The 67,923-nt window shown below is 34.5% G+C and overlaps 13 protein-coding genes and 1 long non-coding RNA gene across 17 annotated transcripts; 3 read left to right on the top strand and 11 right to left on the bottom strand.

Annotated features, from left to right (window-relative positions):
* Window positions 1-3,632: 3,632 nt before the first annotated feature.
* Window positions 3,633-7,338, bottom strand: LOC108842322 (ferric reduction oxidase 2). The gene is given in 11 exon segments (XM_056989579.1): window positions 3,633-4,034; window positions 4,125-4,834; window positions 4,978-5,221; window positions 5,325-5,652; window positions 5,913-6,147; window positions 6,443-6,637; window positions 6,734-6,836; window positions 6,996-7,196; window positions 7,199-7,258; window positions 7,261-7,311; window positions 7,314-7,338. Coding segments are annotated over 11 exon segments (2,292 nt in total). The 3' UTR covers window positions 3,633-3,894.
* Window positions 7,339-8,231: 893 nt separating this feature from the next.
* Window positions 8,232-10,819, bottom strand: LOC108856584 (uncharacterized). The gene is made up of 3 exons (XM_018630426.2): window positions 9,824-10,819; window positions 8,521-9,072; window positions 8,232-8,438 (listed from the first exon to the last, which is right to left on the bottom strand). The coding sequence occupies exons 1-3, from the start codon at window positions 10,712-10,714 to the stop codon at window positions 8,328-8,330; spliced, it is 1,554 nt and encodes a 517-aa protein (XP_018485928.1). The 5' UTR covers window positions 10,715-10,819; the 3' UTR covers window positions 8,232-8,327.
* Window positions 10,820-16,033: 5,214 nt separating this feature from the next.
* LOC108811043 (protein BPS1, chloroplastic) lies at window positions 16,034-18,141 on the bottom strand. 4 transcript variants are annotated; one of them, XM_018583127.2, is made up of 4 exons: window positions 17,960-18,141; window positions 17,763-17,814; window positions 17,606-17,645; window positions 16,034-17,277 (listed from the first exon to the last, which is right to left on the bottom strand). In XM_018583127.2, exon 4 carries the CDS (start codon window positions 17,260-17,262, stop codon window positions 16,210-16,212), a length of 1,053 nt encoding a protein of 350 aa, XP_018438629.1. In that variant the 5' UTR covers window positions 17,263-17,277; window positions 17,606-17,645; window positions 17,763-17,814; window positions 17,960-18,141; the 3' UTR covers window positions 16,034-16,209. The 4 variants fall into 4 exon arrangements, with proteins under 4 accessions (XP_018438629.1, XP_018438624.1, XP_018438618.1 ...); XM_018583122.2 differs by having other exon boundaries at window positions 17,768-17,814; XM_018583116.2 differs by lacking the exon at window positions 17,606-17,645.
* A 1,710-nt stretch (window positions 18,142-19,851) lies between these two features.
* LOC108812627 (probable serine/threonine-protein kinase At1g01540) lies at window positions 19,852-22,791 on the bottom strand. The gene is made up of 7 exons (XM_018584944.2): window positions 21,693-22,791; window positions 21,290-21,394; window positions 21,043-21,165; window positions 20,781-20,951; window positions 20,581-20,710; window positions 20,276-20,485; window positions 19,852-20,195 (listed from the first exon to the last, which is right to left on the bottom strand). The coding sequence occupies exons 1-7, from the start codon at window positions 22,232-22,234 to the stop codon at window positions 20,091-20,093; spliced, it is 1,386 nt and encodes a 461-aa protein (XP_018440446.1). The 5' UTR covers window positions 22,235-22,791; the 3' UTR covers window positions 19,852-20,090.
* A 1,029-nt stretch (window positions 22,792-23,820) lies between these two features.
* On the bottom strand, window positions 23,821-25,979 carry LOC108841885 (protein REVEILLE 3). The gene is made up of 8 exons (XM_018614669.2): window positions 25,493-25,979; window positions 25,332-25,389; window positions 25,029-25,152; window positions 24,791-24,925; window positions 24,591-24,692; window positions 24,397-24,509; window positions 24,255-24,314; window positions 23,821-24,171 (listed from the first exon to the last, which is right to left on the bottom strand). Exons 1-8 carry the CDS (start codon window positions 25,699-25,701, stop codon window positions 24,139-24,141), a joined length of 834 nt encoding a protein of 277 aa, XP_018470171.1. The 5' UTR covers window positions 25,702-25,979; the 3' UTR covers window positions 23,821-24,138.
* A 228-nt stretch (window positions 25,980-26,207) lies between these two features.
* On the bottom strand, window positions 26,208-29,148 carry LOC108808501 (C-terminal binding protein AN). The gene is made up of 7 exons (XM_018580636.2): window positions 28,500-29,148; window positions 28,219-28,384; window positions 27,999-28,129; window positions 27,137-27,910; window positions 26,864-26,911; window positions 26,677-26,790; window positions 26,208-26,579 (listed from the first exon to the last, which is right to left on the bottom strand). The coding sequence occupies exons 1-7, from the start codon at window positions 29,085-29,087 to the stop codon at window positions 26,508-26,510; spliced, it is 1,893 nt and encodes a 630-aa protein (XP_018436138.1). The 5' UTR covers window positions 29,088-29,148; the 3' UTR covers window positions 26,208-26,507.
* A 318-nt stretch (window positions 29,149-29,466) lies between these two features.
* On the bottom strand, window positions 29,467-30,864 carry LOC108808509 (uncharacterized protein At1g01500). The gene is made up of 2 exons (XM_018580642.2): window positions 30,060-30,864; window positions 29,467-29,950 (listed from the first exon to the last, which is right to left on the bottom strand). Exons 1-2 carry the CDS (start codon window positions 30,756-30,758, stop codon window positions 29,714-29,716), a joined length of 936 nt encoding a protein of 311 aa, XP_018436144.1. The 5' UTR covers window positions 30,759-30,864; the 3' UTR covers window positions 29,467-29,713.
* Window positions 30,865-32,973: 2,109 nt separating this feature from the next.
* On the bottom strand, window positions 32,974-34,769 carry LOC130507950 (uncharacterized). The gene is made up of 2 exons (XR_008942595.1): window positions 33,653-34,769; window positions 32,974-33,506 (listed from the first exon to the last, which is right to left on the bottom strand). It is a non-coding gene; the product is annotated as an uncharacterized LOC130507950 (long non-coding RNA).
* Window positions 34,770-35,554: 785 nt separating this feature from the next.
* Window positions 35,555-37,673, top strand: LOC108847621 (heavy metal-associated isoprenylated plant protein 39). The gene is made up of 3 exons (XM_018620948.2): window positions 35,555-35,825; window positions 36,231-36,306; window positions 37,098-37,673. The coding sequence occupies exons 1-3, from the start codon at window positions 35,820-35,822 to the stop codon at window positions 37,547-37,549; spliced, it is 534 nt and encodes a 177-aa protein (XP_018476450.1). The 5' UTR covers window positions 35,555-35,819; the 3' UTR covers window positions 37,550-37,673.
* A 2,772-nt stretch (window positions 37,674-40,445) lies between these two features.
* LOC108862661 (1-aminocyclopropane-1-carboxylate synthase 2) lies at window positions 40,446-44,714 on the bottom strand. Its single transcript, XM_018636871.2, has 4 exons — window positions 44,306-44,714; window positions 44,044-44,175; window positions 42,907-43,067; window positions 40,446-41,814 (listed from the first exon to the last, which is right to left on the bottom strand). Exons 1-4 carry the CDS (start codon window positions 44,483-44,485, stop codon window positions 40,788-40,790), a joined length of 1,500 nt encoding a protein of 499 aa, XP_018492373.1. The 5' UTR covers window positions 44,486-44,714; the 3' UTR covers window positions 40,446-40,787.
* Window positions 44,715-50,845: 6,131 nt separating this feature from the next.
* Window positions 50,846-53,237, bottom strand: LOC108858057 (phosphatidylinositol 4-phosphate 5-kinase 10). The gene is made up of 9 exons (XM_018632044.2): window positions 52,714-53,237; window positions 52,472-52,634; window positions 52,250-52,360; window positions 51,958-52,145; window positions 51,784-51,875; window positions 51,635-51,682; window positions 51,458-51,550; window positions 51,230-51,371; window positions 50,846-51,157 (listed from the first exon to the last, which is right to left on the bottom strand). The coding sequence occupies exons 1-9, from the start codon at window positions 52,854-52,856 to the stop codon at window positions 50,866-50,868; spliced, it is 1,272 nt and encodes a 423-aa protein (XP_018487546.1). The 5' UTR covers window positions 52,857-53,237; the 3' UTR covers window positions 50,846-50,865.
* An 813-nt stretch (window positions 53,238-54,050) lies between these two features.
* Window positions 54,051-55,259, top strand: LOC108859680 (NDR1/HIN1-like protein 6). Its single transcript, XM_018633591.2, has 2 exons — window positions 54,051-54,898; window positions 55,010-55,259. Exons 1-2 carry the CDS (start codon window positions 54,099-54,101, stop codon window positions 55,026-55,028), a joined length of 819 nt encoding a protein of 272 aa, XP_018489093.1. The 5' UTR covers window positions 54,051-54,098; the 3' UTR covers window positions 55,029-55,259.
* Window positions 55,260-56,396: 1,137 nt separating this feature from the next.
* LOC108853529 (uncharacterized) lies at window positions 56,397-59,370 on the top strand. Its single transcript, XM_018626945.2, has 6 exons — window positions 56,397-56,533; window positions 56,646-56,759; window positions 57,025-58,422; window positions 58,509-58,569; window positions 58,662-58,885; window positions 58,995-59,370. Exons 3-6 carry the CDS (start codon window positions 57,074-57,076, stop codon window positions 59,056-59,058), a joined length of 1,698 nt encoding a protein of 565 aa, XP_018482447.1. The 5' UTR covers window positions 56,397-56,533; window positions 56,646-56,759; window positions 57,025-57,073; the 3' UTR covers window positions 59,059-59,370.
* Window positions 59,371-64,953: 5,583 nt separating this feature from the next.
* LOC108851368 (abscisic acid receptor PYL9) lies at window positions 64,954-66,087 on the bottom strand. Its single transcript, XM_018624790.2, has 3 exons — window positions 65,850-66,087; window positions 65,452-65,667; window positions 64,954-65,349 (listed from the first exon to the last, which is right to left on the bottom strand). Exons 1-3 carry the CDS (start codon window positions 65,979-65,981, stop codon window positions 65,101-65,103), a joined length of 597 nt encoding a protein of 198 aa, XP_018480292.1. The 5' UTR covers window positions 65,982-66,087; the 3' UTR covers window positions 64,954-65,100.
* Between the last annotated feature and the right edge of the window lie 1,836 nt (window positions 66,088-67,923).

The raw sequence follows: 67,923 nt of genomic DNA, 5'->3' as shown, positions 1-67,923 counted from the left end.
AAATGAATTGTAAACTGAAGAAAAGCTGATATCTATATTTTTTGATACTTCTTTAACCTAACATCCTCGTTTTGGGTTATCGGTTTCAGAATTTGGTAAGCAGCTCCAGACCTATACTAGAATTTATTTATTTTTTTTTTTTTTTTTTTTTTTTTGAAAGAATTTTAAATTTTTTCAAAAAAAAACGTTTTTACAGATATTTCACTGCTTCACTACTACAAAACTGCAAAAACAAATATTAAACTTCATTGACTTCCAAACTTGAGAACTTCATTATCTTCCAAACCATATCTCCATTGTCTTTTCATACTTCCCCCTTGCTTTCCTTCTAATCGATGTAATTCTGTTTCTCATAATCTTCTCAAGTCTAGAGACTAGACAATCAACTGGTTGAGAAGACTCACCCACCCTTCTAACGTTCCTTTCATGCCATAAAGCGTAAACCACCATCTGGAGACTATATCTGATCAAAAATGTCACTTCTCTACCTTGACAACCATTCACAGCTGCTTGGATCACTCTGTTCCATTGATGAAAGTTCCCTACACCTGCCAAACCCTTCACCGTTTTCTTCCAAACTTCTCTAGAGTATATGCAATCAAAAAATAGATGGTCTCTTGTTTCTATTTCCGAATTGCAGAGCCAACATGTGGATATAGCTTGAGCGTTCCACTTGAGGACTCTATCTCCTGTGGCTAGCCTGTTATGAGCAGCTAACCAGACTATGAAAGAGAACTTTGGAGTGCCTTCTGCAAACCAGACTCCTTTAAACCAGTGAACTTTGGGTTCTTTACTTCTTGTGAGGTTCCATGTGTGAGATGTAAGAAACTCAGGCTTGAAATCACCATTCTCCCTCTTCCAAAGACATTCATCTTCTAAATGATTAAGGCCCCGACTCTTAAGCTTTAAAATCTCCTGACCAATCATCCGAAGAGAAAATACTCTATGCCCTCTTGTTCTGTAAATCTGAACAGCATGCTCCACCGTAGCATTTTTTGGAATACCCAGATCCATGCTTCCTCTTTCACCAATGAACTGCATAAAAGGACCTAAAGCAGACCATTTTTCATACCAGAAAGATGTATCAGCCCCACTGTTAATATACTTTCTAGTCAATTGCATTGCCAAAGGTCTCAACTTCAACAGCTTTCTCCACATCCAAGAACCAAGTGTACTCTCCTCTTTTATACTCCAGTAAGACCCCTTCCTGATGAGATATTTCCAAATCCATTTAACCCACAAAGAAGACCTTGCACTAAGGATACGCCAAATCAATTTCAAACAAGAGACTCTGTTTGCTTCAGATAGATCTTTTAAACCGAAACCTCCCTCATCCTTTGGTTTACATACATCCTTCCACGCCACCTTTGCTTTAGAATTTATTTAGGAAAACAAATCTCTGAGTTTCTTCTCATTAAGCTAATCCTACTAGAAATATTTGTTGTGTCGCTATTTTGACTTTTTGGTTTCTCCTTCAATGCGATTTTTATGTTAACTGATGAAAATACTCTAATGTAAACCAAAATCTGGAAAATAAAGTGGGGCATATATGGCAGAAGAATATAATGTAAGAATAATTGATTTTTAATAGCATTTTACTTCTTCATACACTCATATATCATGTATCTGTAATATATTATTCGTTTTATCTTGTTTGACGTTTTACAGAAGGTTAAAAGGTAACAAAATATTACATATATACACGGAACATGCAAATTAGGTAATAAGCATTTCTTAACTTTTAATTACGTGTATAACTGCATATTTTATTTGTTAAATTTGATTTGATTCGTTATTCGTTTTGATTTGATTCGAAAATTCTGAATATCCGTAAAGTTTTAAAGCAAATAAAATACTAAAAATCAATATCCGTTAAAATCGAAGCACATCACAAATATTAAAATTTAGGGAAATAAATATCTGCTCCGATCCGACAATATATAAATACATGCATATCTAGAGATTATTTAAAGTTTTAAATCTATAAAATTATATAATTATTATTCTAACATATTATTTGATAAATTTTATTCATATTATTAATTATATAAAAGTATTATATAAAAAAGGAAAAAACTTACAGTTATAATTTTTTTCTTAAGTTTTGTGTTATTATAATTGTTATTTTTTTTATAAAATATGTAAATTCACTATTTCTTTTATTTTTTATTTTATTATATACATGCAAAAAAGTATGCTACAAAAAAGAAATTGTATCGAATTTATAAGATTATTTGTATTAATCAAAATATATGACATATCCCGTAAATATCTATTTATTTTCTGGATATCTATTTTCGGATATCAATTGTTTTCCAAAGCAAAACAAATCAAAAAATTAGATGTCGGTAGCCTACGAAACAAATTATAAATACCTATAAAAATCTGGATATCTGATCCGTGCCCAACCCTATGTAGTGCATAATCGAGTTCGGCTCACTGATAAATTATGGAATTGTAGAAAAATTGTAACTGTATAACTGATGACGTATGGATCATAAACTGTAGGTGTCTAGTAGCGAAGATTAGATGGCTTGCCAAACTAACAATTCTTGAAAATCATTTACCACTCATGGTTGACTGCCCTTTTTTATTAAATGGAAATTGCTAACCGAGACAGGATATCTTTGTTATTTTATGGAACGGAACTGCAACATCATTTACTAGATAACGAATATCTCTTTTCAGCGGTTGCACTGTACATACTGAACTGAAATGTATTTTAATCAGACTTCCGGAACTTACATGTCCATAAAATCCAGGTGGTCTCTCTAACTGCAAAGCTGCGGTTGAAGCTTTATCTATGCCACTTTTTGGCTACATTACTGTTCGATCACAGTTGAGTAGCTGACACTTCTTCCTCTTAAATTTGGCCTGCATGGAGTATCTTGTCTGCGTTCCTTCCAAACAGAGTAGATAGTTTATAATTTTTGGCTCATGATTGAGGAGGCAACCATTTGAGCCCCTGTCTTGTCTCATTCTCTATATATGGCCTTTGGTGCTACCACATGACCAGAAAAAAATGAAATGAAATCATGCCATTATAAATCAGTCTAACTCTAAACCCTCTATATGACATGATCGTACTAGAAGAGGGAAGATCAATATTTGTTATCAGGTGAGAGGTGATGTGCAGATCCTCAAATTGTATCTAGTACTATCTAGGCCACCTACATAATTTGCAACCCAACCAACGGTCACAGAATATTAATCTAAATAAAAGAATTCACCAGCTGGAATTGATAGATTCAAACTGAAGATTCTCGGCCGACCCAAAAGGAACAAATCTTTGCAACTTCTTGTCTTAAATTCGGCTGACCACACACAAGAACTCCCACGCTGGAACCCTTTAAGCCAACTAAAAGCTCTGCTTGCGCAGAGTGAACTGAGTAAATAAAAAGGTAAAAAAATCTTCACACTGATACGTGTATGATATAGAAATCTTAAAGTAGACTTACTGTTAAGATTGGGCCTTTCTTGAGCTTTGATCGATTGGGTAAATGTGATGTCTCGTGATGATTCCGATGATGCTAACAAAATCATGAATGAAGTATCAAATGCAGTATCCGAATAATTCGATGAATGGTTTGAACTAAGAAATAGAAATAGAAATAGAACCATATCTTATATGACTCAGAAAAAGGATTTTATTATATTACAACGTTTACAATTCACAAACATACGTAAGGATTATAGACGAATGGGTTGAGCAACTTTGGAGGTATGGCTTTTCCCACTAACATACATCAAACGTTAAAAAACAAAGACCAGAAAATGGTCAATGTAAGAAGCACACAAATATAGATCAAATCGCAGACCCAAATTATTAACTTGCGACGCAAGTAACTCACCCAGCAGGTGAAAACAATGGTAAAGATAATAACGAGTAGTCCATTACCAGCTGAAACTGATAGATTCGAAATGAAGATTTTTAGCCAAATCAGAGGAACATATTTGCGCAACCTGTTGTCTCATCTTCTTTGGACCACACACAAGAACTCCCACGCTCGAACCTTTCACGTCAAGTAGTAGTTCTGTTTATATACAAGCACCTAATTAGTATAACGATTACCCATAATATACATAGGGATATAGATGTAGAAAGTGAAATAAAGGTATATTACTCGTGAGGTTAGGTCTTTCTCCGTAGTGCAGGGTGGTGCATTGCACTAGCGATTCTTGTGGGGAACTTTCGATTTCACTCATGGAACACGAGGTTGGAGAAGACGTTGTAAATGGAATGTCGACGTTCTGGACCTGTTTATTTTCGACGTTGTTGCCGTACTTGTTCTTGTTCCAAAACACAGCTGCACTTGAAGTGGCCATGATGCTCACAGAGATGGCCAAGATGTATATAATGGATTCTGAAGTCCATGAATAGATCTTGTAGGTGTTGTGGTCGATCGGGTAAATGTAATACCTAGTGATGAGTCCGATAATTATCATAAAGATGAGGAACGAGGAAGAGAGAATTCCGCAGAGCCAGAGCCATGAATTTGGTCCTAGGATTGATGAGATGGGTTGGTCTGAAAGACTTGGTTTGAACCAGAGTGTTTTGATTTGCTCCGTTGTTGCTTCGCTTCTGGCTTCTTTCTCTCGGGTTATGAAGGCTTCGATTCTGATGTCTATGTCGGAGGATAGCTCAGTCTGGAGACCGGATAATGGCAATAAAAGATGGAGCATGGATATTTCTGAAGAGTTCTTAAATGCGCAAATCAGAGTGATTTTGGGGATTTTGCATTTTTGTTTTTGGCTTGTTGCGATCACATCGCGGATGATCGATATAAATGGAGTTATCCCGCTTCCTCCGCTCACCATAACCAGAGCTTCATGCCTATATAACCCCACCGTTTTAAAAAAATAACATATGATATCAATGTTACTTCAAACGCAAGCAACAAAGGAATTGAGTTTCTTGTGCTCAACTAATTTAAATATGAAACTATATATTGACGGGTCTTTGAGAAAGTAATTCACCTAAAGAAATCGGTGGAAGCAGGGCCGTAAGGACCCTCGACAGAAACAGCGAGGCGGTCTATCTGACCAGAAGAAGAAAGCATCTGGTAAAGTTTAGTTGACCATTTGCCTTCGCTTTTGATCACAACACTCAGCTTCTCTGCCTCAAGGTTGCTACTCGAAGTTATCGTAAATGGATGCCATTGTAGCCTCGAAATGCTCGGTATGTTCACAAACAATATGCTCGTCGGGGTATAAACCAACCCTGTTTAAACAAAAAAAAAAAAAATATATATATATATATAATAGCTTAGAACTCACTAATAAATTTTTTCTTTTAAAAGATATTTAATATTTTAAGAACTCACTAGGGTTTTTGGAGAAAGTGAGCTCGATGGTGTCGGAAGGAAGAATCCGAGCAGAGAGCAAGCGAATATTGTCACGTGACTGGAGAAACCTTAGGTAACGATCGACCATGAAAATATAGAAACCGGGAAAAGAGATGAACGAGTAAGACATGCCGACGTGGAAGACGAAGAACAGCATGAAGACAATATAGAGGTAGTGAGTATAGAAGAAGACTTCGAAGAATCTCCTCCTTACAGCTGGATATGTGGTGGCCCACATCACAAGCCCGGCCACCAGAGATATCTCTCCGGCCAAGTTCGATATATCTTCTGTATCCCACATGAGCATCTGCAGTTGATTAAATAAATATTCATATGATTATCTTGAACCTCGATACGAAATTCTTTCAGTTATAGAACCGCATGAAATTAAATTGAATTTGGAAGCTGATCCATTCAGAGATGACGTTGACGGGAATTGTTGCATTGATTTAGAGTCGTTGACTTAATTCTATCTAAGAGGTGGGACCCAACCACTGGACTATTAGGCAAAGCCAAAAAATTTAATCCATAATATTTGATAACTAATAGAACAAGTATGTTATATACCTGGGAGATTTCATTCACAGAGACCCAATAGATGATGTAACATAGACCATGAGCGGTGAAAATGGCAATGACCATATGGCCCAGCCAAATATGATATTTGATGCTTGACTCCGAAGTTAGTCCTACCGCCGGTAGCAACGACGAGCCACGTGCCACCGGTAAGAACAAAAACGCTAAACATATGTTTCCGAGCAACCCTAGCCTAAACGCTGCTGAGTCCAGCTTGGCTTGCCACCTTAAAATGTTAATCAAAACCAATGAGGCAGATACTAGAATTCTCGATATAGGTCTCTTAATCTAAGATATTGACATGTGGTAAACTGTGATATAATTAAGTATTTCAGTAATCAATCAAATACATTCATATGTTTTTGTATAGTATTTTCACTAACAAAAATAATTTGTTTTGGTGAGCATATATAATCTAGTACTAATGGACTAATTAATCTTCAAATATATATAAGTTCAGAGTTAAGTAGAAATTAATCCAGCCAAATACATGTGTGGTTGATAAGAGAAAGAATGCTTACAAATATTCGCCATCTGCAGCGGCTGATTGAGGAGTGATAGTGGCAAATTTAATGCGCAAGTAAGTGATAAAGCTCCAAAGAAGAAGAGCCACAAACATAGCCAAGAACATTATCTCAGTACGTGAGACTATCCCCAATGGTCCCTTCGCTAACATTGGCTTTCTCAGTGCACTCCACACTCCTCCCTTCGTCTCCCTTTATCATTTATCCATTATAGAGAAACTAATTGTAAGAAATGATGAAAGTCATACAACTTGTCTGTCGACATAATTCACCCGTTGAATTTTGTACCTATCAATATGGTGTAGGCTCTTTCGTTTCTTGAAGTGGAGATACACACATCCCAGACAAGCTACGAGGATCATTGGGAAAGTATACATGAAAAGTGTCGTCCCTGTCGTGCAAACAAAAAGATATTAACAAATTTTAATAAATTCTTTTAAAAGTTGTAAAATAAAAACGGAGGTTCCTACAGAAGTATGAGAGCAAATGAAAGGAAACAACTATATGATTAATGGTTGCTTTACAAAATCCATATATCGATCAAGCAAACCTGTGGAACCAAAATAAGTTGATGCTCCAAACTTTAGACGCATATAAGGCTGCCACTTGTTTTTATAAGTTAGTGTTGGCATCATGATCCAAAGCATGATAGTTCCAAGGAAAGCCACCATCATGAAGAACTTAGTCATCTCCATCCTATCTCTCTCTCTTATGATTTTAAAAGATATGAGTGCTTTAGTGAAAAGGAATAGCTAGCTTATTTTGAGGGAAGGAGTGGTAGAGAAAGAGTATATATATAGAGAAAATATTGAGTGGAACTAGATGAAGTAAGCTAGTTGCATGCTCCATGCATGTGACTCTCCCCGTGGATCTTGTTTTTTGTTTTCTTTCATTATTTTCAACCATTTGTTTTGTGTTTTTTTTTGGGCGGGGAGGGGTTCGAGATGACGTTAAAAGGTATACTATGTGTTGAACAACAGAAAATATGATTGGGGATAGTCTCAGTTACGTGAGTATCATGTTCTTGGGATCATTGGGGACATATACATGAAAAGCGTTGTCCCTGTATCGATTGGGGATAGCCAAATTTTTTTTGCTTGGACGAGTAGTTTCAGATTTGTACTGAACCAACGAAAGGTAAACCGCACAAAAATACAGTTTAATTACCTAAGTTTTTGCGTTTACAAAACATCAGGAAGATACTATCCTATTGTTTAATATTTTTCGAAATTTTATGTGGTACAAAAATCATATATGCATGATCAATGTGGATCTTTGTCAAAAGAATTTAAGAGTTTGACTTGAGGAAGAAGCCAAGGATCATGCTACTTTTTGTTGATCATGATAGAATAGCCTATCTGATAAAATTTATTAATTATCAATTAATTTTAAATTGGAAGTCCATGTATCTTATTATTTATCAAGATGTGTTGTAGATTTTGAAGTATAGCATACCAAGTGACATACTAGCTATATAAATGCAATCTGATGAGAACTTGTAACCACTGCTCACTGTTGTCAAAAAAAAAAAACACTGCTCACTGACGTCATATTAACCCAACGAACCGGAGCTATCGTCGCTTTTCACCAAACGGGCGGTGTTGTACGTTATTTTCAGGCTATACTTAATCCTTAGATGTGATATGCGAAGATAACATATTGACGATTTTAAAAATAATTAAACAAACATTTATTCTCAAAAAGAAAAAACATTTATTCTCTTCGCATATCATATCAACAGAAATAACTTGCGAACATATCAATATCATACATGCATCAGTTGGAATTTAATTCCGAAAAATGGCTCTTCTCTATAGTTTTGTGTGGAAGTTACACTAAGATAAGGTAGTGAGACCAAAACAAAAATAGAAAAAAAAATACACTATTTGACAGAGAATTCAACAATTTCATCATCTTCACAAGCTCCAACATCAATCACCATCGTCCCATTCCTTTTCGTAGGCAATATTCTACAACAATCTCTTCTCGGAGCCTAAATTGCACCAAAAACAAGAATCAATCAATAACATCATCATATACAGCATTAAGAGAAAACAGGTAATATAATTACTAACCTTATTTTTGTTCCATCTATCGGGATCGGGTTTTTTATAAACTATAACCCGTTCGATGCTAGAAGGATCCGACATATCCCAGTCACATTCAAGATCCCACATGTCATGCCACCTCACGTAGTCGCTTGCAGTTCTGTGTAAGGCCGAATCAGGAAGCGCGTTGGAGAGGAAGTACACGCGTGGACGTTGACACATGTTCTTGCTGAAAGGACGTGTGTTAAAGGCGTAGCTTTTGGCGTCTCCGTGTTTGTACCAATCTATATATGTGCGTGTCGGGATCTCCATCTCTCTAGCTGACAATACACCACGTATAATCTGAACTGTGTATCCCCATGAGACAGACACAGTCCAATGGTGTATAGTGTCATAACAAACAGATTGCTGAGTGAGGCTCGCTGAATCAAGTTTGGCTGGAACCATGAAACGTTTCATGGCGTTGACTCGGCCCATGTTTGGGAATACTGGATCCACTATGTCTAGATGGTGCATAGAGACAATTGGAGCTAATGGATGGGCTGATAGTAGGCCCAGAAGTTTCCCATATAAATCAAACTGTTGCATCATCATTAATTAACAAAAGAAAAATATCGTCAGTAAGACTATCAACAATATGCAGCAAATCGATAAATAAGGGAACAAAGATTCCGAATATCGATATATTTTGATTTGTATGATTTGATTTGATTAGCGTAAGATTTGGTTTTAAGATATCACTAGATCTATCACAAAAAAAGGTAACAAAAGCCGTATAAATAAAATTCTAAATGCACGGAGGAATGTAAGATTAACACGTAGCTAACAACTAACTATATTTTTGACTAGAAGTACAGAGGCTTTTAGAACCTAAGCAACTAAGCAATGACTATGGGAGACTAGAACCTATATCTATGCCGAAATTGTCGTGATAATAAATTCATTTAAATTTTAGGCTAATGTGAGCATTTTAAAAGAAAAAAAATATAGATCAGAATCAACATAAAAATGACTATGATCGTAACAGTTTTCACACTATCAAAATTCACTAGTATCCGCGGATATTAATGAAAATATAAACATAATATTTCGTTACAATGATTAAATGAAATTTAGGTTAGAATCTTGCGTTTAATAAACAAACAGAAATCATGGAAATTTAACCATATTATTGCTAGAAAAACTTTTAAAAAATGGTTGAGATATGGGGATTTTAAAAATAAAAGGTGCAGTAGATCTTCAAAAGGAGAAAATTATCATAGTAGTTTGAAAATAAAATATGAATTGAAAAAAAAAAGATACACATACCAAAACAAAGCAGAGGACAAACCTGATGAAAGCCAACTTCTCTAGTCAAAGGAACACCAAGCTCCGCCATACAAGCATGAATCCGATCGTCGGAGCCGTACAGTTCGGGGTATCTCTGAATACAACGATCTTGCATCTTCTCCAACGCTTTAGCCAATGGGTAGCTAATGGCGAACCCCCCTCCACCGTAAGCCATCCCGTAAGAGAATTTAATATTCTGAATGTGACTCTCCGACGAGCTTCCAATGTAATAGAACTGCTTGTGGTCGTATTTTCTCAGAACACTAACAAGATTCTCCGTGAAAAACACGGTGTCGTCGTCTCCCATCACGATCCACCTCACGTTTTTCTCGGACTCTGTTCCGTTTAAAAGCCTCACTGTCTCGGACACGATTCGCGTTAGTCTGAGAGCCGCTCGGTTGCCCTTTGGGTATTCGTATTTGAGCTTGGACGTGTCGGAAGAGATTTTGATAAGAGGGAGACCGGTGGAAACGGTGTCGTTGTCGTCGTCGTCGACGTGTTTGTCCAACCAAACGACGCCCTTCATTTCGCCGTTGGGTTTCCACCAGAGCTTCACGTAGTCTCTACGGCGTTTCCACAGCTTCGCGGACGCAGCGATCCCGAAAACGACGTGTTTTATCTGCGTTTCTTCTTCGGGTTTTGGATCACTCGTGTAAGATCCGGATCCGGATCCGACTGGGGGAACCGCGATTTTGATGAGAGAACGAGGTGGAGTGTAGGAGGTGAAATCGAAAGAGTAGAAAACGAATTGGAAGCAGAATATAACGGCGAAAGTTAAGACTAGCTTCGTGATAAGCCTAAACAAAGAAGAAGAAGAATGTGAGGAGTTACATGAAAACGTTTTAGCTTTCTCGTAACAAAATGCCTTTTGATCTCTCCTGTCGTCTCCCATGGCTGCCAATAAGGGTTTTTTACCCAACGGAGAAGGAGGAAGAATTCGTTGGTTACTGCTGCTGGTGACGTTTTTATAGAGAGCTTTTAGCTCTTCTTATAAAGGAGGAGATGGAGAAAATATAAAAACGGTTTTTTCATTTATACAATCGTTACTTTTTTTTGTCTTTATCCTATGAAAATGGATATTATGGATTCCTTTGTTCCTCTGACCCATTAATTTATTTTAATTCAAACAAATATAAGTCTTTTTATATTTGAAATTTAATTTTATATATTTATACTTGTACAAGAACAAAGGAATCCATGATATGCAAAGATGTAATTTTGTTTGGATTCCTTATTTATCCTATGTTGTAAATATGTAATCTGTAAACTTGGTAAGTTGTCATATGAGTATTTTGACTATTGTGTATCGATTACACCCCTATCAATACTTCTATATCAGGATAGTCAATGACTACTTTTCGTGATCACTTATTTCTTTTTATCATATGTTTGATCATAATAAGTTAGATTTGATCCGGATTCGGTTGGGTATATACCAATTAAAATTTTGTTTTTTGTTTATTCTCTCTCAATAGAGTTTGATTCAAGTGTTAAAAATTTAAATGAAATAAAATAAATATCTTTTATTTTTTATATATTTCATAAACTAAGTTATAGTAAACAATTAAAATATAATTTTTTTTTATTTTAAATTATCCTGAACTTTCTTCCAATCATCTTAAAATTATAATAACAAACTTACGAAATCTATTCAAATCTCAAATTTTTGGATTTGGTATTCATTTAAATTCATTTAAATCTTAATCCAGTGAGTCTCTTAAATTTATTTTAAAATATGTAAACATAATTAGAATAATAGTTTACATTATTTACTAATATATATCTTTATTGTTATTGTGGAGAAATGAATTTGAAAATAAAAACATATTTGAGAATTTATAAATATTGAGGGATATTAAATTTTATCTTACTTTCCTTTAAACATATAATCAATTGAAGTATAATATCTGATCTTTTTAAATAACATCTTTTCGAGAAAAGGGAAAATGTAAAAGAGAAAATATAATACCAAATTTGGGCACTCGCTAATGATAAAAATAATACTATAAGAAACTCATTCATTCAGAAAGAAAAATTCAAAACCAAATAAATATACTATCATCTTACAGAAACCCTCAACTATGTAATCGATCACAGTTTACTTCCTTTTGTTTCTAAAGTGTATAACCAATAAGTTAGCTAGTTAGGTATATTAAAACGGTTCACACACAACATGCCTCATTTTTAGTGATATGTTTTATTTAGGCAGTACCATACTCTTATTTACCCATACCATAAGTTTATAACTTCCCTCATATCCGTGATATATTTTTGTTTAATAGTTTTGATATGATTCCAATAATATGATTTTAACAGTTTATTATGACAAAATAAAATGAGCTAATAGAGTCATTAATAATTGCAATATAGAATTAAGAGTTAAAAATATGATTACTATTTGACCATTCTGAAATTGGATTTCGGTTTAAATGGTTTACAGGTGGAATATAACGATTGGTACACCCCTAATACTAGTATGAAAGTATTCAAACCCAGTGTAGTATGCTTTCGAATTAATCCACTTTGTAATATTCTGAAATAGCGGTTTTGTGGGGGGGGGGGGGGGGGGGAACTGTTGGATGTAAGATCTCGTTGATAATGGTATCAATCTCAACAACTTTTAGAACACTATTATATATAAAGCTTTACTAGATTCTGACCTGTCTTTTAAAATGACGGATATATTTTTTATTTCAATATTTTTAAAAATTTAATTTTTATATTTAAGATTTTTTTGTAATCATATTTGTGTTTAATATTAATTTTAATTTGATAAAATAGTTTCTTAAATAAATGAATTACATAATTGGACATAACTTTTATCAACATGTTATGTTTTGTTTTAATAGAATAGGTTTACATTATATTTGGTTATAACAAATTGGTATATTTTTAGATTTTAAGTATATCTGGCTAGGTCGTTATTGCTTGTAATTTTTATTAATTTAATGATTTATAGTAAAATTTAGTTTAGATTCTTTTTATAATAAAGTGGCATAATTTTTTAGATTGTAAGTATATTTGATGGGGTAACTATTTATTGTTATAATTTTTTAGATTTTCAGAATTTTTGATATTATCAATTATAGTTGTTTAGATTTTGGATTTGTAAGCAGTTGACTTCAGTTTCGAAACTATGATAAGATACACATATAATTCCTTTTATACAATGTTTGTATGTCATGATAAACTATTATAGTGAAACCTGTATAAATTAATAATGTTAGGATTACACCAAAATTATAAATTTTTATTAATTTATCGATATACTAATTGAGCCAAAAACTCAATTTGAGACTATAAAATTATATTATTTTATATAAATTTTTGATGTATAGTAGTTTATAGAGTATTAATTTAAAGAGATTATACCGTAGATGAAATAGAACTTGAACTAATTATTATCTTTCATTAGTTGGACTATTTGATATATGTTTTTGTTTTCAAAATGATAGATAGAGTAATTTGGCTGAAGACTGATGCAAATATCATGATGTCATCTTCATCTTTTTAAACCTTGGAGTTAATGAAGGAGCTAGTTGGATTCACACCAGAACAAAGGTATAACATTACGGTTCATTAAGGTCAGTGAACGTAAATGTAAGAGTCATAATGCTATGTGCCAAGCAAAATGGAACCCCGGAGAATGTCATCGCTCGATTTCCATGGATCGCATGGTTCATATGGAAATCTAGAAACGATAAAACTTTCAATGGCAATGACATTCTCCCACCAGATACGGTCGCACACGCTACCCGAGAGGAGGAAAATTGGAGAGTGCTACCAGGAGCGGAAGTGGCCGGAAAAACTATAGACACAATCACTGAAAATCTGACGAACGAGTCACCACTACCAAGATGCCAAGTGGATGCATCCTGGGTGACAAACTCGACAGTTTCGGGAGGTGGTTTCGTCTTCGACTTGGATAATGGAACGCACGCGTATGGGTCCATTGGCATGAACCAAGTCCTCTCTCCTTTGCGCGCGGAGTTCAACATCTTGCTTTCTGCAATGAGAAGTTCCCTGCAACTAGGATTAACATCAATGTCCTTTCAATCGGACTGTCTTCAGCTGGTCAAGCTGATTAATGATGAAGAAGATTGGCCAGCAATGGCTTCAGAATGGAATGAATTCATTCATATCCAAGCATCTTTTACTAGTTTTTCAATTTCTTTTATCGCTAGAGAGCGCAATGTAAGAGCAGACCTTCTTGCAAAGGCTGCTCGGCTACAAAATTCTATCTTTTCCCATGTTGACTCAGACATTCCAGGATGGTTAGCTCACAAAGCAAACCTCTTCCGACTGAATTAATAAAACATGGGGTTCGACGTAAAAAAAAAAAAAATAGAACAATGGATGCTAACATGAGTAACTATAGTTGAAAGAAGTTTTGCCACAAAAAGATCAATCATCATTTTGTTAAAAAAATGTGTTTCGTCATCTATTTTTCAGGTATAATTAGGGCGAGTCAATTGGATTAAAAATTTGAAACAAATTCATAGTATATATATGTATATATGTAAATCATGATATTAGTTGAAAGTGTCGTAAGTAGAGCAATGAAAATTCGATTATGGTTTAGAAATGTGTTAGTGAAAGATGAAGTTATTTGACTTGTTGAAGATATTAGTTGGATTGTTGCAAGTAGACAAATGCAAATTCGGTTACGCCATGAAATTAGGTTCTTAGAGTATATTAATATACTAGGTGTTTTGCCCGCATATGCGGGCATAAATTTCTTATAAATACTTATTAGTTTATGTCTTATTAATCTAAAACCAGCGTAATAAATTATTATTTATGTTTTAAATAGTTAAATCAAACATTAAATATTTATATATGTCAAATACTTTTTATCAAAATATATATTTATTATTGTGTTAAGTTTTTTTAAAACACTCATATCTTAGAGATAGTGATATTAAACAAATAAATATCACTATCCAAGATGTAACTAAATATTAAAAAAAACAACATGAATTATATCATTAAAATCAACATGAATTATATCTAAATATTAAATATTAGATAGTAATTGCCTAGTGTGGGTAATAAATATTATTTTGTAATCAATTATTTAATATAGCATATAACATATAAACTTTATATCATTAAAATAAATTAGTGAATAGTTAGAAACTAATAATAAATTAATAACCTATCTAAAAGTCTAAAACCTAATAAAAATATGACAAATAAGAAAAGTTAATATAACATATAAATTTAATATTAATAAAATAAAATTCGTTTTTATTTATATAAAATATTCATCAAGACTATTATTTTAAATTAATGATTTATTGACTCAGCTCAAAACAAATAATACATCAATGATAATTTAGTTTAAACTTAATAAAAATATGACAAATAAGCAAAATTAGCTAAAATCATGGAAAATATGACAAGTAAGCAAAATTACTTCATAAATAATAGTATAGATTTTTGTAAAGGATTAAAACCGGTTAGTATATATAACTATCGGATAATATGTGACTATATTTAATATTAACTAGAACTTGACCCGTCCGACCGGACGGGTATTTATTTATATTTTAGTTTTTTTGTTTATATTAAATTATATGTATTTGTATTATTTAAATATAAATTTAGATCAAAAATTAATCTTTACAGTTATAATAAAAATTAAAATTATAAGTTTAATAAAATATTATGATATAAATTTTAAACTAAAATAAAATAGGGGTGGATCATAATTTTTTCCAATCCCCAAATCTTAGTATCTCTTAAAAAAATAAAAAAAATAAAAAATATATAAAATATATAAACATTTTTGAAATATAATTTCTATTAAAATAATTTTACGATGTTGTTGTTTATTTTTATAGTTTGATCCGTGACCGTATAAATATTTTTTTTGTATAAATATTTGCTTTCACTTTAAATTTGTTCTTTAAAATGTATTACATAATTATGGAAAGAGTTAATTTATTTGTTTATAGTATTAATGCACATTAAATTTAAGATTTATTATGAATTTGTTGTGGAATTAATTTAAGAAATTATGCATTAAATTAGGAAAATACAAAATCCTTAAAATTAGGCTTATTAATTATTTCAGCGGCATTAGGTTATAAATATTTTACAAATCTTAAGGTTAATTTTAAAGTGTACCACACATGAGGCCGAGAACTTCTGTTTTAATAAGATAGATGACTGTTTCAATAGGCCCAGAACTAAAATATCACACATGAGGTCCAAATTAATAGATTAGATATATAAGTTGATAAAACCTTTTTCTTATACAAATAGTAATAGTTTCCCTGCGTCTCTTACAAACGACCACAATATGACAAGCACCTAATAATAATACATTGACGACCAAGATGGAACACTTACAATACCATCTATTCACACAATACCACTTTATCAGAATCCTCTCTGCTTTTTTCCAGCAGCCTTTTTTGGTGATGTTGCCTGCGGTACCGTTGATGCGCCCATCGACCTGAGGTTCTCCAGCAAAGTGTCTCTCCCCGACAAGAGAATCTTGAAGAAGCAATCCACCTCCTTTGAAACAAGGTCTATCCCACTCGTTAACTCCGTGACCGAGTCCTTCAATGGCTGCAGCACGATGGGATCTATTGACCCTTGTTGGATCGCAGGAGCAAGTTCCTTAACACCTGAATCAACAGCCTCGAGCTCTTTCATAACGGTTAAACCGTCAGATAAAAAGATGCTCTTGATCTCTGCGTTCATCGTGTTCTGCATTTGCATGAAGGATGGTGCCCATGGAAGGTCGTTTGAGACCGTGACGTAGAGCAGGTTCTGCGATGAACCTGAGAAGGCAGCAGCAAAGACACCAGAAATGTACAAAGTCTTGACCTTGACACCGTAAAGAGCACGCATCAGGACTTTTCCTTTGGCAGAGTTTTTCACCTTGGGGAGATTCAAGGTCTGAACAAGGCTGGTCAGGATTGAATGACAGCTTTCCAACCTCGGGTTCTTGGAAACGATGTGTCGCTTCCAGGAGTCGAGGGACGATTGAGCTTTGGAAAGATTCTGAGGAGCGTTCGTGTCCAAGTTATGCAAAGCAAACTGGAGAAAGAGATGGCCTTGGTTGAGGCGGCTAAGCTCAGAGCTAAAGGCGTTGCAGAGGTCAAGGAGCTTGACGCTGATGTCTAGGTAGACATCGACCCACTTGTCCTCCCAATCAGAGACAGGAAGCTCAAGAGCGGTTATAAGAGTCTTGATAGCATCGTGGGTCTGGCAAAGAGATACCATAGCTTGGCTCATCCATGAAAGAGTGAGGATTTGGGACTTTTCCTTGGGGACAAGCTTGGTAATGGAAGAAGCTAAGTTGGTCTCGAAAGTGTTCAAGAGGGAGAGAAGATTAGAGGATAGTACAGGGTTCTTGGAAGAGAGGTTCCTGAAGGGGTTTCCAAAAGGGAAGAAACCGCGTGGAGGGTCTTGTGGACGAGCCATCTTATAAAGTTTCAACTGCAGCAACGAAAGGAGAGCAAAGATCATACATCTTAATAAAACAAATAAAAATTGAATCTATATAAAAAAAAATACCAACACAAAGAGCAAATTGTTAATAGCAATTTCTCTGTGAAAGTTTATATCTTTTGGATTTTTCATCATAAATCAAAAAAACAAAGGTAAAAAGAAGCAACAGGTGCAAAACCAAAATCCGATGGTAGATAATTAAATCCCTCACTCACATACAGATCTGTTAAGTATCTTACAGATCAATAGATCTAAGAGTAAAGTCAACCCCTAAAAGAAAGGGAATAATAGCTCTATTTCTCTAACAGTAACATACCCGAATAAAATATTCATCATCATGTCTGTATCTTACAGATCTGAATTTCATATCCAAAAATTCACACAGAAAAATAGATCAAATCGAAAACATAATTATCATTAGAAAGCAAACGAATCATAAATCAACAACTCTGAAGAGGGAAGACTAATCGAACCTTACCTAAAGTGAAGAAGAACGAAACTGGGATTCGCCTGATACAAGTGTTTCTGTGCAATAGAGAGAAAGAGAGAGAGAGAGAGAGATAAGAAATCAGAGATGGAAACTAAAAGCAGAAATATCAGAGAGATTAAGAAAAGTAATTAAAAGCAAATGGAGGAGACAAGATAAGATCAACGGTAGGTGTGTTCTTACCGCAAAATCAAAGGACAATAAACTGGAGAGGGGCGGTCAGAGAAATTTCGAGGAAAGATAAGAAAGGCGTTGTTCTTATATGACTAGAACCACAATCAGCTTTGCCGTGTTTCTTTCAGATTATCATCAAAAGGAAAAATAAATGTTATTAGGTTTGACGTTGATTTGGTAAAAGACGATAGAGAGAGGAAATGCGATTATGTTTCAGTTACAGGTCTGTGACGTACCATTTAAATGACAAATGAAGAAGGCGTTTACGTGTTTCTTATTTTATTCTAGTAGGAAGGAACGCACATTTCTAGTTGCCTACTTGTTGCGTTACTGTATGAAATACGAAAAAGTCAATTCTGGCCAGCGGATGAATTGAATATTCTTTCCTGCTCTCATCCAACGGCTCAACATTATTTTGTGGTCTATTATTTTCTTCTACCTAAATCATTTGATTAATTTTTTAGAATTAACATTTTCCAATCATGGGGAGATAATAGTTTCTTTTTGTTTTTTGCAAAATTAACCATGGGGAGAAAATAGTTTTTGTAAATGACATTCCCAAAGGCCTGCTCCTGTATGAAATTTTGGGTTTCTGATATTTAATATTTGCATTACTATTAAGAGCCTCGGAAAAACAGAACATAAAACTTACAATATGAAAAAAATATGTTTGGTTAATGAACATTACTATTTTTATATGTTGTTTTGCCAGCAAACAAAATTCAAAAGGTGCATGTATACATACATTTTGAGTTCTGACGTTTGGGTACGCGACACATGCATTTTTTCATACTCAATACAAAAAGCTTTGTTAGGATGACATTAGTTTTCTTTAAGAAATATCCATGTATCAGAAAATGGAATGACTTATGAAAATTATACACATTCGCATTTGATATTTTCTTTTACCCTTTTATAAAAAAAATATTACTTGTATGTCGTCTACCTCTTAGTTTTAATCCTCCTACACGTGAAGACACTCTAGTCGTCGCTCGGGTGACGACTGTGCACTTATCTTGTGTTCACAAGCTAGTTAATCCAACTTCTTTATAAATTTTTAGGAGTTGACTGGTTTTCCCGCTACCACCCGCAAACGCAGCTTTTGCGGTTTATAGCGGTTATTGGCATTTCGAAACAATCGCAAAAAATGCTACAAACCGCTCCAAACCACTCCGAACCTTTTAAAATCAAAAGCTGGTTCCAGCTAGCATTTGCGGTTGCGGGCGGTTGCGGGAAGATAAATTTTTTTTCTTTAAAAACAGAATAAATAAAAATCATACTAAAAATATCCAATAAAAATTTTCAATTGAAATAATAGAAATTGTAAAATGTACTCATATTATATTTCAATTTATATTTTAAAAATTCAAAACTAAAATCTTTTCTATAAATTTTTAAAATTGAATAATATGATTTTATAAATATAAATTTTATATTTATCATATTATTATGATTTTTTATATTTTTATAATTACATAAAATGTAAATATTGTTAAATTATTATTTAACAGATGTTGCGTTTGGGAGTTTACCAGTCATAAGAGTCCCGCAAACGCAACCATTTCTAACAGCTGTACCAGTCGTACAAATCTCTAAAAAACGCTTAAAACCGTAACCACCCGCACCCGCAAACTCCCGTAACTGCACCAGTCAGGCCCTTAGTCTGTTTTAAACTCTTGCAACTCGGAAATTTTCAAGATAATAATCGCACATACATAAGTCCATAATTTAGTGGGTTCATACTGTCATACACACGACAATACTTAATTGTTAATAAACACAATCACACTATCTTAAAGCATCCTTGTGGGTCCATTTTGCCCCCATGCCGGTTCTTAAAGCGATAAGTTTTGATCCATCCACCAATCGTGTTATGCAACGGCACGAACATAGCGTCGAGGTTGGTCCAAAACAATTACATTTTTATAATTTATATATATATATGACATGTGATCGTTGGCAACAGATTACAAAAGAGAAAAAACAAAAAAAGAGAGGTTAATCAGACGTAACTCAAGAGCCAAAGAATGAAAAATATTATGTGAGTGAAAGTAACACAACAACAATAATAATAAGAATCAATTGAAATGGAATGGGTCGTGTGCGTGAGAAGCAAAGTCACTTAAAATGATCCTCTTTTTCATCTTAGCTTTTGCTGATGATGCCGTGAACCGCTCTCCCCACTTTCACTAGCCGCTGTCTCTTGCTTATCTCGGTTTCCATGGTCCCTCGTTGTTCGGCGTTCCTGGGGAAAAAATCGCCTCACCATTAGACATTATTTAGCTCGCAAAAAAAAATATATATAAAGACAAAACAGTGCTTTACATCGCGATAGAGTGAGTCTTCAGCTTCAAGCATATGAATGATATGCCCCATTTTAGGTCTCTTGTTTGCATCTGGATCCACACAACGCAAAGCAACTAGCAACACTCGTTTAAGAGCCTTTGAGGACGGTGGTTCCGCTATTTTGGGATCAACTACTTCTTCTGATCTTCTGTTTCCTACCATTGTTTTCAACCAGTCCACTAGATTCGTCTAAAACCAAACACACAAAGAAAGAATAAGAAAAAAACATGTAATAAAAATCTAAAAAGGGGAATAGAAACAAGGAGGGTCCACAAAAGACATACCTCTCCTTGAGGGCGACTATAATCAACAGGGTTTCTCCCAGTGATGATCTCCATGATTAATATTCCAAAGCTGTAGATGTCACTCTTCTCGTTCAACATTCCGGTGCATGCATATTCCGGTGCTACATAACTGAACAAGTAGCACAAGTTATTTCCCAAAGATTCAGTTTCATAAAGATTTTGTCTAGCATGATCATTACCCGAAGGTTCCCATGACACGGGTTGTCACATAACTGCTGTCGGAACCCAAGAGCTTAGCAAGTCCAAAATCCGAAACCTTAGCATTCCATTGGCGATCAAGTAATATATTTCCCGATTTTATGTCTCGGTGAACCACTTTTGGTTCAAGACCCTCGTGCAAATATGCCAATCTACACACAAGATATACCACTGCTAGAAAGATAGACGACTACAAATATATAGTGGGATTGCGAGAGACCTTAAAGAATCTAATTTACTTACCCTTTAGCCATCCCGAGTATAATGTTCATACGGATATCCCAAGTAAGAGGGCTGACATCACCAACATCACCGTGAATCCATTGCTCCAAATTGCCATTATCCACAAAGTCATACACCAGCATCCTGTAATAAGTAGAGAGAACTTAAAAGACATTAGTATCACAACATTTCTTTCTTCAATTTTAAAAAATAAAAAAATAAAAGGAACAATGAGCAGCAGCAGCAGCAGGAGCAGCATGGTTTTTACCTGTAAGCACCTTCAACGCAATAACCTAAAAGCCTAACGAGATTCTTATGTCGTACACGCCCAATCACTTCCACTTCTACTTTGAATTCCTTCTCTGCCTGTCCCCTGTAATTCTTATAATAAAGCACTTTCAAATCTTACACTTGATAGAGAGAGACCAAAAATCCAAAAGCATAGACGTACGTTACCCATCAAAACCACCCATGACATAATAATCTATATACAAACATATGAATTCAATAAGAAGAAGCACAATCCTACGCAAGAAGGCAGTTAACCCTCATCTTATTCACATAAAACCCTCCTTTAAACACCTTACTTGGATGCATCTAAAAATAGAAACGAGAGTAAAGGATCAAACTGAACCAATAGAGAAGAAAACAATTTTGTAAAAAAAACGTGCCTGTTATTAAGCAAGTTCTTGACGGCGACTTTAGTACCGTCGGTCAAAACCCCACGATACACAATCCCGTAACCACCTTCTCCTATCACGTTCTCTTCACACAGCCCATTCGTCGCCGCCTCCAGCTCCCTCAGTGTATACCACCTTCCCCATCCCAGATGCGAAACCTCCGGCCCTACGTTCCCGCTCCCCGAATACGACGCCGTCTCGCTCGCACTCGCTGTTCCTCTGCTCTCTCCACTCGACACTCGATCCGAGAACACCACTCGATGCTCCATCTTCCCTATATCCACCTGGATCTCCGCCGGAACGATCTCTTTAATCTCCTTAGAAATCGGCGGCGTAGCGACGGCGGCGGAAGCGAAATCGGCTCTCGGTTTGCGGTTTTTGCGGCGAGAGGTTAGGCAGAGGGAGAGGAGGAAGAGGGCGATGACTATAAGAGATCCGAGTAAGATTCCGATGACGACCCATAGCCGGAGACCGAAGATCGACGTCGGTTTAGAGAGCTCCGTATTGACGAAAGCAGCATCGAACAACGACATCTTCTTCTCAAAGGCGAATAAAATGTCCGAAACCTCCGGCGCCAAATATCTCTATCTATCTATGGATTTGTCACCGCATCGAGTGTTGAATCGAAATCAAGGAATCTAGGAATATTAAAGGAACAGAACACAAGATTTTATTAAATAAAAATTTTAAATAAATGAAAGAAGGGGAATTTAAAGAAGAGGAGGGCTTTCAGTGAACTGTGTGTGGAGGGAGGGATGAGCTGTCTTTTTGAGTTTCTGTCTCCATGTAATTATATCTGTCGTCTGACGGTGAGAGTGGTTTGAAACAAAATGACCGTGCTACCCTTCTCCACCTTCTTGTTGTCCTGAAGAACGCTAGAGTTTGGGTAAATGCAGAGGCCCGTTGGATGCATCAATCAATGACGACGTGACGATGCGATAGATAGCCGTTAGTGTGTGTTATGGTGAGGTACGGTTTCTGTGCAGTGTATTCATTCAATCTCTGCCCGGATTTACATCTTTTTTTTCACTCAATCTCGACCTTAACATTTTTGCTCCTCTTTTTTTCTTAACATAGTTTGTTTTTGTTTTAGATATGGATATCCTCTTGTAAGTTGTAACACATATTAAGTGAATAAATAACTTTTGTTAGAAAAAAGTACATCTAAAGTCGGTTTTTCTATTAAAAAGTTTAGCAATGAATTGAGAGAGAATAACTTTTTTGGTGTGGCCTCGAATATTTAGGTTGCCTCCTAAAATGGGGGTGGGGCTAAAAAGACAAAACCCATTATCGCTCTATCATATTCAATTATTCATTTCATACCAACTAAGTAATGTTTCAGATTACAATAAATTAATATCTCAACACGTCACATTACCTTAACTTTTTCATATAACAAAATTATCATATATATATATATATAGGGTAAAATCATGAAGTATGTTGGTAAGTAGGCAAAATCTATCATATGAGACTGACTGATAGTTATTTGATTATTTCCGAAACTAGAATTAAATGAAAGGCGTCATAAGTGATAGGAAGAAAACAATTAAGAATCAGGACATTATAAATCGAATGTACTCATATCTCCCAAACAACTGATAATCATTGTTCATTTGTTCTCATGGAAAATGGGCTATGGCCCGTATAAATTGGTTTGAATAGTTGCCTTATGTATTTCATAATTAGGATGTCATTCAATTTGAACGTTGTTTGTACTGGGCTAGACCTATAAAACGAACCACCATAGCTTGGTTTTCTCTCTCTCTCTCTCCTCTGCATTTAATATGAACCATGTTCAAGAATCAAAAGAAAGAAACAAACAAAAAATCTTTATACATGCGAAGAGTGCATGCATTTCTTTACCAGCAGAGACAGAGAATCATAACACATGGAGTATTACAATAATCACAGGCTGATCACATGCCCAAAGATCTATAACAGAACCATTAGTCTATTCGTTGTTGAATGCGCGTATGTTCCCTGAGGTCTTCCCTGTGCTTTTGGGCGTTAAACCCTTTTCTACACAGCCCATTTTAATTCAGTTATTCTTTGATATGTTTTAGTAGGTTAATCCCATTTATAACAGTAACGTGAAACATAAAGACACATGACCAAGAGTGTTCAGCCTTCAGAGCCTTGAAAAACCAGGATCGTCATAGTCCATTCCATATATATTTAAAGATAAAAAAAAAAACTTAAACGAGTAGCGACTGGATATTATAAAACACATGCTATATCTATTACATCTTTCTACACAGGCTTTATCTAACACCTAAGATCACAAAATATTCTAAACTCTTGGCTCGTATGTACAAGTACAACCGCCTCACTCATTTGGTCCAGTACCGGTCAATGAGAGCTCGACACGTGAAGAGAAAGAGAGTAGCAGTGTTCACTTCCTCTCTCGCTCCTCATTGTACCTAACCTAGTCTCTCTATTCACCTTTGTATGATGATATGAACCTCCGCTGTATAAAAAAACAGAGCAATCATACCCGTAAGCCAAAAATGAAGATATAACAAACAATCTGAAGCGAGGAGTAACACTTACTTGTTCTTCAAACTCGGGGCTTGTCAGGTTTACAGACAAGTTTCTCATCAATAAGAGGACCTAATGAACAAAGAACATTGTCAAGCGACAAAATTAAGATAATGTTCTTTGACTCTTGAGCCAGATGACGATTGCCACATACCGTTTCTAGATTAATTGGATCCATTTGCTTTAACCTCTGAACATGACCTGTTGTTTGTGGATCAAATACACTTCCTATAAAGCTGTACACTTGAGCGAAATTCGGCATCATCACTGTACACAAACACAGTAATCAGCACAACATATTGCAGACAAAAATCCGTAATATTGCAGAGAAACAGAGGATCATTGTACCCTTCTGGTCATCCGTCTGCGTAACGGTTCTCGTCCTCTGCCCATTATCTCTAATACTACTACTAGTAGTGCTGCAACAGTTCTCTGGGACACCCGATTCCTCTACAAATCACAAATTCATTACCCTGACTGAGATTAGTAACAGCTCAAACAAAGAAAAAAAGTTGGAAATTTAAGCACATAATAACATATTTATTTACCTTTGATCACTGGATTTGGCGTAATAACACCCCGACGTATCAATCCATGACTAGGAGTACAAATCACTGGTTGTGGATGAGTGGTGGTGTACAAGTACTCATGTTCAAGCAATGCGTTTGAAGTTGAAAGAGCAACTGCACCACCCCCAAAAAAAGAAAAGCAAAAGAAAATCAGATAGGAATTCAAGAACATAACAGAAGCAGCTGAGTAGGAAGATAGAGAGAAAAAAACAAGCACCACTTTTGGAAGCCTTTTGAGGATAAGGATGATTAGCTTTCCTCTTTGGTCGAGGAGGTGGAAGATGTTCGTTAGTTCCATTCTTCTGAACCTTGAGAAAGTATTTCTGCGCGTGGCTCCTTATCTACATAGAAATTCACAAAAAAAAAAAAAAAAAAAAACAGAGTTCTGAAAAATAAGCTCTGGTTTTGCAAAATTTTATATATTAAAGTTTTCAAGAAAAAAAGAAAGTAACTTCAACATGAATTCCAGAAATCTAAAACACTGATATGATAGAAGACAGATTCTATAAGAGAGAAAGACCTGAATAACTGTTTTTGATCCAACAAAGGCTTCAATTTTCTTCCAATCACGGTCAAACCTGTAATCAATCAGTAGTAGAGAGAGAGAGAGTTGCTGAGTTTACCACAAAAGAAGAAATTTGGAAGTAGCAAAGAGAGATAGAGAGAAGTCGTTGGACATACAAATGGAGAGCTTCAATGAACTTGTCGTGCTCCTGCTCCGTCCAGTTCTCTCTAGACTTGGTGATTGTGTATGGCTTTCTAATCTTCTTTGTTAGATCCTCACTGAACGACATCGTCTGGCTCCTTGCAGAAACAGGCATCGTTGTCGCAGGCGCCGTCGTTATCGTATGAGGTAGAGTAGTACCGAAACCTGATAAATTCATATTCATGGGGGTGGTGGAAACAAACGAAAATGGCTAAGGGTTTATTGAGACCATAAAACTCGGAAGTTCACTTTCAAGTCTGAAAGAGAGTCTCTTGCTTGCTAGTACTATACCATTTTAGGGAGAAGAAGAGTAAGGGGTATAGATTATAAAGGGAAATGGATTTTAGCCGAACACGTGTAAGGAGCCGGTTGCTCTGGTTCACAGCGTGGGACTATCAATTTCAAGACATGTGGACAACCGTCTGCATACACTGACGTCATTATATAAGTAAAAAGCAGAGCCTAACGTCACATATCAACGGCTCAAAAAGCGCCACGCGTCTGACGACTGCAATCAGTTAATTAGTTGCTGCCGCGATTCGGCGCGGAAACTGATTGTTGCCGTGCCTCGTAACACACAGTTTTTCATTTTGTGGCTGTAGTTCAAACTTTCAAATCAGTCATCAGGTGGTTTCTTCTTTCTGGTAACACAAACGCAGCATAAACATCTAATTCTAGATTCTAACACACTAAACAAACAACACATACACCTTTTTAGCTTCAAAAACAAACATCAATCAGAATCTTAGCTTATCGGATATTTCCACAAACCGAATAAAAAAAAAAAGAGGTTAGAAACAAATACACACACATATTACAGATGAAAAAAATATGTAATAAGGTTGGTCGATACGAATCAGACAAGACAACACCACCGATCGTAAACAACAAAAATGTAAATCCTACAAAACGTAAGTGAAAAGAAAACATAGAAGAGAAACTCACAAAAGAAGAAGAAAACTCTGGTTTCTTCTCTCTCTTTTGTTTTTCTCAATCGATCCAACGTGTGACGCCATCGTCTCCTACTATCGCCAGAATCTCCACACGCACGTCCAAACTCGCCTGCAAACATTGTTTTAACCATTTACACATACAAACAAACAAACATGGTTTTTTCCATTATGAATTGTTTGCGGGGGTGTGTGACAGAGAGACTTACAGAAGAATTCCTGCAGTTGACAAGCCTGCATTCGTCCAAAGAACCTTCTAGAGTCCAACTCTCCCACACGTCAAAACTGTGGCTCGCAAACACAAACTCCATTCTTCTATTGATCTGCATACAACCCGAGTTATACAGCTTTCCAAACTTTGACTTACCACTTGACTGAGTAATGTAAAAGAGGTACCTGCAATAACTTCCCACCCGCAGCAAATGATCTCAGACCCACAGTGTCCTGGAGAACAAACAATTTCATCCACCAGTACCAATTAGCCATTCATATATATATTATATAAATAACTTTTCTAATCAATGAGATGCCGCTCAATCCAACTACACAACTACAAGAGCCATTTTCTGTTCACCCAGCTTCTCCATTGATAGTATCCAACAACTTTCAACTTCACTCTGGCATTGCAAGCAAAGGAAAATAACAAGGGAAGAGGAAAAACAAGTTTACCTTGTTTCTGTATGCGATAATGAATTGTGCAGCCGGATCCCGTTTGGACACATTTGACAAAGTATCGAGGAACCAACCACCGTTTTTCGTTCTTTGCCTTGAAACATGCAGACCCGAGAGGTCTTTTGCATACATGGCTATTACATATCCATCTTTCAGCAGTTCACTTGCGTTTCCAATGAACTTCTTGCTTGACCTTACAAGCTGGTTTTGATGCATCACTTCAAGTGGTGTTTTCCTGCTTCTTGAATCCTCAGGGGAAACACATCTAGAACTGGAACTTAGTACTTCTTCACTGTCACTCATAGCAATATCATCTCTTCGTGAAGTACTACTTTCTTCTTCATGTAGTCCTGAGGAACCCTCCGCTCTTTGCATGTGCTTTTGCTGTGAATGCCTCTTTTTGGCTTTCTTACCGGATCTGCTGCGTCTTACTTCAGGTTTCATGGCAGTGTTTTGAACAGGGCTCAGAGATTCCTTAAACTCACTAGCCTCTATAGGAACGATGTCGGTGCTGGTGAGAGTACTTTGTCCCTGTTGCCTACTGGTGGATTCCACTAGTGCTAATTTGTCATGTCTGCTGATGGGTGATACTTGTTCATCATCTTCATCACTTGCTTCAAGTTCCTCATCAGAAACAGTGTTGGTTGGTATAACACCATCTAAGAAAAATGAATGCAAGATAGAGATGGCCTTTTCTCTAATCTCCATCCATACTTCCTCACTGTAATCTGCACTACGAGGTAGGATTAGCACATTCGGCATTTCCTTCACCTGCAAAATTCAAAACCAAGATACAATGAATGGCTGGATTTGATAAGAGCATAGGGAGCAAAAACACAAATGGAAAAGAAATCCATACCCATGCTTCCATCCATTGAGGACCTTCGGCACCATCAATGGCGCAACCAGCTATGGTACCATCAATTAGAAGTTGTTTCACAGCACAATCATCCAGTAGCTGGCAGCTTCCAGTATTCACAAGAAAAGCCCCTAACGTAATAAAAAACCAAAGTTTATATCATCTTCAATCTAAAAAAATTTCATTCGAGTGAAGAGGAGACAAGAGAGATGGATGATACCAGGTTTGATATGCTGCAAACAGTCAGCGTTGAGTATCTGAAGGGTGTTGTCAGTTAAGGCACAGTGAAGGGAAATGACATCACTAGCTGCAAGTAGATCATTCAATGTATCCATTCTTCGGGCAGCACGTGGGAACCTGGAGGGCCTGATTCGTTCTTCGTCTCCCTTGACAGATGCAAACACAACAATTTATGGAAACATCCAACTCAAATGATAAACATCTAAAAAGCATGTAGAAGAAGTTGAACCCACAGCTCAAGAGAGAGAGAGAGAGAGAGACCTGAGGGAGATCAAAGTAGAGCACAGTCATCTTGAAAGCCAAGCTCCTGCTCGCCAAATACCTAGCGGACACAGATCTGCCGATTATCCCCAAAACCATACCACGGCACCTTCTCATTCCCCTGCAAAGCGGCTGAAGCGATCCTAGCCATCCCGAAGCCGATAGCGCGTGTCTCGATAGCAAGTGCGTCCGCCGGAGGAGTCCAAGGATGAGCGCCATGACTGTGTCCGCGATTTCCTCAGCTCTGGAAGTGTCGACATGGACGAGACGGAGACCTAGGTCGGCGGCGAGAGTCGAATCGACGGCGCGATCGGCAGAGCCGAGGCACAGAATGAGCTGGTGAGGACGGAGGCGGCGCTGAGCTGCACGCGGAAGGTAAGCGAGGGAATGGAGGAGGACGGCGGTGGCGGACTCGATCTTACCGTCGGCGATGCGGCTGAGAGGGACGTATTCGACACCAGCAACGCCGGCGAGTGAGTCCTGCTCGAGCGCGCAATCCTCGACGCAGTTGAGTGTGACGACGAGGGGAGTCGCCGGTGACGGCTGTCCACGATGTGACATTGTAGCAGAAGGACGGATCTTGCTCATCTGCTTCTCTTCTTCTCGCTTACTCCTCCCGAGGAGTAAATGACATCTTCAAATTTTGGGAATTAGGGGTTCAATGTTGTAAATTCGCAACAATACAGGGGCTTAAAATTGAATTTATTAATAATTTTTAAAGGTATCATCTCATTACATATATTTCTTTTTTAAATTCACGAGGAGCATATATACTATTTGGTCCGAATCTAAATGCCGTGATACGACGCCGCTCCAAGTAAATTACACAACTACACATGTACACTTCCTCCTACGTCATACTATTATTTCTTCACGACCAGGAACAAACACACAAGCTCCAGCTTGTGGCAGCGACAACAACACGACATCTCTTTTTCTTCTACACAGAAGCAAGCAAGCAAGCATATACTTGAACAAAAACAAAAGCACTTTTGTTGACTCAAGACAAAGACGGGAACACTCACTTGTATGTTATATGAACAAAGCCGTATAAGCGATGAAAAACGAAAACAAGTCTCTCTATACAGCTCTATCTACCAAAATTCTATCTCCAGTTTTTTTTCTTCTTGCTTGCTCCCTCCACTCCACTCCACTGCGGAAATCAAATCATTCATAGTTCCCACCGTTCATTCATTCATACATGTCAAGATGGATCAGAAGAACCTCCTACGAAGGTTACTAGTAGTAGCTTGATATGAACGCATGAGCAATCCAACTCCAATGCCTACGCCGAGGCACATCCCAAGACCTATCCCAACTCCAACTCTGACACCAGCATTGAACCATGAGAGTTGACCATCCTCATCCACGTACATCCCTTGAGGGTAGTACATGTGTCCCATTTTCATTTCAGACTCATCCTCGTACTCATCAACTTCTGACTCCATGTTCTGCAGCACCAAACGAGAAACAAAGGTAAGAAGTAATCTATTCCAGTGATGTTAATCACGGAATGAATATCTGGCTGCAACAACATTCATTAATCATCAATCAATCTACCTGTGGTAGTTTGTGTTGGCTGGCGAATTGATCAGCAGTGGTAACAATGTCTTGCTCCTCCTCAGGGATAGCGTGGAGTGTGACGTGCCTGGGCACCTTCCTCCTGGGACTCGCCTGAATGGTCTTAGTCAAGATGACGGGAAGAGCACCACAGCAACCAGCAATATAAACCTCAACGGAGGGAGACGCAACGCCTAGCTTCGGCCTGAAAAAAGATCCCATAGCCATGTAACAATCCATGCCCCATCCAGTCTTACTATTCCACGCACCTTCGATCCTATCCAGATTCCCGCACAGCACCATCTCCTCCTTATCGTAAACCTCCAACTCCACGCATCCCGTCACGCGCACCGCCTCCGTGCTCACGTATGTCACCTCCGACGACTCCCTGTCCACTCTGTCGCGTCTGAGTTTGAGAGACGCCGTCTGCGAGGGGGGAACTCGAGCGCCGTTTACCTCGAGGGAAGCGCCCGTCTCGCGCCGAGGGTGACGGAGGGTGAGAAAGTCAGGCACGTTCTCCACGACGCAGGGGGCGATGCGGACGTAGAACAGACGCACCTCCAGCCACGACGACGATTGCGTCAACGGGATTGATGCCGACGACGGCGCAACCGCCGAGGTTCTCATGTCGTACGATTTGGCTGTAGCCAGAGGATCCGGATGATGATGATGATGATGATGATGATCCCTCGATATCATCGACAAGAGTCTATTCCAATTTCGCAAATTTGGCCTCCGATTACCAGAGAGAGAGAGAGAATGAATGAGAGATATTTTTTTGTCGTTTTCGTTTGAGGTTAGGTTTTTGGGGTTTGAGATATTTTTCAAGGTAAAAAAAAGGGTCAAAATTATAGTTTTTTGTTTTGTTTGAAGACGCGGTAAAAACGGAGCGATGGTCAATGGAGAAACCGACAAGATAAATTTCTCTACACACGCACGTGTGTCAGTTCTTTTTTTTTTGTTTCTTTTGAATGCTAAATTGTGTGATAACTGGGCCACAGTTTCGTTTTTCTACAAGTTTGGATTTGGGCCTCGCCAAATGCTATCAATCCCTACGATCCATGATGATCTTTTAATAATTCGTGATCTGCACGTTAAAATAATCCTAGTAAACTCAAACATTAAGCATGGAGTGTCGTACTACTGTTTTTTTGTAGTGTAATCAGTGTAGTTAGTGTTTTCGTATGTATTTAAATTCTATAACAAAGTACGTTTATCAATTTTGTTTATCTTAATGATAATCTGTATTAAAACGGTATGGCCGTATATTCATACTAGCAATCTGTTAACAAAGAGTGTATAATTCCAGTTGCTGATAGTACACTAAGTGTGTGTGTATATATATATATATATATATGCGTGGCTAGTTAGACCGATATTATACAAATTTTAGGCATTTTTCGAGCGCAAATGCATGATACAACTTTGTGAGTGATGATGTTTCCGCGTCTACTAAACATACTATATACTAATGCGTGCCTCACTGGCTTATAATGCGTTTCATTTGCCAAAAGTTAATGATATGGCTGTTTTTTTCAAGATAAGGTCACGTTTTATATCTGCAAACCTAATGTAATACTCCCTCAGTTTTCTTTTTTTATAAGTCGTTTTAGAATCTTGCACATAGATTAAGAAAAAACATAAATTTCTTATATTTTCTAAATAAAAACATCATTAATTATTTACACAGTTACAAATCAACCAATGAAAAAATAGAAAACATATTATCATTGGTCATACAACATTAACTGTTAATAAAATTTACATAGAAAACTGAAAACGTCATATAATTTGGAACAAAAAAAATCATCTAAAACGACTTATAAAAGAAAACGGAGAGAATATAATAAAGCAACCTCATAATAATAATAATAATAATAATAATAATAATAATAATAATAATAATAATAATATACTGTATAATGATTCACAAAAAAAAGCAATCTCATTCTACTCATTTGGGTCATTGACCGTACCTCAAATCCTTTTTTAATCACAGCAATTATATTCTTCTTTTTTAGAAAATGCTTAGCAATTATATTCTGCCCTAGACGTACTTTCCTATAATTTTAGAACGAAAAATTATGAGTCGTTGAAGCTTATAGCATTAGGAGATTACACACCGTTCAATCTCAGATCTTGTCGGATAAATCTGACCAGCTTTGGATATATATTTATAGGCCGGTTGTAAATGTTTTCTTCTTTCTCCTCTTTTGCTAACACGGAAAGGACTGGAGCTTGTCACTTCACCATCAGGTTTAGTAGGCAAACTTAGTGACAAAGTTCAAATTAAATGAGATTCACAAGGCATCAATATTAATTACGTTTTACATTATTAGAGATTTGCAGTTCATGTGTATGTCCGTAACTTAAGATCCGTGTCGGAGGTATACGTAGTTGGTTTTACTTGACTTGTTTTGTATTATGCGCCTATGCGGTGTGATGTTGACCGTATTTTAGATTCGCATTTGTTAGTTTCGGTTGAACTAAACTAATCTATTTCGTAACTTTTAATCAACATTTAATTCGTGATCAGGATTCGCGCTGACGCTGGATTATAGTAAGAAACCTTATAGTAATGCTTTTAAATTTAACTAACTGACGACATATTTTGTTTTGCCTTAATGTATAGTCTTCAGTTATGTACTGCATTAATATCGTTGTTATATTACATAAACAGTTAAGGAAACTATACTCTCCGTTTTTATCTAATGTCCTTCTATGTATTTCCATATATATTTAAAAAGTCTTAGAGCATCTTTATCCCTAGAGTCCATTAATGTCTCTTAATCACTTGTTTAATAATAAATTTGTGTTAAGAATTTTAGCTAAGAGACACCTAAATTTGTATCCTCCATTGCAAGTTTCTTAAGTAAAGGTTTTTAAAAAAAATGAAAGAACTTGAGAAGAAACATTTGATCTTGTGAATACATTTTCATTATCCATATCATTTATACAAGTTTCTGGTAATACAACATTTTATAATGGACGTTGATGCTGCACTAGGTTAGAACTTGACGATTGACATTTCAACACAAGTTTCTAATCTTTCCATATAACAAAGAACAAGAGAACAAGGAAATGAAAATTTTTTGGAAGCATAGAACCTAAAAACAAAGAAATGAAAACTTGTGGAAGCAGAGAACCTAAAAATTGATGGTTTCTCTTGCTCTCAGACTATGATCAATACTCAAACCCTGCTACAAAGGCTGATGTCTCTAACTCAACGTACAAAGGCTATACATATCACCTAACTTAAAAGTTCTGCGATTCACCAAAGAAATTTCTTCATCCCAAGGCCATTGCAAGTAAAAGTTTTGAGATTGAGATTGAGATTGATTACATCTATTTTCCCAATATGAGTCTTGTTTTGCAGGTAGATCGGGGCATTGAAATTCCCAATCTGAGTCTTGTTTTGCAGGTGAATCTACCAAAAGGGCTAAGAGACTGATTCTTCAAAACAAGAAACTCTAATAAGCAGGAAACAGTTCATTCACATCCAAAGCTGAGAACTTTGTTTAATAAAGTTTTGAGCTTTGATAACATGAGCAGAGCAACAACAAGAATCAACTAAGAGAGAAAAGAAAACGAACCAATGATTTCGCTTGGAGGTACTTCGTCACAATATCCACCCACCTACTCCGCGTCCGTCACCACCAAGCTGCAACCCCACGAAATTCTCAAAGTCCTTGTCTTTCTTCTGGTCTCGATACTCATTAGCTTCAGATTCATCAAAGCCACGATCTTTATTCTTTAGTTTGTTGTAAGAAACAACGCCGGAGCATATGATCTGAGGAAGGAGAGGTCCGTTATAGGCTATAGGGAGAGAGATGGCGAGGAAGATATACAGACGAAGAGAGGAAAGACTTCTGTTTTTTCTTTCATAGCGACACCTGTCCTCTAAGACACAGCTCTTCCAACTCTTAAGTAAGAGGCACCTCTTGTGGTAATTCCATTTTTTCTTTTTCTTTAAATCACAATTACACTAAGAGTTCTTCTAAGATACAGCGTTAATGCTGCTCTTATCGGATCACTAAGTAGCACGACGTCATTTCTGAGATTAGTAAAGGGGGTAAACTAAAATGTAACGAGCTAGACTTTTTAACGTCGTATACACGTATAATGTCTAAAACTAGCAAAACCATTACTAGCGGCTGTAAGTACAGCTATTTAAAAGATCCACAGAAGATTTAAATTTGGTCAAACCATAAAGCAAAGTGCATTTGTCTGTAGAATTATCTTTTCGTCGAAAGTTTGCTATAACTGAATATACTAATATACGTCAAAATGTGTTTACTCTTGGTTAATTGTTATGCAAAAGTCCTCCTAGGACCAGCAATCGACGGTCTAAATCAAAAGCTGAAGATGGAAGCATCCCATAGATGCTAAGATTTAAGTCCTTTAATTCATTAGAAGCCGCCTTTTTAAATAATCCATATCCCACTCTAATCACGTCTCGTTTCCTAAAGCCGCAGTTACTGCGTGTGCCAACGCGTGACCAAGACAGTCCAATACTACTATTTTTGTTAGAATTGTCGAAAAATATAAAACCTATATCTGTATATTTCGTGGACGTAAAATATTCGGAAGAGAAATTAAATCATTTTACGTGGGCAAACACGTGGAATTGTAGCTGTTTCCCACTACGCATATAGTCTCTGTATTATTTTATTATATTCTCTTCAGCTGTGGCAATACTATTTGTCTTTGTTTGGGGAATCGAATTCGTGTAGAACTGGTAAACTGGTGGTGGGATAGTGAGGACTCAATTATTAGATATTTTTTTTGAAATATATACGCTATATTTAATATAAAAAATCAATCATAGAATCGTAGATTTAGACATGAATTCAAAGAGGGGTATTGACAAGTTTAGTGATAAAATACATAACAAAAGTTTTTTGTTTCCTCCTTTACATATTTACCATGCAAAAAACCGAAAAGAACAACCATTGAGTTGTAGATTTAGACATAGATCCAAAGAGGGCTATTGTGATAAAATACATTATCAAAAAGAAGTTCTTTTTTGTTTCATCGATTACATAAGTATTTACCAAGGAAAAAAAACTGAAAAAACAACCAACAACCTTATTGGATATTGCAACATGTCTCTCGGCACCATTTCATAGAAAGGACAAACAGTATAAATTTATTCTCGTCCAAAAAGAAAAATACATAAATTAAAATATGCTCCTACTATATTAACAAAAAAAGGCAAATGAATTAAAATAAAATATACTAATATTAACAAAAGGAGTATATTATAAAATTTCTGGTTAGGAATTGGTTTATAATATAAAAAGGAAAATGACGTGGATAAGATCAGAAATAAATTTCAATTCCTTTCAAAGGGTCAGAAAATGGAAACAACAAAAACCAAAGGACGGAAAGTAAATGACGTTGAGCAGCACTCGAAGACGTAATCTTGACACGCGCCTTATCTCACGCGCATGAGATGGCCCGAAAAGAAGATCTCTTCGTCCCTCTCGTACCATTCATTCAATTCATTATTATTGAGACACTCTTTCTCTCTGCATGCATCTCTCTCTCTCTCTTAATCTCCCGTGGTTGTCAGGATTTGGGATTCTTTTTTCGTAATAAAAAAGATCAGTGTCCAATCTCTCTTATCATCTTCAAAAGTTTCCTATTATTTCATTCCTCTTCTCATCCTCAGTTTTCTCTAACTCAGAGACAATCTTCTTTCGCATTTCTCTCTCTCCAAACAAAAGTACAATCCGAGAAAAAAAAGAAAACAGAGCAATGAAGGTTCATCTCGTATTCTCTCTCTCTCTCTTTCTGTACACGTATGCAAGATTTGATTCCTAGTACTTGAATTTCTATAAGAAAATGGGTTGTAGATCCTTGTTCATTTTTACTATGTTCACACACACATACGCATGCATGTCACTGTGCGTATGTGTATACCACACATCAGTAGTGTTTTAAGTATTTTCTTTTAAACCTTCAAATCTGTGTGTTTTGTTCCTTTTTGATTCTCTGAGTTATTCTTGCCGATTCAATGTCTTTTAGTTATTTGCATGATCTGTAAGCTTCCTGAGAGAATACCTAAAGACAGAAGATTAGTTAGCTCATATCTGTGCTCACGTCACTTTAGCTATATATTTCACTGAATCTCATAGAATCTGTCGGTCTTTTGTAATACTTGTGCAGAAAATCGTGTTAAAGCTGGATCTGCATGATGATAAGGCCAAACAAAAGGCCCTTAAAACAGTTTCTACTCTCCCAGGTAATCATCCTCATCAAATTTTCTTTTTTTTTGTTCTCGGCATCTTCCTAGAAAACAAATTGTTAGGGTACACATTACAGATCTCTTTATGTATAGTTATCACTTTTTAGAAAAATAGTTCACTTATGATTCTAAGCAAACTATTAAACCACTGGTTTCCGGTCAATTTGGTCCGGTTCAGTTTCTTATTTGTTTGGTGGGGTACACGTATAAACAAGAAAATTGTTTCTATATATAAATTTTCTTTCAACAATCACGAGCTGTTCTGACAGAGGTGTCTCCTTTTTTTCAACAGTGACGGCACGGTAAAAAGTTGCGCCATATTTCAATAATTGTATTTGTGAAACCCATTGCTTTAAGATTTGGAACAAAGTCACATCTAGGGCCACTATAGCTTTCATTGAATGTGCCCATCAATTATAATAAAATGTCAAGTATTTCTTGTTTGTTTAATCCACAGTATTTTCTCCATGAGATTATTTGCTAGTGGCTCCTTTGATGAACTTGGACACTTTATCAAACTTGCAAAGTTTGTGTCTCTATCTTTATTTTGCTTTGTTCTTGCTTTTTCGAAAAGGATCGCACATTGTTTGCTAGATGTTGCTTTGTCCATGTAACCGTATCAGTTTATTAATGAAGAATGTTTTACAAAAAAAAAAAAAAAAAAAAACCACAGTATTTTACTTTACTTATCGGTATTGTCTCTAAAATGCGGTGACTTATATGAATAGGGAAAAGAATTTAAATAGCTTTAAGAAAAATGATGGTAACTTTCATCTTATTTTTAATAGGTATCGATTCGATTGCAATGGACATGAAGGAGAAGAAGTTAACGGTGATTGGAACTGTTGATCCGGTGAATGTAGTCAGTAAGCTAAGGAAGTACTGGCCGACGACTGATATCATATTGGTGGGACCTGCAAAGGAGCCGGAAAAAGAGAAGAAGGAGGAGCCAAAAAAGGAAGGTGGAGGCGAGCAGCCGAAGAAAGAAGGAGAAGCTCCAAAGGAAGAAGGTAAAAAGGGCGGAGAGGCTCCGAAGAAGGAAGAAGAGAAGAAGGAAGGTGGCGACAAGAAGGAAGGAGAGAAGAAAGATCAACCACAACCGCAGCCACAGCCTCAACTACCACCACCAGATCATGTGTTGGAGCTTGTAAAGGCGTATAAAGCATATAATCCTCATCTAACAACGTATTACTACGCCCAAAGCATTGAAGAAAACCCTAACGCTTGCGTTATATGTTGAAAAACATGTATAATATAATACAATTTGGGTGAAAAAAATGTGAAAAGATGGACCGATCTATACTGAGGAAGAAGAATAAGAAATAGAGGATATATCTTAGACTAAGATATGCCGATTAGGATTAGATCGGATATGTTAGGTTCATGTTTCCGAAAAAAGTTTTTATTTCGATGATTTGGTTTGTGTATATATCGTTGGAGATTACTATAATTTCTATTGTTTATTTGTTTGTTTGGACTTTGAAGGGAACTTTTGTATACATATATACAGTAGGATGGTGTTAACGCATTTTAGTTGTGAAATACTAATTACAAGAGTGCTTCTATGTGTATATATAATTTATTAATATCTCATGGAATGACGAAATTTCGAATATATGTTTTATCCGTTACATAACTACGCAAAATCACTAACGGTCATGGCAACAAACTTATTGGGTACTTTTCTTCTAAGCTATTAGCTTTTTCCATGTTGGCTCATCTGATCCCTTTCTTTTCCACGATATAGTTAGACTGTAAATAGCGAATCAAAAAAGGAATAAATGGAATAGAGAGGAATGAAATAGATTCATTCCATTTATTTTTTGACAAAATTATTATGGAATGGTTTTCTTTGTATTTTTTTTTTAATAATTGATGGAATGAGCATTTCATTCCATTCACTATTAACTGATAATTTTTTATGGAATTAGTGGAATTTATCATTCCAAAGCATCCAATTCCAAAAATATGTGCAATTCAGTTGCAGCCTTAATATTGCACTTCTGTTAAAATCCAATCTTCCTTTAAAATTAAAAAAGCTTACAACCCCAAAAATCAAACTAGAAATATGAATGAATATTGGATTTTTTTTTTTGGAAGAATATTGCTGAGTGAATAGATTTAACATTCTTCAAAAAAAAAATCAAATATTCGTTTGTGTTTCTAGTTTGATTCTTTGCGAACCTTTTCAATTCTGGTAATTCACAAATCTCTTAACAATTATTTTTTAATAACTATTAGATATGCAAAACATAAAATATGTATTGGAGCCATTATATTATGGGTGTAAGTTTAGGTGCATATATAGATGTTGTTGGGCGGTTTAGAGCATCTGTAACATCAATCTCTAAGGGAGAATTAAAAAAAAAACAATTAATTAGTGGATTTCACCAAAAGTTAAGGATGCAATTTTAAAAATTCCTAAATAATGATTCTTTTTAATGAATCTTTTCACTGTCCCCATAACATGTGGTGGTTCACGATAGGTCGATACTTCTTTTCTCTTAATTTGAAAAAGAAAAAAAATAATTTAAAAATTAAAAAAAAACATTTTTTTAAGGATTTCAATGGTGCTCTTATGACATTTACGGTAAATATGATGTAATCATTCTGTTAATTTATTACTTCTGTTTTGCACGAAGCCAAAGGCAGCCTTCATGACCATCTGATGAGTCACTTTTAGAAATGTAAAAAAAAGATACGATTTTAGATTATTTTGTCTTAAAATTTACTTTTATTTCAATCAAATTTAAAGATTTGACTCTTTATTTCTAACAACACCTAAAATTTGACGACATTTTCAATAGATTGAATAACATGTCTTCACATAGCCAAAAATATTATAAATGTCATAGATCAAGTTGACCCAGCTTGAAACCAAATGCAAATGTGAAAGCTTTTGGGTTGGTAGCCACCTAAAATGTGCATGTGAAAATCAAATAAAAACTTCCGCTGTTTTATTATTATTGTTCCTGTATATTATTACGGGTTAAAGCAGAATACATGACAAAGTAACTCTCGTGAATCCAAAAAGAATTATTCATTACAAAAGAAAAAGAAATTAGAAATGTATGCCCGTGTCAGTATTTCTACGAAACAAATAAACATATTACGTTGTTATCTCCCGTAAAATAATATTGATGATTATAATTTGTAAATGGACAGACATATACCTACACTTATATAGATACATATAATTCTATACGAAAAGGATTGAATTCATTTACCAAAAATGTCGAATTTGATTTTTGTCATATATAAAACTTAAGAAAATTATGCACTATAGCGAGAACTTGGGTGATGACACAACAGCGACACCAATGAGCATATGGTAGATCAAGTCTTGGTTTGTCTTATAATTTTATTTTGATTATTACTCGAAAAAAACTTTGTGTGATCAATAATAAAGTAATTTATTACACTTTTCCTACTATGTAGTTGATGAAGTTGGTGTATCAGACCTCCGCCCGGGTTGTCATTTTGAAATTTCATTCGTTCGATTGAGACGTGTATCACGGTATCAAATCAACCAAGAGCGGTCCAACGCACGTCCTATCTTCACCGGTTACCTACCAAGTGTTAAGAGCCTATAAATAAAGACAACACACATATTTGTGATATAAATATGGTTTCGTCAGCTTAATAGCTTTCTTAATCTGAGATTAATGAAATCGAAACTAATAGATAACAGTTTTATCAAAAAAGACTGAATCATATTTTTTGTTTCACTCAAGCTGACGATTCATCAATAGCAAAAAAAAAAAAAAAAAAAAAAAGAGAGCTGACGATTCATAACACTAGAGATGTCATCATGTTTGATAGCTGAACGTTCTTAGCAAATTTGTCACTTTGTAACGATTTAATAATTTGGGTTCTATCATGTATGGTGCAGCTAAATTACTGATGATGATGAAACTTTCAGCACCCACCATATTATTGGCCAAGGCACAATTACATAGTAATTTGTTCAACATTAAGTACATTTAATAATTATTTTTAATAGAAATAGGCATGGTGGCATGCATGTGTGATGTATTGGGCGAACAACTAAACATGGTCCTAGAAAAATCGAATAATTAACAAATTCTCCATTACGTACATTTCAACTTCCCCAACTAATAAACTGTAGTTTCCAATTATAGATTATGAAAGTATAATATTTCATTTATTACACACAACAATTAAAGAAAACCTTCCAAAAGGACAACTACTACACACCAGCACCACCAGGATAATCCATGGATCAAATCCTGAGTGAGAAAAAAAGACAGAAAGAAACTAACCACACAAATCTTAAAAGTTACCATTTGACCCCAGAAAAAAAGCTTGTAGTCAAAATCAACCCTAGTGTTGAAGTTGAATGATTCAAATTTTTACAATAAGAAAAAAACATAAGCTTAACGACTTACTAATTAAAGATCAATTAACACTTGAGGTGACTAGTTCATCCAATTGCTCAAGCGTCCAACCTTATTGTTTCATGTTCGGAGAAGAGGTGAATGTGGTGACATTATACCGGGCGAGGAGAGTCCATCCTCGTAAAGTCGTCGGAAACTTAGGCGGAGATTGCTCTGCTTCCATTTCTGCTTTTTAGCATTGTTGTTCTGAATGATCTGATCATTATTCGATGCTTTCTCAGCGACCTTGTTGCTATTCTTAGACATGAAATCTTGGATCCGTCGAAGCGCCACATGAAGAGTATCATCGTCCATGTTGGCAAAACAAACCCTAAACCACCCAGGTTCCGTGCATTGGAAGGAAGAGCCTGGTGAAACATTGAGCTTCACTTTGTTGATGATTATATGCCAAAGCTCGATCTCAGATTTAAACGAGTTACGGTTTCTTAGTAGATGTCTCAGATCCATCCACACAAATAAGCCTGCAGTGCTTATCAAACAAGTAATACCTGCTTTCTTGAGCCCTAAGGTTAAAGCATCATGCCTTATCCCTAGCCTTCTCGAACTTTCCATAAGGAAATTATCCACGAACTGATCATCTGACAACATCGAAGCAAGCATGAGCTGTGTCTGAGACGAAACCAGTCCGAAACTCGACATCTTTCTTGCGCATGACACGACCAAGTCGTTGTAAGAATACACTATACCAACTCTAAAACCGGGAAGTCCCATGTCTTTGGAGAGACTATAAACAATGTGAATCAAGTCAGCGTTGACTTCAGAGTCACCTAAATCTTTGACCACCTCAGCGACGCTCACAAAATTTTCTCCAGCGAAGACGGTGGCAGCGTAGATTTCGTCAACGACTAGGTGAATGTTCTTTCTTGTGACAAATCGGACTATGTTCATAAGTGTGTCCTTGTCTAAGATTGTACCGAGTGGATTTGATGGGTTGGTGAAGAGTAGGCCTTTGACATTTTTGTTGGACTCCAGAGCTTTTTTGTAAGCCCATTCCACGGCCTCGACGTTTAATTTGAAGTTGTTGGAGCTGGAACAGTGAACCGGGACTATCTCGACACCTGTACGCCACCTCAAGTCTCTATCAAATCTGTAAAAGAAAAAGATTTTAATGATTGTCTGTGAGCTTACTCGTTGTATCAAGACCATGACCCTGTTCTAAACTGCGCTAGGCGCTAGTCGGGCGGCGAGTCCGGGCCTAGCGAGTTACCGAAAAATCGGGGAGTACTCGGAGATTACGCGGGGCCTAGTTTTAAATACAATTTAATATATTTATAATATGTTTAGTTAATTTTAAATATGATGACACAAATTCTTATACATAATTATAACTTTTTTAGATAATTTTTTGAAACGATCTCCTTTCAATTTATCGAACATTTAGATTTGGGCGTGTTTGATACGAGAAAATCCCTAATGTAGTATATATGTGTTTGTTTTGGGTTAGATAACTAATTGTAACTATTTAGTAATCAATAATTATACAAATCTGTTAATAATGAATAAAAATAATCAATCGTATTTCAGCTTAAAAAAAAAAAAAAAAAAAAAAAAAAACTTAGGCGGTCAACGCGGGATTAGGCGGGAATTAGGCGGTCAACGCGGGAATTAGGCGGTCAAACGCGGGTCAACGCCTGGATTCACCGATTTGGCCCAACTCACCGCGGCCACCCACCGAATAGCGCCCAGACGGCCGCCTAGACGGCCGCGTTTTTGAACAGGGAGACCATCAAGTTGAATTGAATACCTTACACGTGTGTCAAAACTCAAAAGTAGAAAAGAGAGTCAAAACTTGATACTTATGCTATTAACACATTTTGATTTGAAATTTGTTAACCCAAAATCAAAAGTATGTGAGAGTTACATTAGTGAAATTGGCCCTAACTTTTTTCTTTCTTTTCTTATAAGTTATAACCCGTTCACACTATCCATCATCATAGCACTTTTTCCTTATTTCACAAAATAATCATTTTAACAATTTCCAGTCAAATTAAAATATATAGGATTTAATTTTATCACTTAAAATAGAACATATAATATTCTTTTGTGTTGTTTCGATGCTAACTTCCACTATGATAATAGTGAAATTTCGTAGCTAAGATAATAGCGAAATTTTAAAACATATAAAACCGTACTCTAACATGTTCAATAGTATTTATTGTCAAAATATGAAAACACTTACGCGGCATAATAAGGAGACGGAACAAGAAAAACATCGCCGGGATCGGCGAGGCAGAACATAATTGTTTCATTGGCTCCGGTAGCACCGCCGCTCATCACTATCCTCTCCGGATCAAACGTTACTCTTCCGCCTCTAGCTTTTCCCATGAAATGTGCAATTGCCTTCAGTTTGAAAAATTCGGTTAAATAAAATACCGAAAGTAGCAAAGTTAGTTTTCTTTATCCTATGCATTCCATATCTATATTGATGTCAAGATGCCACCCTATATAAAATGTTTGTCCAAACTGGTTATTTTGTCAATATCTGAATAAACCATGGACAAACCCGAATTAAAACTAACAGCAGGGAAATAAACTGAAAAAAAAACTTTTTTACGTTTTTTTTTTGTAAACTAAAAAAAATAAAATCAGATATATCCAAGGTGCGTAACGTACGTATATTAACTTATAAGACATGATGAAATATAATCTATCTTATTAAAACAGAAACATTCTGTTGGACCTAACATTTATTTTGTAAGTTTTTAAATTAAATACACATTTATACTTTATAGTTAAACATACATTAAATCACTAATGTTCCTTTCTTTATACTACTATCCATGTTTCCAAACAATATATTTATTTCTTTATACTACTATCAATGTTTCCAAACAATATATTTTTATACTACTATCAATGTTTCCAAACAATACAATAATTAATCTTAGTTATTTTATATATATCATTTTCTTTTTAAATTTTGTAGAAACGTTATAATTTCATAAATTGCAAAATAATAAACTTTAAAATTTGGATTATAAGATTACAAATTATGAAACTATTACAATTTAAATCCAATTAGATTACATATCGGTCATCCATCAGTTCAATCGGTTAGTCTCGGGTTTTAGTGATTTTTTTTTTAATATGTATATTTTAAAAACCTAAATTGAATTGTCAGATCTCCGGATTAACCGGTATAATCACAATCGGGTTGAATTTAAAAACACTGATTTAAATGCAAAAATATTTTAAATACACACTCTTTAAAAATTACCAAAATATTTGTTAAATTATTAGTGAAATTTTTCATCGTAAAATATTCCGCGCTTCCAAAGCGCGGGTCAAAATCTAGTTATTAGTTAAGTCTATCTACCTGTCTGAACTCTCTAAGGCCATGATAGTCTTGGAAGTTAGCGATGTCGCTAAATTGATGAACACCCTCAGGGGTGCAAACAGAAGCTTTTGGGTTCTCTTTGATCCAATCTTTGATCAAGTCTAAACAAAGCTGAATAATTTATAGAAATAAATTTGGGTTAGATGACAATGACGCCGTCATACTATTAATACACGAGGGTTTAAGTGCGTGAATCTGTAATGCTTTAATGGTTTATTATTTGTAATACACATGGATATACCTGATTCTCTGCAAGACCCATCTGGATAATCCCGTGGGGATTACGAGACAGATGAAAAGGATCTTTGTCGTAAGCTTTCCATCCATCAAAATACTCTGAGTTTTCTCCGTGTTGGTCGTTAGTCGCTATTCGCGACAAAATCGCACCGCTTACACCGCCACCCTTCATCAGAGAACCCATTTGTTTTTTTTTAATTGTGACTTCTTTCTTGCAGTTTTTCTTCTTCTTCTGTTACTAATATTGATCTTATTACAGACTTTGTGGTGTTTGTATTAATTGATGCATGAGTATGTGATTTATATATAGGAGCTAGCCAGCTAGGTTATATGAAAACCCCGAGGAGACCAAATAAAGTTGATATGGGGTCCCCCCTCCAAAGAAAAAGAGTTCGGATTTGATGAAACAATCGAAAAAGAACAATCAAAATCAAGGAAGATTCTCCACCCAAAACAAAATATATCTTCTTTTTACAAAATGTAATTTTTTTACGATGAACCAAAGTGGTTGAGTTTCAGTATTTTTGCTATCGGATCAATATGTATTTTACGAAACAATAAACATCTGCCGGGAGAAAAAAACATCTAGTAGTATTTTAAAAACATAATATTCGAATGTGATAGACGATACACATACATAAGTAGCCGTATTTCAATAGTTTCGCAATGGTTTCCGTTGTATTATTAAATTCCATTGGGAAACAGTGGTGCAAGTTATACGTGTAGTGTACTGAGTTAAACCGAAGCTGTTTCTAAGCAGCTTCTTAAGACTACAAAGTCATGCAAGTAAGTTAGAGAAGAATAGTGTGGAGAGGAATTTTTTGATGGCACAAAGAAAGAGAAGAAAGTTATGACAACATGTGTAAGATTGATTATTCAAACCCAAAAGTAGAGAAAAAATTGTCACATTCTAAATTATGTAATGAACAATTGGCCTGTAAGGCTGTAACATGCACATGTACTTACGTCGACTACATAATTCCAAAGTTTTGACCAAGACGCAAAGAGGTATTTAACTAAGCGCCTCACTGGTGTTATAGCAGCGATTTTGGTCGCGGAAGTTTGTCCGGATACGGATAGTTTTGATTTTAAACATATTTTAGAAATTTATACGATTAGTACATCGGTTAAAAAATGATGTGTTTATGAAACTTTTATAACTGGTTAACTACTAAATACAACAACTATTAAATAATAAATTAACAATATTTATATTTTATATAATTATAAAAATATTTAAAATCAAAATATTATAATAAACATAAAATTATATTTATAAAATCATACTATTAAATTTTTAAAAATTGTAGAAATATTTTTGTTTTAAAGTTTTATAATATAAATTAAAATATAACATGTATACATTTTACAATTTTTATTATTTCAAATTAAATTTTTATTGAATACTTTTAGTTTACTTTTATTTTTGTTTTAAAAAAAATTATTTTTCTGCAATCGCCCGCAACCATAAACGTTAACAAAAATCAGTTTTTGATCTTTAAAAATTAGATGCATTTTAAAATAATTTATATTATTTTTTATAATTGTCTCAAAACGCCAACAACTGTTATCAATCGTAAAAACTTTTTTTGCAAGAGGTAGCGAGAAAACTAGTCATTCCCTAAATATAATTTTCTGCCGAATATGGCATTGTGGAATTTAAATTCAAACATGTTTTATAGCAGATGATTTAAGTTAGTAACCACCAAGTCCACCAGAAATGTTAACAGATTATGAAATTTGGGTCCTTAACTTGAATTTCGTATAAAAAGATACATGAGCGAGAGTTAACACTTATTTTAATAAAAAAATATTTAACGGTGTTTGTAGAAGTGGTTGTAGTCGTCGAATTTGGGTATTCGTTTATTCTTTTTTTTTTAATTCTTACTAAGCATATATTCTCTCGTTTTATAAATATGACTCTGTTTATCTAGACTGAAATTTAAGATTTACGTATCTTTCAGTTAGTTAATTGTTTTCTGAACTGAGATAATTTGTTTACTTATTTTCCGTTTAATATATGTGCTTAACTTACTTTTGTTCGTCTTGAAAACAATGTATATTAGTAAGAAAATGTAAATATATGTTTGAATATAAATATTGTAAATATTTTTGCCTTCCCGAATAATTACTTGTTGATATAATACAAATAAAGAACTACACATTTTACATAAAAGTTATAAATTTATTATAATAATCGATTTTTAATTAATTTTGTACTCCTAATACAAAATATATTTAGATTCATCATCGCATTTAACTACTATACGTATACGTATTTGATATTTAGAGTACTATACTGTATACGAGGGAAATAATCAGCGATTCAGCATAATATGATATAAGATTGGTGTGTTGGACCCTTAAGTCTTTCTTATCTATGTGATTTTACTTGCACTTCACGCCGCAAATTCTTCCCGAGACGGCCACGTGAACAGACCCCTCGTGTTATTTAGAAGTCAAAATTCTTTCATTTTATAATCGTTTTCTTTGAACACAAAGGTTTTTCTTTTTTTTTGGTGTAAATGTCAAGATTTATACCAGGCTTTTTTTGAAAAGAGAACACAAAGGTTTTTCTTAACCTTGGTTTATTGATGTCTTTGGACTAAAGATACTTAGTATTAAAATCTGATTTTTCCTCTGCTTATATTTATGTCCAATAAATAAATTAAGAGTCTTAAACTTTTCTAGAGCACGCACTGCTGGGAAAATCAATTACAAGGGGGACATGAGATCTCAGCAATGTAAACCAAAGATATCAACTTTTATGAGTTTTTCTATTTGGAACTATTCCTTTTTAGGTCAACATTTGGAGTTGTTATTTTCTACACTTTTTCAAACTAAAACCAGGAACCGGTTGTTTTAATTTGGGATCAGAGACGTATATCTTGTGGAAATAACCAAGACTTATATGTATATTATTTTAAAATTATGTATAACATCTTAGTTTGTGAATATACTGTACATAGGACAACTTGTTACAAATATAAATACATCTAAAAATATAAATACATCATTTTAAATTTTTTTATTATACAGAAAGTGTCACTTTATAATTTCAATATAAATTATATTTATTTTACCTAAAAATTAATTGCAAATTGCATTGATTTATAAATAATTTTATTTTTCTCAAATACTATTGGTTAGAGAAATATAATTAATAACAATTTACATATATTTTCAACACATTAACAATGTCAAAGTTACACTTATTTAGAAATAAAGAGAATATAATACACAAATTAATAGATTGCCTCGAAAAATCATATGTAAGTGTGGAATTTTGCTCAAAAAAAATGTAAGTGTGGAAAACGAAATATAGTATCGGATAAAATAAGGAGAGAAAAGTTATATAAGAGAAATAATGGGTACTAAAGACACGCAGTCGATCGTATTTGGATACTAATATGCCCGACAGCTACCAACACCAGCATATTGCTTTCGGCAGTTTGATTTGGTAATATATCATTCCAAATTTTATATCATTTTAATTTCTTGATTCACTTATTACATTTCTAATAGTTTAAAATTTAGTTCGTGGAATGTATTAGGTATATATTTGAATATTTCGTTATGAAAATCTATATTTTAAATATATTTAGAGGTCATACTTATCTCTTATACATGCACATAATAATAATAGTAATTGATTCAATAATTTGCAAACTTGAATATTTTGTCATAAAAAGTATATTAGTCACGTAATCTCGCATGCGCAATTGAAAAATTGAAATTATGAAACCAATAGTAAAGAGCAGTGAAAATGTGTTAAGGTAATTTGCGGAGATAATAGTTAATAAAAAGTGAAGCATGCGCTCTTGAATGGTGAATAAGTCAAACAACCCACAAACATGCGAGGCGGAGGTTTGACTTGTTCACATAGATGCCGACTCAGCTTTTCATTCCTCAGCTGTCGGCTAATTGGACACGCTTCTTCGTTCTCCTTACAATAATCACCCTTCAACACGTGGTCAAGCTTGCACCGCTCCTATCTATTTACTTTCCGACATGGGCTAATTATATTCTTAAAAGCAGAAATGGGCCGAATGCTGGGCCGCTTCTTCGAAATTTGAGATGGAGGGTAGCGTTTTACATGGGCTAATTATATTCTTAAAAGCAGAAATGGGCCGAATGCTGGGCCGCTTCTTCGAAATTTGAGATGGAGGGTAGCGTTTTAAAAAAAAAGAAAAATTATGGAGTTTCCTTTAAATTGACATTACGTCTACATAAATAATTAAACCAATAGATGAAAATTCCTTTTTAATGAAAATATTGACCTTCGATTTATGTCAAAAAAAAAGGAAAAAAAAAGTTGTGGACTTTGTTTTTTTTTTGTAAACAAATATTGGCTAGGCTGTATGTATAAGTGAATACTAGATTTTGACCCGCGCGCCCGCGCGGGTGTAATTTTATAAAGTATGTTTCTATTTGTTTTTATTGTCAATATTAGAACTGAGAAAAAACGAATCCAAAAAATTGAACCGATCTCGATCCAAAAAATAGTATCAAACCTGAACCGAAATTGATTAAATATCCAAATTATTCAAAATTTTGGTATTTAAGAAATTGAAACTGAATTCGAACCGAAGTATTTTAGATATATAATAAATTTTATATTTAAATTTAATTTAAATGAGTAATTTAAATCCGAAAAAAACGAATCAAATCTGAAGCAAAAATTTAGAAATATCTGAATGAGACTGAAGTTTTTGATCCCTGAAACCTGAATTTTTAGTATAAGAGTTTATTAGAATAAACAGTGATAAATTTTCTTAACTAACTTTGGAGATATGACCACTAATTAATACTCCTTTTGTATCGGTTTGTGATTTTTTAAGATTTTTGCACATGAATTAAGAAAATACAAATTTCTATACAATTTATCTTGGTTATATAAAAATTATTAAATGAAATTACTTCGACCAATAAGAAAAAGCCTTAGTATTTTGTAATTGGTCAAAAAATTCAAATATTATTAAATTCTACTTAGAATAGTGATAACATCAACTATTTTAAAACAAAAAAAAAAATTCCTCTAAACACCTCTTAAAGTGATACGGAGGGAGTATTTATTATATTTTAAAAATAACAGAAAATTGTAACTAAGTCTTGGGAACTATAACGCAGGTAAAATTGGAAATATGGTCTTTGATTAATATTTTCTAAGTTTGTTTATGGTCCCTGAATATTATTGTGGTTCTCGTAATTATTTTCATATATGAATTACTTTTTGATGATTAGTTTAGTTTGGTAAACATGTTAAAGTTGAAATAATAGTTTATCTTCAACACTAAACCTTTTTCAAATAATTATCTTCAACATTAAACCCTTTTTCAAATAATTATCGTAGTTTAGTTAAGATACTGGATCAACAACAATATTTTGAATTTAGTCAATTAGCTCAAATAATTATCGTAGCCATAAGTATGAATATGTGGCAGAAGCCATGTTTTTGATTTTTTTTTTGAGAAAGGAAGAGGAGGCCATGTTAAAGCGTGAGAATGTCTTTGCAAAGATCCATAAAGTTGATATATTCAACTATAGATATATTCACCTCGTCATATATGTAACTCATATCACTTCCCTCCCAGGGTAACATTGCTGACCTGCAAATCTATTGATTATATTCCCTCTGCATCTTCCTCGTAATGTATTTTCTGTAAGCTTCAGACAGGAAAACATTTTCCGCTAGAAAAAGTTAATGATATGCAAAGAAAACAATCTAAAAATACAATCCAAATCAGCATCCAGACTTCTTTCATTCAATGAGCTTGAAATTTCAACCTAACCATCAAAACAAAAAAAAAATATGAGAATGAGAGTCATCAAGCCACCTGTAACTTAGAAGACACAAATCATCAAAACACTTACGGGCTTTTTTTTTTCTTCAATCCAACAAATGAACTCTCAAGACCATCATTAGCTGCAGGGAAAATAAATGGGACACAAACTAATGTGCATTCCATCAAAGAGAAACAAAAAAGTTTCACAGCACATAGACACAGATTAAAAAAGAGTTTCACAGCAAAAAAAGAGTTCCACGACACTTAAAAAGAGTTTCAAAGCACATAGACTAAGGTTCCATTATCTAAGAGATGAGATAACAAATTTCAACTCCTAATAAGAATCAATACAAATGAATCTAGGCGAAGGTTTGACAATAGATTTATCAATCTCTTCAATCATTTGCTATGGTTGAGAAAAGAAAATAAATTCCAAAACAAATCAACTAAAACTCATTTGCTAAGTGGAGAAAGGTTGCTTGCGAGTAAAATCAATCAAACAATGGGTAAGGTTTTACAAAGCTAAGAAGTCACGTTGATTTGGTTGAGTTAATGTATGATTTGGTAGAGATTAAGTATTTGTGAATAAATATTTGTATAGTTAATATATTAAATCACGTTGATTTTGGTAATTCAAATTTACTTCTTTAATTGCAAAATATTTTCTAGTGGCATGAGATTGTAATTCTTTAGGAAAAGTTAGGGTTATTTTAAATTTGTACTTCAGTTTTAATAGATTAGATAAATAAGTAGAAATATTAATACATGGTAGTTAAAATCAATTAGAAATATCTTCGTCCGGTAAGAAGATCTGAGAGACAAAGTCTTGGAAACGAGAAGAGTAAATCTTGGGATGGACGGCTGAAATAGTCTTAGAGCTGTGTTGAATAGACTTGACACAATGTTCAATGCGTTTTCTCACACCATAGTCTTGGAAAATGTCTATAATCCCAAGGTACAATATAACGTCGTACCATTCCTCTCCACCTCCTTTAACGGTCTTCCCTGATTCTCCTCTCCCCACCCTTCGTGCTCGTCCAGGTATCCTCATGCCGAAGTTTGTGCTTGCGCTGCAAGAAAACCCCATTTTTCACACAGAGTTGGTATCCACACAATAGCAAGAAATTGTCAGACTCGGTTACCTGTTTTGGAAGATGTTAGTGGGTGTTGTTTTGGAGACAATGCTTCCTTGTGGAGAATCAGAAGCGTTCGTTGGTGCTGAACTAGGACACATGCTTGCCACGGATTGTATATTCACTGAGGAGTCCTCACTATCAATTGAGTCTGTGTATCAAATGAAAATATGACGAGAAGGCTTCTCTTTATAGTATTTAAACAAAGATATCATTTAGGGACGGATATAAAATCACCTCTGCTTGGAGTGCATGAATACATTGTTGAAGAACTATCTGGAGAGTTTGTAGCTGTCTTCATAAACTTGGAGCTGTTGCTGTCAACAGATCCTGCGAGATTGACCAAAAACGTATGTACAGTTTCATATATTCTTTTCCTAGTGAATTAAGGTAAACATGGGGAGGGATTTTAACCTAGTGATGTGAAGCTATCGTATACAGGGATTAATTCATCAGTTGAGCCTGTATGGAAGTTGATCAGATAAAACAATTTATTATAAGCTATAAAATGTCTTATCATTTGGCAAGAATAAAGACATGAGATGCTTTAGTTTTCACTCTACCTTGACATGAACCTTTAACTTGTAAACCAAGCATTAAGCTATAATCCATTATCCCTTCATCTTCCAATAGTTCACAATCTAGCTTTGTCTGCCTGTGTGGGATGATAAAAAAATATCTTGTGAGCATCTAAAATCATTCCCCCTGAGAGAAGAATCAGAGGAAAAAAAACTCACTTGATGAGGCGGTGCCTGGCAAGGGAATCCACGTAGAAATGAAAATCAAGGTCTATATCTTTAAGTATGGTCTTATCTCTCACTTTGATCTTCTTGTTAGTCCGGCCTTGTGATGAACCCTTTAGATCATAGACCTTGTTCATAAAAACATCTGACTGCAGTATGTTTGACATGACCACAAAATATGTCTGCTCACGGACATAAGATTAGATGTTTATTAAGCAATATATTTGTATAGAAAATATTTCTATATGGCACTTCATTGTTTTTTTTTTAAATTTAAATTAGTTACCTTAACACCTCCAATAGGTTTGAGAGAATGAGCTCCATAGTTCTTGGACAACAAGGTAGACCTGTTTGTATGAATATGTTGGTAGTAGCCAGGCAACATCTCTAGTATTACCTACATGAAAGCGAAGATTTATCCAAAGCATGGAGACAAAAATGAGAAGGCTCAAAATGAGATAAATTCCTTTTAAAAAAAAAAGACAAAAAGAAATTTGCAAAGTAGTACCTTAATTTCGGATTTGCGAAGAATCTTGATGAGAAAGCGGTCATCTTTGGAAAGAAGAAACATATTACCAACTTTCCCAGTAGAAAGCTTCCTTAACGTCTCATCATTACAGATGGATTTCAAATATTCAGCATGGTTAATATCCTCAAGCTCTTGCACAAGTCTACAAAATTGAAACAAAGTGTATATTATATATATCCTTAGCTGAGAAGATTAAAGAAACAATGGAATGAAAAGATTACCTGAAGCCCAAGGGACAGTAATCCTTCCATTCAAACTCAGTAATGGTTCCAGGTGGAAGATGTTTAATGTGCCTTGAAGAGTATCGAATCCTGTTCTTCTCTGTGGCTTTCACATCCTTGCCTGTTATCTCCTTTGTACTCATTTCCGTCAAACCCTCTCTCAACCTCCAAGGAGATCTCAATCCCACATCTTTGTATGCCCTCCTAGAACCCTATTTCGACCCAGGAATACAAACCCTAGAAATCGAAATTCTCAGAGATGTCTAATAATACCAACACCACAATTATCAAAAATCTTATTCAAATAACCTACGAGAAAATCACGTAGAAAAATAAATAAAAAACAGAGGAGGAGGAGGAAGATATTAATAATACATGTCTCAACAAAAGAGGAGAAAGAAGAAGAAGAAGAAGAGTTCCCTAGGTTTCGAAAGAAACGAGAGACTTTTTGTTTTCTTGTTGAGATTGAAAAATAAAGAAGGAATGGGATATGCCAAATTTGGCCGTTGTAGTTCGCCCCTCGATGATCCAACTCATTTTCCTCTGTTTTGCAACCAGTTCCCGCGTTCTGTTTCATTTTTCTGTTTAATTACTCCTTTCTTACTTATTTTTAGATATAGGCCCATAATTTGCTCAAAAAAAGATATAGGCCCATAATCATATCACTGCCCAATCAGTGGTGGTGACACGCTATCGTGTTCCATAAATCTGGGCCCTTGAACATCGTCGACGTGCTTCCCTCACGTTTGACATTCATTCGTTTAGAGACGAGAAGATCCACCATTTCCTATAGATATATTTCACGACATATATAGTTCAAATTATTATGTGATGACAACACAAACAGATAATGTATTTTACGTGATTCCTTGTGTATATTATATTATTCTTAAAACATAACAAAGCCAAAGTTTATAAACGTCAAATAAACGAGCTGTATACTTTCATAAAGGCGTATCTAGCGACATACACATTTTAGCCAGCCTTAGACAAGGTCAAAGATGCGAGCTGTATAGTTTCATATAAACATGGTGGTCACTATCTTAACTAGCCACGGCCGGCCGGTCCATATAATGTGTCATTGCATTTCCAGAGACGCTTACGTATAGTACAAGAAAAGCAAGCTGTGATAGTAAACGCCAATCAGTTTGCATTCCATAAAGACGAGCGGCACGCACGTTTGAAGTTACAACGTGGGGGGGTGGGGTGCAGTTCCTTATTAATCCTCATAGGTATGTGATATATTCTTTCCTGAATCAACGTAACTTATATTTTAGTGAAAGTATCTAAAAGCTCTGATTCATCATAAAAATTTCAGTTTTTGAATACTTTTTTTTATTATAAATTCCACTTTTTGAAAACCTAATTTATTAGTTAGGGTAAACATGGACCAAAAGACGGCAAACATCGCCACCGATGAGGAAAATGCGGCGGAGAAACCGTTAAAACCAGCACTCCAGAAACCTCCAGGATTCCGTGATCAGCAGAACCCACCAGCATCTGAAACGCCGTCCGGAACAGCGACGCTTCCACGCCGTCGGCCGAGGCCTATGCATCCGGCCTCACTCTACCCCGAGAAGAAACGTCGCTGGAGCCGCTGCCGCGTCTTCTGCTGCTGCTTCTGTATAGTGGTCGCCGTGATTCTTCTCCTCCTCCTCGTCGCCGGCGCTGTTTTTTTCCTTTGGTACAGCCCGAAACTCCCCGTCCTCCGCCTCGCCTCTTTCAGAACCAGCAACTTCAACTTTTCCAGCGGGAAAACAGACGACGGCTGGTCGTTTCTGACGGCGGACGCGACGACGATGCTCGACTTCAGAAACCCTAACGGAAAGCTGGGGTTTTACTACGGAGATGCTGACGTGGCTGTGATCCTCGGAGAGAAAGACTTTGAGACTAATTTGGGGTCAACCAAAGTCAAAGGCTTTGTTCAGAAGCCAGGGAATCGGACGGCGGTGATCATCCGGACGAGAGTGAGGACACTGCAGGTGGATGATCCGACGGCGAAGAGGCTACGGGCTGAGCTGAAGAGTAAAACCTTGCTTGTGAAGGTATCAGCTAAGACGAAAGTTGGATTGGCTGTGGGCAGTCGCAGGATTGTTAATATGGGCGTTAGTCTCAAATGTGGTGGTGTTAGGTTACTAACGCTTGATTCGCAAATGGGCAAATGCACCATCACAATTCTGAAATGGTACGTATTAATATGAAATCAAGCATTTTAAAAGATGTATATGAAGCATTATGCATAAAATTATATGTGTAGAATATTCGATCATATAGCCATTTGATCGGATCATTGCAGGATTAAATTGCGGTCATGAGAGAACGGTGTGGTTGGGCTAAGCCTCAAAGAAGGACATGTCAAAAACCATGAGAGCAATACGAGGGACATCAAATACTATTTATTCAGCAATGTTTCTATTTCTAGTTCAGTTTCAATTCGTTACAAATGTGTTATACATATGCCTATTGATCATTCATTGTTAGTCGCCTGTGTTATGTTTTTGGCATTTAGATTACCAAATTGTCGGTTCTTTTGATTGGTGAAAGTATTGAAGTTCCAAATTGTTCTTCAATAATGTGATTTATCCCGGTAATTAAAAATCTGAAATCTGGTATATCTATGATCTACCGAACAGAAGTTATTCACATTTATCATACACTGGTTAAATCCTAGTACATGAATCCAACTATAACCATAAAAAAAACAATATAAAAAAACGAAAACCAGGGAGAAGGTGAAGAGGTACATTCCTCCAGCAACTACGCCATCCGTATAAGCAGCAGCCGTTCCGTTATTCTTGCATCGATAACGATAAACCACCATTAACGGCAGAGAGGAAACCAAAACAAAACCTCATACTAGTAATAGTTCAGCTTTTATGCATGTTGTTGACGATTGTGAGAAATCTTGTTTTTGTTCTTTTAAATGTCTTCTCTTCAATACAATGCAATAATCATTCAAACATTTGAAACATAGTTTTTGTTTAGGATAAGTTCTAGACAAAATTCTCTAAAACGGTTTGTTCAACTAGTACTGACAGATTTGTCAAACCTAAGCAAGTGGAGTATAATATTAAAGTACCGACTTGTATAAAAATTACTCGACAGCTATAATATTTTGTTATGCAGCGTCAATGTCACCTTTGTGTTTTTTTTTGCAATGTCATTGTCACCCACACATATATACAAAAGTTCCAATAACTAAAACACTTTTTTTTTGGTAAAAACTAAAACACATTTGTAAACTTTTAAGATAATGATGATGGTAATAAACTAACAACTAGTCCATATTAGAGTATTTGAGTTTTTGTTTTTCCTTTCAGCTATATAGTATTTGAATTTTTAGTAAACTAGTAATATTTAAAGCATTGATTATTCAAACTAAATAGACAAAGCTGTGAGCTTTTAGAATTAGAATATAATACTATATAAACACGTCCTAGAACATGGCATCGTTAACTTAACTATAGCAACATGTTAATTTCATAACTAGATACAATAATAAAATTAAATAGTTATGGTTTAGAAGGTAAAATCATCCATCGCAATGAGCATATGATTATGCGTATGAACTAATGTGATATTTATAATAATAAAAAAAAGATACCATGTTGGTCGTCACGTTAACAGAAAGGTCAACTTACTTGACCTAGTAACACCCATCGTTTCAAATTTTGTTAGTAGAGTTTATATCTATCGGTTAATGGTGCTACTGCTGGTCTTACACTGAGAGGTGGCCGGAGATATTTGCATCTCCATCTTTCATAATAGTCAGGGTAAACAAAAAGGGAAGCAAAAGGGGCAAGAGAAGAAAATAAAGAAGGTTTTCTCCACCTTTAAAGCAACCCCCAACAGCTCTAAGTCTTCTGTTTTTTTTTTTATTATTGTTTAAAAATCCTCTGAAAGTTTCAAATTCTACTCTCTTTTTTTTTCAGATTTAAAAATGGCTCTGTCAAAGAGGCTGAACGCTCCTTAATAGATTGATTCTTTTCATCGGAGCAAGAAATTGTCTGCACTTCATCTTCTCCTTGCTTCTCTTCTTCTTCGAGGTGCGTTTGATTTTTACTCTCTCTCTCTTTTTTTGTTTATGTGTTTGGTTTCTCGTCTGGATGCTTAGAAATCATTGAAACTGCGAGAACCTTTATTTTTTTTACTCTAAGTAATGGTCTTAAGATTTGCTGCTCTATGATGCTAGTAATATTTTCTGTTTCGACTGAAAAAAAAAAAATATCTGTTGATAACATGATATTTTTTTTTTTTTTGATAACATGATATTAGATTCAACGATTAGTATTATTTGAGTTACTTTTGCAGTTAACGAAGCAAGACCTCTAGTTCTTGTCGGAGAAACATTAAAAATTGGATGAGGAGAAGCGGTTCTGCTTCTTCCAGAAGCCAAGAAGAAACAAGGTTTAAGGAGGAGGAGGAGGAGGAGGTGGGTTCCCCCATGAGAAATCGCCAAGACGCTTCTTCTAAAAACACCAAGCCGATTCAATACACAGATCAACAACAGGCAGAGCTTTTTAGAAAACTTGATTCGTTAAAAGGCCACGTTCTCCGTGGTCAAGATTCACCAAGAGCCTCACATCATCATCAGCCACCTTATTACAATCCAACATATCCTCCTCCTTATGGAATGTCAATGTATCCTTCCCCGGGGCCTCGTGGTTTCCCAATGCATCAAAGCTTGTTGTATCCAGGTCATTACCCAAACCAAATGCTGCTGCCTCAAGGACATTATGTAGATATTGGTCCTGACATACTTGACCCCCAGCAGTTCCACGACGACCCTAGATTCTTTCCGAGTAGGTACCCTGTTTCCCACCATCCCGAGAAGATTAGAGCCTTTAGTCCACACGGTGGTGGTGGTCGTCACACGAGGCGACCCAGTGAAGTTAACTCTGAAACGGGTGGACGTGGGTATGTTAAAATGGCTGCTGGTTCCCGTCGTTGCCATCCTCTAGCAGGAGGTGCGCCCTTTGCAGCTTGTCACAATTGCTTTGAGCTGCTCTACTTGCCTAGGAAGAAGCTTCATCTTTCTCAGGAGGGAAAGAAACAAGAAAAGCTTCAATGTGGTGCTTGCTCTGAGGTCTTCAGTTTCAGTATTGACCATAATAAGCTTGTTGCTGTAGTGGTAAATGATAGGCCACTTAAGAATGAGGAACCAAGAATGCAACTGGAAACAAAAGCTGTATCATCGCCTAGTGAACAACACTCAGAAGGAGAAAGATCAAGCGTTTCCCCCCAAAAAGAGGTCGTCGTCAAGTCTGTTCGCCGCAGAGTCAAAGACGCTAAAGTTCCTCCTCCTCCTCCTCCTCCTGAAAATTCTAATCTTCTTGAGCTCTTTGAGTATTCTAATGTAAACAGAGCTGCTGCGCTCACTTACGGAATGTCACAGTTAGCTTCTGAAACTGATATTTCTTACAACGGGTACTATAATAACAACACTGAGGTGACGTCGTCTGATGACAATTCAAGGATCTCAAACGCTAGTAAAGATGAGACCAGACGTGGAACCCGAAAGCAGAGTAGTAGCGATTACAATTTATCAGAGGAGGCCACTCATAATAATAATAAAACCAGATCTAGTAGTGATGACCAATACGACAGGGACAGGGAGCTAGAGGTGTGGGTGAATGGGCATCTTATACCGGAAGATGAGGTTATCAGCGCCGAGAAACAAGCTGGACCTGTTCAAGCTGGCAACTACTGGTGACTTAACTCTCTTTCCTCTCTCTCGGTTACAGTTATTTTTAATTCGTTTTAGACAAGTCATGTTTTTTTCTTCTTCTCATTAGGTATGACTACCGTGCTGGATTCTGGGGAGTGATGGGACACCCCTGTCTCGGTATCATACCTGTAAGGACACTCTCTCTCTCTCTCTCTCTCTCTGTTTTGCATGTATCTTTTGTTTTTGTGTTTGATAACAAATCTTGGTTTGGTGCATGCAGCCATTTATCGAAGAGTTTAGCCGTCCAATGCCGGATAACTGCGGTGCAGGAAACACGGGAGTGTTTGTGAACGCAAGAGAGCTTCACGAGAGAGATCTTGAGTTACTTTCTAGTAGAGGTCTTCCTCGAGGCAATAACCGTTCTTACATCGTTGATATATCAGGAAGAGTTCTTGATGGCGACTCTGGTGAGGAACTTAAGAGCCTCGGCAAATTAGCTCCAACGTAAGCACACCAAGGGAGTCTCTCTATAATGAAAGTTTTACACCAAGTTTTTTTTGATTATATAACTCATTTGTCATTCTGATAAAAATCTTGAAATGTGATGAATCAGGATTGACAAGGTTAAGCATGGATTTGGCATGAGAGTTCCAAGATACCTAGCTTCATCAACTTGATTCAGCCTCTTCTTCTGCCTTCAATCTTTCGTTTTTTGATTGAAATGTAAATTGTGCTTTATGTGACACATCATTATTGGTTGGTTGGTTGGTTGGTTGGTTGGTTGGTTGGTTATGTTCTGATTTTTGACCCCCCACCCACAGCTTGCCTCTCTTCTCTTTCTCTTTTTGGGGTTTTGTATGTTAGTGTTTCAGTCTTCTTTTTTTCTTGTTTTGGAAGCAAACCAAACCGGTTTGTATTTTCGGTCAAAGATAACAATCTGATTTTCTTGTGATCATGTTTAAAAATTGATATGTTTTGGATTATTTTTTTATTGTGTATCAAATCAATAACTATCAACAAATAAAGTAAATCATCAACTCTGTTTTTATAATCATCACTCTATCTTATTATTTTTAGATCTGTCTTGATAGGCTGTATCTGTCAGTTGAATCGTATTCAAGAAAGAAGACACTCAGTTGAATCGTATTCAAGAAAGAAGACACTGTAAAGCTATTGCGGTAGATAGCTGACGCATGTCCAAATTTATGAGACTGATCCACGATGTAAAGTTTTAAAACCCATTGGAGTCCAACATCTACGTCTAATTTATTCAGTATGGGCCTCGTATCATACCCCCACACCATGCATAAAGTCGATGTATTTACATTTTCGTTTAAAATAATTAGAAAAATTTACTTCGTATGACACATTTTAACTTTACAATATTATAATAATATATATTCTACTTGCAACACACATTATACTTGTGTTAATGTCCATGATACCCCTTTGACCAATACCTCACTCTCGTTAAACTCATATTTTGTACATCAAACATATATTACACATAAAAATCTGTAAGCATCATAAACAAATAGCATACATCATATAAAAATAATACCTTAAGATTAGACCATGTAATATATATTTGTGTAAATATATTAACATGTAATATGTCGAATAATTTTTGTTATATTATATTCATTTTCCATTAATGTATATCCAATAGGAAGTTGATATGGTAATAAGTCAATTTTTATAGGAAGTAGAATATTTGTTTACCATCTTTGTATTGAATCTTTGTTTTTTCTTATATTAAAATTTGATGTATAAAATAGAGTTCACCACAATATTAATAATTGACATATATAACTTATATGAATTTTAAACCATCAATGTGCTTTTTAAAAAAAATTGTATACATTAACTCTTTAAGTATCATCATTGTAAGTATAAATATTTTTCAACATATCCAACTTATAACTTGTACTTCATGTAGGTTGGGAAAATCCGAAATTAACGGAAAGAGAATAAATCAAGTAGAGATAACACTATAGATCATTTATTTATAAAAAGTCCAATTTTATTAATAAAGATTGGAATTATTTAACATTCATATTGTTATTTATTATAAATAAACCAAAGATCTGATACAAATATCCTAATACTTTATTTTAATGATACTAAAAATATTTAGACATTTATAGTTAAAACGGTAATATAGATTTTAGGTTCTGTATTATATTCACAACATTTAGCGTGAAGCACAAGGAACAGCACAGTGACAAATTCCCTTCTGTAAATCTTCACAATAACCACTACCAAAACCAATACGAGGAGCTGGGAATTTCTTCTTACACTCACTTCGACATAGTGCTGGAAGACAAAAACGGTTTAACTTGATTGGAGAAGGGCATAATTCTGTTTTTTTTCTTCTGCGCATTTGTCGTCATTCCTGTTAGATAAAAGATTTCAATTATAAGGGAGAAAAAATAATAATAAAGTTTATTTAATGAATTATAAAACTTATTTATCATCAAAAAGTTCTTAGTAAACCATTTTTAAGCATTATAAATAAAAAGATACATATATTTTATTAGTAAATAAAAAATATGATTTGAACGAAATATTATTTTTCATTTTTTGAAGAAATATTTTGAAGAATTAAGTGCATATTAATAAAAAAAATTGCAGTTTTAAACACAACTATTGTATATATAGGAAAATCATAACTTATTAACTATAATATATATATAATGTGATGATTCAAAATATAACATAAATTTACATTAGAAATATAATAAATCCTATTATGAAAAATGCTGGTTAAGATATTTTTTATGTGCATGAAAAAATTTAAAGAAATAGATGATAACAATGAGAATATCTAGAATTTTTTATCACAGTATTTCTTCATCATGTATATATAAATACTATAAACTTTTAAAATAAAAATAGGAAATAAACTCTTAAAATATTTACGGGTTAACACAAAAATGTTTGGCTCGGTTTTTTTATATTTTTTAGCCTGCTAGGTATTTATGAAATTACATTGAAAGATAATTTAATACTATATTTTATATAGTAAACAAAAATAATACGTGGGTCTACAATATATTGAAAATAAAATTTAAAAGATCTAATTATTATAATCATTTTATTATAAAATTACTGTATGCAATATAGTAAGACAAACCTAGTGAAAGAATGATGAATGCAATTAATAAGGTGAATAAGAGTAGAAGGGATTTCCTCATCGTGGATAACAGAAATGGATTAATAGTGGGTTAAAACTTAAAAATTTAGGAAATAAATGAAGTGTTTCTATTTGTACAATAGAAGAAGAAGTATTCTTATATATATTAATAAGAATATCTAATTTAAGCTACTCACATTATTATGTTCCGATTTAAGCGAATCAAATTTAGAAAAATTCCAAATTCTATTCTCATGGGATATGCGAAACTTTAGACTCGTTTGTTTTCCTATAGGCAAATAGAAGGATGCGTGTTTTAAGCCTGAAATTATTTTTGATGTTCTCTAAAAATATATTGCTATTTTGAGAATTATAAATTTATTTAAAGGGACTTTCAATAAAACACTGCTTAAATATACAGCTTATTAGGTGAATATTCCATACGTAACATAATTTATAGATTATTTACAAACTTATATTAAGTATACAGTTTGTATGGCCATTTCATAGATATGTATAAAATTTAGAGTTATATGAATGTATAATCTATAGATTTAATGTATGTTTATATATGAAAAAAGAAAATTGCCTGGCAGTTTATATTAATATATTTGTATATCGAAAAAGGGAGCGTGAGGGCGCGTGATTTTCTCACATGTTGGTATTATTTTTTGGTTATTTATGGTAATATAGTCCGTGACTTGCGGTAATTACTTGCGCCAAAATGTTAAAAGTTAAGGAAATGATTGGTGATGGTTGTGAGTGTTCTATACAGTTTCAATTTTCTCAACAATGATAAAACTAAAGCAATCAAGCTCTAGTGAGAAAATATAAAGTTATAGCACAAAATCTTTAAAATGAAATATATTAGTTTAGAAATTAATTAGTAAGAAAATATAAAGTTATAGCACAAAATCTTTAAAATGAAATATATTAGTTTAGAAATTAATTTGTTTGCAGTTTTCTTATTAGTGCTTTTAAAATTTAAAATAATTCTACGGGAATAAAATCTAAAAATAAAACCACAAAATCTACGGCTTAAGTATGAAAGCAAAAAAAAAAAAAAGCCATGGCCTCTACTAATAATTCTCTGCAAAAGAACAAACTGCTCACAGCTAGCAAAAAAAAGGAGATTGAGTTAAGACTACGAGAGCAAAATTACTAATTCTCCTATGGATTTGGTAATACGACTCTTGATACGATACGATGCACTAATTACTTTTTTTTTGAAAAAAGAATGCACTGATTACTTGCACTAAAATAATATTGTGTAATTAAGTAATGTTTCCAGAAAAAGAAAAGGCCAAAATAATTTTTGTATCAATTCGTGTGTGTGATAAAGCCAACAAATATATTTAGATTGCATTATTGCAGCAGAATTTGACATTCTCATTTAATTATGGTAAGAGATACAATTGTCGTTCGAACGAAATTAAAATTATGTCCGCTAATTTGTGGGTATAAATATATTTTAGAAAATCTAAACCTAATATTATATTATATTTTTAAATTTATAAGATTAAATATAATTTTGAGCATTCAGGTTAATCTAAAACTATAAAATTTTAAATTAAATCATCCATTACTTTTTGTATGGTAGGTATTTGTAAAAGAAGTATGTATATATAGTTTGTTAGTTTTTACCTTGGTGAATGATATATTCTTTACATATACCCAGAATATTAACACGTATAATCCAATCTGTTTGCTTTGGATTCAAATCTTCTAAATTGTCAATAAAAATATGAAACTTCTACTCGATATATGGTTTGTATGGGGTTTACATAAAAAAAATTTCTAAGAGGATGTGATAGAATAATTAGATTAAATTCAAGCTGCTGTATATCAACGTAGATATTCATTTGATACTGTATATTATCAGTTACGTATATTCCTTTTTGATTTTAAATAAACTAAAGTTCCTTTTAACAATAGTCAATATGTATGATCTTTTAGCTATTAAATTAAAAAATTTAGTAATGTTCCTCATTAAAATTTCTTCTTGTGACAAAAATTTTAAAATGATCTATTTAGGAGAACTGCCTTTATTCAAATGATTATGCATTAAATAAAGATACAATAGTATATTGTATCAATTTTTTAATCTGAGTAAAATATGTCAAAGCTACATTTATTATGAAACCGATGTAGTATTTTTAAGATGTTTTATTATTTATAAATTAAATATAATTAATATTTGCATGTATAAATTTTGTATTTAAAAATATCAGATATCCATTTGGTCTCCGTTCATTCTGATTTTTTTTTTCAAAGATATAAAATTCGTTCAGTTGTTTATAAAGTTTGATCCAGTTTAAGCTTCTTTTTTTTGTTTGATACGATTTAGATCAGATAAATGTGTCTAGACCTATAAATTGTCTTATATAAAAAATCATGTTAAATAAATTTATTTTAATTCCAAAAATAAATATGCATTTGGATTTTCCAAGCATGGTTCTTTGAGCAATTCAATGATAAATAATTGACGGGTTGTTTAGCAATATATATTTAGTTGGTGTGGGGGGGGGGGGGGGGGGGGGTTATTACTAAAAATCTGTATAAATAGCAAATTGGCGCAAGTATTTGTTATCGTTTGAAGTGTCATTCATGGCGTTTTCTCGGGAAGAAAGAAGAAGAAACAGTGAGGTAACTTTATTTTGTGTAAGTTGTGATAATGATTACGATGATGATACCTGTGGATTCGATGTTACTGTAATCATCTCTGTAGTTACTATAATCGTAGTATTCACCGTCGTCGAAGAACTGTTCTTCGCGTTTGGCCTTATCTAATTTTCTTGATTGATTCTTGTTAGGTTTTGTTGAATCGCGTTTCCGTTGTTGTTACACAGATTCCAAAGAAAGAAAGATGAGAAACCCTTGGGCACTCAGTCGTCTTCTTCTCAGATCACCGGAGCTGCCGTAGCCGATACGGTAGCGTTTCCTGAGTTGTCTGCTCTGGTGATATACCATTAAAAAGACAATCGAGATACGCTTATCTTTATGCTGCTCTGAGATGTCGACGCAAGAACCCAACTTCTTCTCAGCACCAGAGGTGTCATCTTCCATGCAAGATCACAAGTTCACGTCAGGTTCTGGTGACTCGTCGTCTCTCCACGAAAGCTTCTGGCTAGGTCACCTGCAGATGATGAAAAAACCTTTCCTGATCTGCTTCCCACTCCCACAGAAGCTCATTCTGGGGATGGACAGTGCCGGTTATTATCACGACGTAACAAGCGATTGGCATGTTTCACTATGTATTACGCGGAAGAGGAAACAACAGTGGCAGACTCTTCTTCTGGGAAAGGAACATTAATGTCAGACACAAAGGCCGAGCAGGAGTCTCAAAAGAGCTGTAAGTTCCCTCCCCCCAAATATGATGATGGATGGACCTTGCTGCCCTATTATTAATTTGTTTTTTTTTATTTGTTTTTTTCACTAGTGTAAACTGATTCTTATTTACATTCTTAAAGAGAGCGGTCACAAAACTTACCAGCACAAGACATATATAACTTTTTTTACATCACACACACGCATATAAGATATATATGAAATCTTGATGAATTATATAACACACTACTGACTTTCACTTTTTATGGCCTCCTCCATTTTGATTTATATCGATAGATAGATTAATGATGTCATCCTGAGAAGCCAATCTTTCAGAAACATGTGCCAATGATTTCAGATTACATCTTATGAGTGCTTCCACAAAGTAGCAAGTCTCATCCTTTGTGTTTCCTTGAGGAACATCTACTACAAACGATTCAATCACCATTGTTCCTGGTCTTCCCTCGATTATCTCTGGATGAACTGTCACAATCGAAGAGTAATTCTGCCGAATTAAGAAACATAAAACAAACATATTTCAGATTCCTCATTCTCCTCCTCCCTCCTCTAAACACACAAAATATGTATGAGAATTTTGGTTTTCAACCTTAAGTCTATGGTCACCACCGATGATTTTGATACCGAGTATGTGTTCGTCGTCGTCCAGAAGCTCCAGTCTCTCGGTACTTGTAGTTGCAGGGAGGCCAGATTTGACATCAACTTCTCTTAGGCTGCCTATTTCAGGATCGCCCATCACTGTGCATCTGCTCACAAATGGTTTGTATTTCTGCGGCTCATCAAATCTCCTCACCACTGACCAAACCTATATATATATATATATATACATAGTTCAAATTACCTTTTATTTTATTCAGTCATCAGCTTGAAAAAAATAAACTAAAGCAGAGGCCAAAATCTGACTAATCAAAACTAAAAAAACTATATAGAGAGAGAGATCAGAGGAAGTTCAAGAAATCAGAAACTATTTATTAGTCAAAAGCGTACGAGATGAACAGGAGCTTTGATGTGTTTGACAAGAGCAGAAGTACACTGGTCTTCTCTGCAGTTATGTTGATGATGTCTCCTTACGTACTGCATCGTCTCAAGTCCACCGTACATCTCCATGCCTCCGTCCATATCCTCTTCCGATTAGAATCTTACTCTCCCCTTCTCTCTCTCTCTCTCTGTCTTTCTTTGAGAGAATCTGTGAAGTGAATGGATGTGTAGAAGAAAACAAACCAAATATAAAGGGCGACCAAAGATGCTTCGGTATGCAAGCAAAAAATAAAATCATTTAATTTAATAATATCCCCCAATAATCAATGAACCCCACCGACATATTAAACCCTTTATTATTGTGTGCCTAAACTCTTTTCTTTAGCTTCTTCTCCTTCACACATTTTAATCTTTTCAAGTCATACTAATAGTTTTTTTTTCTTTATCTTTATTAATATAGGCAAAACAACAAATGATTAATCAACTGTTGTTGTGGTTGTTGTTTCTGTATGACTTTTTGAGACCTAACCCGAATAAAACAAACCAATGTTTAGAAAATTATTTGTTATGATGAGGTAAGGTCGTTTCAAAACTTTAAAGATATTTTGTTTATCAAATAAAATAGTCTGTTTTATTGAATTGTTAGTCTTTTAATATATTTAGTGTATAATCATCAACCAAACATAAACATAACTTTATTTGCTTTGCAAGATGCACGGCAACAAACAAACAAAGAAACAAAAAATTTATATCGATGGTAATTACTTGGTACTAGGTGATTTTTCCGTGCTCATGCACGGGTATAAATATTTATAAATTAAATACATTATAATATTTTATTTACATTATGATAGTTTATTAATATATTTTTTAATTATTCTGTTATTTATATTATAATCAATATGCATGGTTTGTTTTAAATAACTTTGTGTTATTTTAATTAGATTATAATTTTGGATATATAATATCTCGACTGTTAGGTTATTATTTAGATATATTAGATAACATTTACTTTTAACGTTTCAACTAAGATATTTTGTTATACCGATTAAAATTTTGATTAATTTTGTTATTTTATATAGTTTGATTCTTGCCTTAAATTTGTATATATATATATAGTAGGATTATGTATAATTTAATATATGTTGTTTTGAAAATCAAATAGTAAAAGTAAACTAAAGTGTTGATCGGTTCAAAATTACATCTTAATTGTAAAAGTTGGTTAATATATTTGTAGTATTATTCGAGAATTTCATATTTATTTAGTAAAATGTTGAGAATAAATGAGAATATATTATTTTTATTTAATGTTTGATTTTGTATAAAATAATTTGGATTGGTTTAGTTACTCATTTGTGGGTATATTGTGTTACATATTTCCGTTAAATTCAAGTATAACTATTTCTAATCTTATTCAACCAAATCATATTCATTGTATTCATTGCATTAGTTTGGTTTTCATCTTAGTTGTGTATATATATTTATGAATTGGCTATTTTTAAATACCCCATGAATATGTTAATTTTATAGTACTTGGTAATTTGGAATATGTTAATTATCACAAATAAAATTATAAAAATAAAATGATGATAGGTACGAAATTGCATAAAAATATAATTGATACATTCGAAAAAGGAATATTAATTCTCTATTTTAATATCAAGATTATTTTTCTAAAATTTCCTATTTATGAAATCAAATTATATATAAAAAGTAATTTCGGTTTAAGTTTATAAATATTTTCTTTATCATACATGTTATTTGAAAAATATAAAAGGGAACATAAAAAGATTAAATTAAATTTTATTCATTAAAGATATCTTAGTTTATGCTATTTAAATTATTTTGTAATAATATGAGAAATATATTGATTTAAATAAAATGTTTAATACTTTTAAAAATATATATTATATTGTTAAGATTATTTCTAAAAAGGGAATTATATTTTTTTTTTACTTTAAAATCAAGATTATTTTGTGAAATTTCTTTATTATGAATTGCACTTTAAATTTTCTTTATATAGTAGGTTATTTGAAGAAAAAAAGAAAAAGGAAACCTAAATAGAAAAGGAAAAATAAAATAA

Source organism: Raphanus sativus, chromosome 1 (genome assembly GCF_000801105.2).
Source record: "Raphanus sativus cultivar WK10039 chromosome 1, ASM80110v3, whole genome shotgun sequence".
Classification (NCBI taxonomy): domain Eukaryota; kingdom Viridiplantae; phylum Streptophyta; class Magnoliopsida; order Brassicales; family Brassicaceae; genus Raphanus; species Raphanus sativus.
Note: the sequence above shows the minus strand (reverse complement) of the source record. Positions and strands in the feature narration are given on the sequence as shown.

Coding starts and splice junctions, on each gene's coding strand:
- LOC108856584 (XM_018630426.2), bottom strand. CDS start 10,714: ATGGGAGACGACAGGAGAGATCAAAAGGCATTTTGTTACGAGAAAGCT. Junction 9,073..9,823: donor GAGAAGTTGGCTTTCATCAG/GTTTGTCCTCTG, acceptor ATGATGCAACAG/TTTGATTTATATGGGAAACT. Junction 8,439..8,520: donor ATAGATGGAACAAAAATAAG/GTTAGTAATTAT, acceptor GGTGCAATTTAG/GCTCCGAGAAGAGATTGTTG.
- LOC108811043 (XM_018583127.2), bottom strand. CDS start 17,262: ATGGCTCGTCCACAAGACCCTCCACGCGGTTTCTTCCCTTTTGGAAAC.
- LOC108812627 (XM_018584944.2), bottom strand. CDS start 22,234: ATGTCGTTGTTCGATGCTGCTTTCGTCAATACGGAGCTCTCTAAACCG. Junction 20,952..21,042: donor ATACTCGGGATGGCTAAAGG/GTAAGTAAATTA, acceptor TCTTGTGTGTAG/ATTGGCATATTTGCACGAGG. Junction 20,711..20,780: donor CGTGTCATGGGAACCTTCGG/GTAATGATCATG, acceptor CTACTTGTTCAG/TTATGTAGCACCGGAATATG.
- LOC108841885 (XM_018614669.2), bottom strand. CDS start 25,701: ATGAATATGAATTTATCAGGTTTCGGTACTACTCTACCTCATACGATA. Junction 25,153..25,331: donor GATCAAAAACAGTTATTCAG/GTCTTTCTCTCT, acceptor ATTTCTATGTAG/ATAAGGAGCCACGCGCAGAA. Junction 24,693..24,790: donor GCCAAATCCAGTGATCAAAG/GTAAATAAATAT, acceptor TGTGATTTGTAG/AGGAATCGGGTGTCCCAGAG.
- LOC108808501 (XM_018580636.2), bottom strand. CDS start 29,087: ATGAGCAAGATCCGTCCTTCTGCTACAATGTCACATCGTGGACAGCCG. Junction 28,385..28,499: donor TCTACTTTGATCTCCCTCAG/GTCTCTCTCTCT, acceptor GCATCTGTCAAG/GGAGACGAAGAACGAATCAG. Junction 28,130..28,218: donor TTTGCAGCATATCAAACCTG/GTATCATCCATC, acceptor TTATTACGTTAG/GGGCTTTTCTTGTGAATACT.
- LOC108808509 (XM_018580642.2), bottom strand. CDS start 30,758: ATGATATCGAGGGATCATCATCATCATCATCATCATCATCCGGATCCT. Junction 29,951..30,059: donor GCCAACACAAACTACCACAG/GTAGATTGATTG, acceptor TTGGTGCTGCAG/AACATGGAGTCAGAAGTTGA.
- LOC108847621 (XM_018620948.2), top strand. Junction 36,307..37,097: donor AACAGTTTCTACTCTCCCAG/GTAATCATCCTC, acceptor TATTTTTAATAG/GTATCGATTCGATTGCAATG.
- LOC108862661 (XM_018636871.2), bottom strand. CDS start 44,485: ATGGGTTCTCTGATGAAGGGTGGCGGTGTAAGCGGTGCGATTTTGTCG. Junction 44,176..44,305: donor TGGGTCTTGCAGAGAATCAG/GTATATCCATGT, acceptor TAAATTATTCAG/CTTTGTTTAGACTTGATCAA. Junction 41,815..42,906: donor CCGTCTCCTTATTATGCCGC/GTAAGTGTTTTC, acceptor TTTCTTTTACAG/ATTTGATAGAGACTTGAGGT.
- LOC108858057 (XM_018632044.2), bottom strand. CDS start 52,856: ATGAGTACAAAGGAGATAACAGGCAAGGATGTGAAAGCCACAGAGAAG. Junction 52,635..52,713: donor TACTGTCCCTTGGGCTTCAG/GTAATCTTTTCA, acceptor TCAATTTTGTAG/ACTTGTGCAAGAGCTTGAGG. Junction 51,876..51,957: donor GCCAGGCACCGCCTCATCAA/GTGAGTTTTTTT, acceptor CATCCCACACAG/GCAGACAAAGCTAGATTGTG.
- LOC108859680 (XM_018633591.2), top strand. CDS start 54,099: ATGGACCAAAAGACGGCAAACATCGCCACCGATGAGGAAAATGCGGCG.
- LOC108853529 (XM_018626945.2), top strand. CDS start 57,074: ATGAGGAGAAGCGGTTCTGCTTCTTCCAGAAGCCAAGAAGAAACAAGG. Junction 58,423..58,508: donor GTTCAAGCTGGCAACTACTG/GTGACTTAACTC, acceptor TCTTCTCATTAG/GTATGACTACCGTGCTGGAT. Junction 58,886..58,994: donor CTCGGCAAATTAGCTCCAAC/GTAAGCACACCA, acceptor GTGATGAATCAG/GATTGACAAGGTTAAGCATG.
- LOC108851368 (XM_018624790.2), bottom strand. CDS start 65,981: ATGGACGGAGGCATGGAGATGTACGGTGGACTTGAGACGATGCAGTAC. Junction 65,668..65,849: donor TCAAAGCTCCTGTTCATCTC/GTACGCTTTTGA, acceptor ATATATATATAG/GTTTGGTCAGTGGTGAGGAG. Junction 65,350..65,451: donor GTGGTGACCATAGACTTAAG/GTTGAAAACCAA, acceptor TTAATTCGGCAG/AATTACTCTTCGATTGTGAC.